The sequence below is a fragment of the Triticum aestivum genome, chromosome 2B, assembly GCF_018294505.1.
Source record: "Triticum aestivum cultivar Chinese Spring chromosome 2B, IWGSC CS RefSeq v2.1, whole genome shotgun sequence".
In the NCBI taxonomy this organism is placed as follows: Eukaryota; Viridiplantae; Streptophyta; class Magnoliopsida; order Poales; family Poaceae; genus Triticum; species Triticum aestivum.
Window position 1 is genome coordinate 222801404 of NC_057798.1, and position 72089 is coordinate 222873492.

General features: G+C 44.5%; 1 protein-coding gene across 1 annotated transcript; it reads left to right on the forward strand.

The window, feature by feature from the left end:
• The first annotated feature begins 46747 nt into the window (after window positions 1-46747).
• On the forward strand, window positions 46748-53580 carry LOC123044483 (vacuole membrane protein KMS2). Its single transcript, XM_044467222.1, has 8 exons — window positions 46748-47111; window positions 48130-48341; window positions 48674-48752; window positions 48888-49175; window positions 51633-51787; window positions 52087-52203; window positions 52344-52529; window positions 53105-53580. Exons 1-8 carry the CDS (start codon window positions 47069-47071, stop codon window positions 53297-53299), a joined length of 1275 nt encoding a protein of 424 aa, XP_044323157.1. The 5' UTR covers window positions 46748-47068; the 3' UTR covers window positions 53300-53580.
• Window positions 53581-72089: the final 18509 nt, after the last annotated feature.

A 72089-nucleotide genomic window follows, 5' to 3' on the forward strand; every position in this document is an offset into this window, starting at 1 on the left:
CTGCCAAAACCCGAAATCCGACACCCTCCTCCTCCACTGCCTCTGGCTCCGGCAGGTACCTGAGGGTAAGCGACGACCTCTTCGTCCATCTCCTTGGCGCGTCGAGCACCAGGGCTCCCTTTGAGGGAGAGGTGTTCGACGAGGAGGTGCTTGCTGCCGCCGGGCTCGAGGTCGTCGATGAGCCGGGCATCGGTGGCGTCGGCTCCCAGGAGGAGCGGCTGCTCCAGGCCATGGGTGCTAGCTTCCGGAAGCTTCAGGTGCTCCATCGCGCCCGTCTGGACAAGGCCAAGTCCAGGACGGCAATGGTGGAGAAGGCAGAGGCAGACTTCGGAGGGCACGTCGCCGAGGCGCAAGACTGGTTCCGCCAGGCTCAGGACGAGCTGAAGGCCGCCTAGGGCAAGCTGGCCAACCGTGAGGTGGAGCTCACCCTGAAGCTGGCCGACGTCGAGAAGGCCCAGGAGACGGCGAAGAAATTGGCCGATGAAGCCGAAGCCGCTCAGACCCAGCATGAGGCCGCACTGAAAACCCAGGAAGAGGACCTTGCCGCGCGTGAGGAGAAGCTTGCTGCCACGCTCCGTGGCAAGGAAGAAGAGGTGGGCAAGCTCGTCCTGCAGTGGACCCAAGAGCTGGAGCGGAGGCATCAGGAAGCACTCAACGCTCAGGCTCAGGCCTATGCCGGCAGGGTGAAGGAGCTGGAGGGGCAAGCTCTGAAGCTGGCCCAGGAGAGGGATACTCTCAACGGCGCCCTGACGGAGGCGCATGGCGAGGTTGTTAGCAAGGCCGGAGAACTCTCCGAAGCCAACATCTCCATCAGAGACCTCAAGCTGAAGCTGGGAGATCTCGAGAAGACGCTCTCGGAGGCCAAAACCCGGGAGGGGATCCTAACCAAGGAGCTGGAGACAGAGAAGCAGCTACGGATGAACGAGATCGCCAAACTCAAGGACCACATGGCGGGCGAGAAGCATTGGCTCGAACGCCTTGCCGTCGTTGCAAACTCGGCTGCCGATCAGCTGGCCATTATGGGGATGCCGGAGATGAGGTACGCCCTGGAAGTGAACCTGAGCCCCAATGCCAACCTGACCATATACTTTGAGAAGGTCGTCGGCGCCCTGAGGCGGCTCCATGCCAACCGGGCGGCCTCCCTGGCCGAAGAATCCTGGATACCCTACCGGGGGACCATGACTAGGGTGCTCGCCAAGATCGCGCACTGGCACCCAGACCTCGACTTCGAAGCTATGCTGAAGAGCTTGCCGGAGGATGCCGACATCCCGGCGCTCAATGAGCGTATCCAGCCCATCCTTAGTCGCATCGACAAAATCAAGAGTTTGGAGGGCCAGCGCCGGGACTAGGCACCCCATTCTTCGTCGCGCTGCGGGTTCATGACCAAGACAATGTTATCTTTAGTTAGAACCGCGGCGGCAATTTGTGTAATATAACTCTGCAGTGCTCCTGAAACTATGCATGTTATTTTCCTGTTCAATTTTCCTTTGTATGTCCACCCCACGTCGACCGGGTAAGCTTGCTGGCACGTAAACCCAGGGCGACTCTCTGAGGACGGATCCTCATTAGCCTGCCGGGTGAGCTTAATGCCGGGCGAAGCACCTTACCGCCCTTGGCACGGCCACTCGATCCGTCGAGCTTGACTCGAGTCAGAACCGAGAGCGTTACCGATGGCGAAAGGCTACCCTACCGCTCTCAACGCGGCCGCCTGAACTGTTGGGCAGACTCGAAACAGAACAAGGGCGTTGCCGATCGTAGGAGGGCCCCTCTGCATACAGGCTCTCCATACATAGGCCGAACTGCCGAGGATAATAACCTTATATCTAAGGAGAAAAACTTAAAATTCAGCATGACTTAGCTCTCTCGTCGCCGCCTCGACGTCCTTCGTGCCAATGGGCAGCGCTGCCTTCTTGGCCGCCTTCTCCGCAGGAGCTGTGGCGGTGATGAACTGCTAAGCCTACCACTGGACCCGATTCTCTCAATCTGGAAGCCCCCTACCTAGCACGCCAAAGATGTCGGTGGGAAACGACACCTATGGGATCACTGGAATCCCTACTAAAGTTGCGGGGTGCTGGATCGTGAGAAGAGCGGGACTAGTAGATAGCACAAAGGGGATTTACCCAGGTTTGGGCCACAAAGATGCGAAAACCCTACGATCCTGCTTTGGTGGATGTATTTAGTGTTCTGGAGCTCTTGAACTAGCTCTGGGTGCTGCTAGGTTCGAAATAGCCAAATCCTTCTCCAGGGCGCCATGGGCCTCCTTTTATAGGCGAAAGGGGCTGCCACGGTGGCACACAGGAGGTGGAAAGTGCTACAGCGTTGTGAGCTTATCGCTGGTATTACAGGACAAAGTGCCTTTAATGCGAGGCTTAGGTGTCCCTCACTTTATTGGGGACGGGAGCGAGGCCCGTCCCGTCCATCGCCGCTCCTCCTCGCTTCGACACGCGCCCTGGCCAGCGATGCATGCGGTGCCATGTAGGCAGGCGGGCAGCTGAGGTGGCGCGGTGGTGGAGCCTCCACAAAGGGCTGCATGTTGCCACGCAGGTGCCTGCCCAGCTGGTTGGGTCGGCAGCTGCATGTGAACGGCGGCGGAAATTTGGCTGGCGTGGGCCTGGCAGTGGTCCTACTAGCGCGCTTGGCGAGGGCCTTGCCGGGTGGCCCTACAAGGGTCTTGTCGTGGCGTGCTGGCGTCCCCGGCAAGGATCTTGCCGGGGGTCTTGTGGGTTTCTTCGGTGAGGATCTTGGCGAGGATTGTTACCCTCCAATCATCACCTGATCTTGAGCATTCTATGTCTTCAGAAGGATCTGCATGCCACCATGGGGGTGCCTCCCGAGCCCTGGTCCAACGTGGTTGTTGACATTGGAGGCTGTGGGTTCAAGGGTGGCCCGCTCCACTGGTGTGGGCGAGTTGCCCCAGCAAGGGGCTTGCCGGGGCTGCGGAGGCTGCCCCCGGCAAGGGTCCTGCTGGGGAAACTTGCTTCGCCCATCTGCACTTTGTGGCCTTGGTCCTTGTCGTTGCTTTGTTTGTCTTGTGCCTTCGGCTTCTCTCCGGCTTCCCTTCCCTGCCCTGTTATGCGTGGCCGTGGCGGGTAGCTCTAACTGCCCGTGCACAAGTAAAGGGGTCAAAATCAGAGCCCCTACTTTTGTACACCGACAGGTTCCTTCTCCGAATACTCCATAGAAGATTTCGAACACAAGAATCGTGTCCGGCTCTGCAAAACAAATTCCACATACCACCGTAGAGAGCACAATATTCCACAAATCTAATCTGCTGGCAGCTTTTCATAGCGTGACGTCACACCATGGCCCGGTCTTTATTCGAACCGTTTTTCACAACCAGCAACTGCAGATAATGCGAGGCGGTTCTATCGGCACGTCTTGTCGAAGCAGAGATCGTGTCCCCCTTATCACGGGATTCTCATCAATACAGGTGTGGGTAACCCAACCGTGTTTGTTTAATATGACTCCTCGATTTTGGGCAAGTCCCGAACGGTCACACGGGGGACGCTTGATATTCTCCTCTTTAGAAAGGGGGCCAAGGCCTGTCCTTTTCTTCCCACGCTTGATCCTTCCCCTCCCAAACCTCGAGTTCCATCACCCAAGGCTTAAGCTAAGCGTTTTAGACCTTCGACCATGTTCGGATCCAATCTTCAAGGCCAGTGGATGGCCTCCTCCATCACAAAGGAGGACGTCAAGAAGCTTAGGGAGGCCAGGTATCTCACCGCCGAGATTCTGCACAGGCTACCTGCTCAAGGGCAGGTCGTCCCCACTGCCGAACCCAACGAGAGTGTTGTTTTTATTTCCCACTTTCTCCGAGGGCTAGGTTTTAGCGTTGATCCCTTCGTGAGAGGGCTCATGTTCTACTACGGACTAGATTTCCACGATCTAGCTCCGGATTCCATCCTCCACATCTCATCATTTATCGTCGTGTGTGAAGCCTTCCTCCGCATCACCCCCCACTTCGGCCTATGGCTCAAGACCTTCAATGTGAGGCCGAGGGTGATTGACGGGCGTCACATGGAGTGCGGAGGCACTATAATAAGCAAAGGCGTCGACGCCCCATGGCCAAAGGGTTCTTTCGCAGAAACTTCTGATTTATGGCAGCGGGAGTGGTTTTACATCACAGCTCCTCGAGGTATAAAGCGGGTGGCCGCTCCAGCGTTCCGCTCGGGCCCTCCGCCGCAACTGGCATCATGGGTCAACAAGGGGCTGGACTGGGGGCCGGTTAACGACGTGCTGACATTGCAAAGCCGCATCCAAGACCTCCTCAAGAGGGATGTCAGTCTTGTCAACATAATGCAAGTGATGCTGGTTCGTCGAATCCTGCCCTGCCAACGTCATCCTCTCCGTATGTGGGAGTTCAACCCGGAAGGACCGTGAACCGTTCAACAATTCTTTGGCATGATGCTCAAAGAGATGTATGGGTCATTCTTCGGATCACGAATAAAGTGTCCGGACACCACCGAGGACGTGGGTCTCAACTGCAACCGTCCGGAAACCCAAGTAAGTAATTCTGCTACCGAACACACCATCCTTTATGTTTATTATAACATCATTCTAAAAAATTGCTCTCTGCCAGGACAGGCTAAGGAAGGCGGAGAGGATTAGGTGTTCGGCCCCTCTTCCCGAAGGCTCGCCAGATCCTTTGTTGACCAGGATGCTTGAGCGCGCGTCGTATCAGGTGCCATCAGGAGAAGATGAGGGGAGGAATAGAGAAGCCACAGGTGGGCCTCATATTATACACATCCAAATTGGGGGAGTAAGTGCCTCCATGAAGGAGGATAATCGGGGAGGGGAATCTAAAATCCCCTCTCCTCAAGGTAAGAAAAGGGCCGCCTCTGAAGACTTGGAAACGGAGGCTTCCAAACGAGGGAAAAAACCGTCGCCAAGGGCCCCTGCCCCAGAGGGCGTCCTTACCGCGCAGCGCCCGCAAGGGGGCCAGCTTCCACCAAGCCGTAAGTAAAAGAGTACTTTGGTAAAGATATCCCGTGTTGTCTCTGAGGATAATAACCGAAACATATTTGTTGCAGTCTGGTTCGTAGCCCTTCGCCACAAAGTTCGTCTTCGGGGGATCTTCCTCCGGAGATGATGGAGAGCAAAACGCCTCCCCCTGTCTCCCCGTCACATGGGGCGGATGACCCCGAGGTGTCCTCATGGAGGATTTCTCCCGATCCGCCAAGGCTAGAAGTTGACACTTCGGCTGCCCGAGGTTCAGACTATTCGGCTCCCAAGGAGAATGATAGAAAGAGTCCGGGATTGTCCAGCATACAGTCGGACACACTGATGGGTCTGCTGGGGCGAGCAGCCATCTTAGATACACATCGTACCTTAATGGGTACAGTGATTGAGAGGATTTCATCCGCCAAAAGTGGATTGAATGAAGCCTTTACAAGTCTGCTGAGCGGCTTCGAGGTACGCAAAATAATATATGTATTTCTGACGGTACCACACATGCTAGGTGTGCTCTATATAGATAGTAGGCCCTGAGACTCTGGTCTCCACCTAGAGGAGGCAAACAGAGGATCGTAATCCCAGGTAATAATCGCGCTGCTTTTTATGTGCAGGCGGCTGATTGTCCGACGGCTGACCGGACTCCTGATTTTGCCGAACTGAAGCGGCAGCTGGACGTGGCGGATGCCGACATCGCGCTTGTTAACAAGTGGCTTGACGAGGCCCGGGGTATGTATGTTTGGCATGTCAATAAATTGTAAGAGGAGAATTAAGCTAGTATCTTATAATATATTGTGACTGCAGATGGAGCTGCTGTCGTAGAGACCCTTCGGGCGGAGCTTGCCCGAGCCAAGGAACAAGCTCGAATAAGTGATGCGGCCTCCCTGAAGGCGGTCGAAGAGTTGAGAGCCGAACAGGCTGCTCATCGCCAGAGCGAGGGAAAGATAGCCGAGATGGTTGTTAAGCTAAAAGATGCCGCTGACCGCTATGAGCTCCTTGAAAAAGACAGCCAAGCGAGAGCGGCCGACCTGAAGAAGGCCTTGGACGCAGCCAAGGAAACCCGCTCTAAAATGAGAGGGATAAGGGAGGAGCTTCGGGAAGCCGGAGATATCACGGCCGGGAGGCCCTATTTCTTGCGGATGAAGTTTGGAGATCCGAAGTATGCCCCTCTGGATCAGTTGTGGAGCACTGCAGACGCGTATACTGACCTGGAAAAGAGTGCTGCTGATGCGACTGAGTTTTACAAAGATCTGAAAGACCATCAGTTAGAGAGGTTATTCTGGCCACAGTTTAGTGCCCCGACGCTTCCGCTACCGTTGAATGAAAGGATGGCCGCATGGGCCGAACTCCACAGGTTGTCCGGGCTTGCTATGAGGTCTGTCGTGGATCATCTTTGGCCACGTGGACCAAGGCCGAACAGCTATTTTGGATTAGTGCAACAATTCCTTAGTGTTGTGTCGCATATCAACGCTGTGAAGAGGTCGGCGTGCATAGAGGGTGCGCGGATGGCTCTTGCCCGTGTTAAAACATATTGGGCTGGGATGGAAACCACCGCTATTGCAACCCAGGGTCCGGGGAAGGCCAGGACCCGGCCGAGCACTATTTTGAAGAAGTCTTAGAAGGCGCCCGTTTAATAGAGGCTCAGTGCTTGAAGAGTGCCATGTTCGAGTGACATGTATCTCAATTGTAAAGACAATGCTATGTTAATTATAAAGGCTGTGTTTATACTTTTGCCCGAAAGTATTGTAGTGCCTCTTGTGCGGCCGTTTATGTATGTATATAACCAAGTTAGCAGTCGTCGGCTTCAGACCCCGCGCATATAATGCGGGGGTGTTCAAGAAAACGCGCCGTCACACTTGATCCAACGTCTTGGTCCGTTAAGGAGGTGGTAGCACAGCGAACCAGGCAATCGGACTATATAGCTTTAACACTTTCACTTAGCCGTAGGAGTTTGACGGTGGGGCTACTATATAGCCCCAGGTACTTCCGCGTTCATCCGTATATGGTGCGCGTATGTACGTGACCGGGAAACTGGTCCTTCGTTAATGCAGAGGAATTGCGAAGATTCCGCTAAGTCATCGAGTGGTTGACCAGTCTCGTGATGTATCATGACAGTCAGTTTTCGGCTTTCTCTACTGAGGTGCTCATCCAAATGAACCAGGGCACAATCGCAGTAGTTCTCCCGGTGCCGCCTTAGCTGATAGAACGGAACATAAGGTAGAAAAACACGGGAGCCAGGCAAACCCAACATTTGACCAAAGACATGATTCGGAGCTGATGCATATAAGGCCAAACTCGCGATGCCGAACACTCCCTAAGGTATTCGGACTTTACAATATATACTGGGCTGAGTAACGCCCTTGATAATAAGCCCTGAGTTTCCAGGTACGTGCATTAGTCTGGTGTGACAAAAATGCCGAAAACACCAATATCCCTTCCGGTTGTATCAAGTCCCCGGAGGGGAAGAAGCAACAAAAGACATTAAAAAGGTTTACGCAGGGTCTTAATCTAAAGAGAAACCTTTGAGCGGGGCCCTGCTGCACGTCTGCGCCTTTATCTCCATTGTGCCGTATCCTGGAAGGGTGTAGCACCATGATCATCTGTAAAAGGGAAAAACCCAGGTGAAAGACTTCGTGCGAGGAGTTCGTTAATCTGAATGAACCATGAAAATGCAATATGTTATTGTATTGATAGGGTCGGGCCAAACTATGGGCCTCTTCTTTTTTGCGAGCAGCCCCTAGCACCATTTATGAGGATATCCCAGCTGGGCTGTTACATTTGGTGGAGCGCCAAACTCGTCTAACCGTGTCCGTGGTCTTGACGACCGACCGTTTATTCTGGTTAGAGGGACCGCTTAGTGTTCGGCTGCTAGAGCCGCCACGTATTCTTCTGCGCGTAAGGAACGCTCTTTATTTCCGCTAACTGTGATGACGCCACGTGGACCGGGCATCTTAAGTTTAAGGTAGGCGTAGTGCACTACTGCATTAAAACGAGCAAAGGTCGTTCTTCCAAGTAGTGCGTGATAACCGCTTCGGAATGGAGCGATGTCGAAGGTTAGTTCCTCGCTTCTGAAGTTGTCGGGAGAACCGAATACAACCTCTAGTACTCGAGAGCTCGTATAGTGGGCCTCGACGCCTGGTATCACTCCTTTAAAGGTAGTGTTGCTTAGGCTGATTCTTGATGGGTCTATCCCCATTTTGCGGACAGTGCCCTGATATATCAGGTTTAGACTACTGCCGCCGTCCATAAGGACTCGGGTGAGATGGTATCCATCGATTATTGGGTCGAACACCAAGGCAGCCGATCCTCCGTACCGGATACTAGTCGGGTGATCCCTACGATCAAAGGTGATCGGGCAGGCCGACCATGGATTGAATTTGGGGGCGACAGGCTCAATAGCATATACGTCTCGGAGTACGCATTTGCGCCTACTCTTCGGAATGTGAGTTGCGTAAATCATATTCACTGTTTTGACTTCTGGTGGGAATTTTTTTCTGTCCTCCAGTGTTCGGCTGGCGAGGATCATCCTCGTCTTCACTTGGCGTCTCCCTCCCCTTGTGTTCGGCATTTAGCTTGCCGGCCTGCTTGAAAACCCAACACTCTCTGTGGGTGTGATTTGCAGGTTTTTCGGGGGTACCGTGAATCTGCATAATTTGTCTAGAATCTTGTTTAGGCTGGACGATCCATCTCTGCTGCCTTTAAATGGCTTCTTCCGTTGACCGGGTCGAGAGACCCTGAATCCGGCGTTCACCGTCGTGTTCTCTGGGTTGTCATCATTGTTTTGACGCTTGTTTTTGTTGCGTCACGGCTTCCCATTGCCATCCCTAACTTCGGATGTGCCTGGGTCGCTGGTGCCGCTACAGGCCAGCCAGCTGTCCTCGCCCGCGCAAAAGCGGGTCATAAGGCTTGTTAAGGCTGCCAATTGTCCTCGGCTTTTCCTAGCCGAGGTGTCTGGCAAGCCATTCGTCCCAGATACTGTGTTTGAAGGCCGCTAAGGCTTCGGCGTCCGGGCAATCGACTATTTGATTCTTCTTAGTAAGAAATTTGTTCCAGAGTTTTCGGGCTGACTCTCCGGGCTGTTGAATTATGTGACTTTGGTCGTCTGCGTCCGGAGGTCGGACATAGGTCCCTTGAAAATTGGGCCTAAAAGCATCCTCAAGTTCTTCCCAACTTCCAATTGAGTTTTCAGGAAGGCTTTTCAACCAGTGCCGAGCTGGTCCTCTCAATTTGAGGGGTAGGTATTTAATGGCGTGGAGATCATCTCCGTGAGGCATGTGGATATGAAGGATATAGTCCTCAATCCAGACCCCAGGGTGTGTCGTTCCGTCGTATGCCTCTATATTCACGGGTTTAAATCCTTCCAGAAATTCATGGTCCAGCACCTCATCAGTGAAGCACAGGGGGTGTGCGGCACACCTGTATTTGGACATGTCATGGCATGTTGTCGACGGTTGTTGTGTTTGGTGCTGATTCCTAGCTGGTATTTGACCAATTTGATCATTTTTGTAGCTCTGATCCTGTGCCGAAGCGCGCTTCCTAGATCCATAGATGGAACTGGCCATACCAGACTTTTTGTCTAGGAGCTCACGTAAATCGTGTGCTGACTTGTGTGCGGCATCATTAGCCGTCTTGTCACGTCCACGGGGTGGTCGGTCCGGCTGATCGGTCGTTTTCGGCTAAATGGGCTCTATGGCCTCGTCGTTGAATTCGGGCAGCAGCTTGCGCTTTGGATAGTTCTTTGTGTGATGATCGCCGCCGTATTTTTCTTCTGTGTTGAGCACTTTGTTCCACCTGCGGTTGAGCATATCCTGCGCGGCCTTACGCCTTTGCTTATGCTTCTTTAGGCTCCTCGTGGTGTCAATAAGCCTTCTGTGGAGGTTCTCTTGTTCCAAGAGTTTTTCTGGGATGATGAGTGCATCATCGTCCGGACTGTTCTCCTCTCTGGAGACAGGTTGCTGAATTTTACCCTCGGGATTGGCATCATCTGACGTCGGCTCCGGACTATGTTCACCGTCCCCTGGCTCATCCTGCTCCATTGCTGGGTCCATGGGGTCGTCGTTTCCTTTGGAGTCAACCGGGGTATTATTATTTCTTGCGCTGTTGTCGCTATTTTTACTGTGGCGGGATTTAGAGCGGCGCCTACGGCGCTGCTTTGGTGGCTTATCGAGGGGATTATCCTTCATTGCATCATCACCATCGCCTTCTTTTGGTGTGTCCACCATATATATATATATATATATCTCATATGATGAGGTGGCAGTCCAGCACCCAGTGGGCGGTGGTTCCTGTTCTTCTCCTGCATTGTCGTAAATACCATCGATTGTCTTCGGAATCGAAATTGAGCGTGTCGGTTAGGTCATCGACAGTGGCTATGAAGTGGGTGGTGGGTGGGGAACGAATTTCATCATCGTCCGTGTCCCACTCAAGCCGGACATAGTTCGGCCAAGAGTCTCTTGACAAGGAAAGAGATTTTAACGAATTTAGCACGTCACCCAAGGGCGAGTGCTGAAAAATATCCGCGGAGGTGAACTCCATGACCGGTGCCCTATCAGATTCGATAGGCACGGGCGTACGCAGTTCGGATCCTGCAGCCAGAGATGAGTCCGAGGGTCCGATGATGCCATCCTTACAGGAGGTGGGATCAGTGTTCGGCTCCAACGCCGATGAGTGTGCAGCCTCCGCGGCGGGGTCCATCCACCCGTCCCCGGAAGGCGCAATCTGCGCCGAATTGATTCCCGAGGCCGCCGCAGGTGCGATATCCCGAGCACTGTCTGATGCTAGATCTAAGTCATGCTCGTCACGACTGTTCGGCGTACTTGACATGGGCTCGAATCCGTCGAAGATCAAGTCCCTGCGGATATCGGCAGTATAGTTTAAGCTTCCAAACCTGACTGATGGCCAGCGGCGTAGCTATCGATCTGCTCCAGGTGGCCAAGCGAGTTGGCCCGCAGTACGAAGCCGCCGAATACGAAGATCTGTCCGGGAAGGAAAACCTCCCCCTGGACTGCGTTGTTGAAGATGATTGAAGGAGCCACAAGCCTTATCGCGACAACACAGTGGAACTCTCAGTGAAAGCACCAATGTCGGTGTCAAAACCGGCGGATCTCGGGTAGGGGGTCCCGAACTCTGCGTCTAAGGCTAATGGTAACAGGAGGCAGGGGACATGATGTTTTACCCAGGTTCAGGCCCTCTCGATGGAGGTAATACCCTACTTCCTCCTTGATTGATCTTGATGATATGAGTATTACAAGAGTTGATCTACCACGAGATCGTAGAGGCTAAACCCTAGAAGCTAGCCTATGATTATGATTGTTGTTGTCCTACGAACTAAACCCTCCAGTTTATATAGACATCGGAGGGGGCTAGGGTTACATAGAGTCGGTTACAGAGAAGGAAATCTATATATCCGAATTGCCAAGCTTGCCTTCCACGCAAAGGAGAGTCCCATCCGGACACGGGACGAAGTCTTCAATCTTGTATCTTCATAGTCCAATAGTCCGGCTAAGGTATATAGTCCGGCTGTCCGAGGACCCCTTAATCCAGGACTCCGTCAGTCTTCGCCTCCCGAGACTTCACCACTATGTCATCAACGTAAGCCTCAGCGTTCCTCCCGAGCTGTCGGCCCAGGGCAATGTGCATTAGCCACTGGAAGGTAGCCCTAGCATTACGCAATCCAAAAGGATGCAGGTGTAGCAGTACACCCCACAGGGGGTCAGGAACCCCGTCTTCTCCACATCTTGCACAACCATCTTGATCTGGTGGTAGCCCAAAAAGGCATCCAAAAAGCATAGTAGGTCACACTAGGCGGTGGAGTCGACGATCTGGTCAATGCACGGGAGCAGGAAGGGATCCTGAGGGCAAGCCTTGTTAAGGTTAGTGAAGTTGACGCACATGCGCTCCTTCCCCCCTTTCTTGGGGATGATAACTGGGTTCGCCAGCCTACTTCTCGGATGACACCAGCATCTTGCAGCTTGCGGGTTTCCTAGATGATGAACGCCTGGTTCTCGGTGGACTGTCGTCGGGCCTTCTGCTTCACTGGGCGCACATTTGAGCACACCCTCAGGTGGTGCTTGATTATTCCCCTTGGGATCCCGACCAGGTCCTTGTGCTCCCATGCAAACACTTCCTTGTTGGCGTGCAAGAAGCTGACCAACGCTTTTTCTTGGTCCGGGGGAGGCCAGCTCCTACGGTGAAGGTGGCGCAGATACGTCTCCAAGGTATCTATAATTTTTTATTGCTCCATGCTACTTTATCTACTGTTTTGGACTATATTGGGCTTTATTTTCTACTTTTATATTATTTTTGGGACTAACCTATTAACCGGAGGCCTAGCCCAGAATTGCTGTTTTTTGCCTATTTCAGTGTTTCGAAGAAACGGAATATCAAATGGAGTCCAAACGGAATGAAACCTTCGGGAACGTGATTTTCTCACCGAACGTGATAGAGACTTGGACCCTACTCCAAGAAGTGCCAGAGGCGGTCACGAGGGTGGAGGGCGCCCCCTGGGCGCCCCCTGGGCGCGCCCCCCTACCTCATGGGCCCCCTGACGCTCCACCGATGTACTCCTTCCTCCTATATATACCTACGTATCCCCGAACGATCAGAACAGGAGCCAAAAACCTAATTCCACCGCCGCAACCTTCTGTATCCACGAGATCCCATCTTGGGGCCTATTCCGAAGCTCTGCCGGAGGGGGAATCCACCATGGAGGGCTTCTACATCAACACCATAGCCCTTCCGATGAAGTGTGAGTAGTTTACTTCAGACCTTCGGGTCCATAACTAGTAGCTAGATGGCTTCTTCTCTCTTTTTGGATCTCAATACAATGTTCTCCCCCTCTCTTGTGGAGATCTATTCGATGTAATCTTCTTTTTGCGGTGTGTTTGTTGAGAATGATGAATTGTGGGTTTATGATCCAGTATTATCTATGGAAAATATTTGATTCTTCTCTGAATTCTTTTATGTATGATTGAGTTATCTTTGCAAGTCTCTTCGAATTATCCTTTTTGGTTTGGCCAACTAGATTGGTAGTTCTTGCAATGGGAGAAGTGCTTAGCTTTGGGTTCAATCTTGCGGTGTCCTTACCCAGTGACAGAAAGGGTTGCAAGGCACGTATTGTATTGTTGCCATCGAGGATAACAAGATGGGGTTTTTATCATATTGCATGAATTTATCCGTCTACATCATGTCATCTTGCTTAAGGCGTTACTCTATTTTTAACTTAATACTCTAGATGCATGTGGATAGCGGTCGATGAGTGGAGTAATAGTAGTAGATGCAGAATCGTTTCGATCTACTTGTCTTGGACGTGATGCCTATATACATGATCATTGCCTCGATATGCTCATAACTATGCTCAATTCTGTCAATTGCTCAACAGTAATTTGTTCACCCACCGTAGAATATTTATGCTCTTGAGAGAAGCCACTAGTGAAACTTATGGCCCCCGGGTCTATTCTCATCATATCTATTTACTTGCTTTGTTTTTAATTTGCCTTTTACTTTTTACTTTGCATCTATCTATCAAAAATACCAAAAATATTATTTATTATCTCTATCAGATCTCACTCTCGTAAGTGACCGTGAAGGGATTGACAACCCCTAATCGCGTTGGTTGCGTGTTGTTATCGTTTTGTGTAGGTACGAGGGACTTGTGCGTGGTCTCCTACTGGATTGATACCTTGGTTCTCAAAAACTGAGGGAAATACTTACGCTACTTTGCTGCATCATCCTCTCCTCTTCGGGGAAATCCAACGCAGTGCTCAAGAGGTAGCAAGAAGAATTTCTAGCGCCGTTGCCGGGGAGGCTCACGCAAGCAAGTCAACCATACCAAGTACCCATCGCAATCCCTATCTCTCGCATTACATTATTTGCCATTTGCCTCTCGTTTTCCTCTCCCCCACTTCACCTTTGCCGTTTTATTCGCCCTCTCTTTCCCAATCTCCTTCTCTCTTTTCCGTTTGCCTTTTTCCCGTTGCCTTTCTGTTTGCTTGTGTGTTGGATTACTTGTTGCCATGGCGCAAGATAATACCAAATTGTGTGATTTCTCGAATACCAATAATAATGATTTCCTTAGTACTCCGATTGCTCCTCTTAATAATGATGAGTCTTGTGAAATCAATACCGCTTTGTTGAATCTTGTTATGAAAGATCAATTCGCCGGCCTTCCTAGTGAAGATGCCGCTACTCATCTAAACATTTTTGTTGATTTGTGTGATATGCAAAAGAAGAAAGATACGGATAAAAATATTGTCAAATTGAGTTATTTACATTTTCACTTAGAGATCATGCTAAAGTTTGGTTTTCATCTTTGCCTAAAAATAGTATTGATTCTTGGAACAAGTGCAAAGATGCTTTTATCTCTAAGTATTTTCCTCCCGCTAAGATTATCAATCTTAGGAACGATATCATGAATTTTAAACAACTTGATCATGAGCATGTTTCCCAATCTTGGGAAAGAATGAAATTGATGCTTCGCAATTTCCCTACTCATGGTTTGAATTTATGGATGATCATACAAAAATTTTATGCCGGATTGAATTTTGCTTCTAGAAATCTTTTAGATTCGGCCGCGGGAGGCACGTTTATGGAAATTACGTTAGGGGATGCTACAAAATTGCTTGATAATATTATGGCTAATTATTGTCAATGGCACACCGAAAGATCTTCTAGTAAAAAAGTGCATGCTATAGAAGAAATCAATGTTTTGAGTGAAAAGATGGATGAACTTATGAAGATGTTTGCTCCTAAAAATACTCCTCTTGATCCCAATGATATGCCTTTATCTACTTTGCTTGAGAATAACAATGAATCTATGGATGTGAATTTTGTTGGTAGGAATAGTTTCAGAAACAATGCTTATAGAGGGAATTTTAATCCTAGGCCTTATCCTAGTAATCCTTCTAATAATTATGGAAATTCCTACAACAACTCTTATGGAAATTTTAATAAGATGCCCTCTGAATTTGAGAGTAGTGTTAAAGAGTTTATGAATTCACAAAAGAATTTTAATGCTTTGCTTGAAGAGAAATTGCTTAAAGTTGATGATTTGGCTAGGAACGTTGATAGAATTTCTCTTGAAATTGATTCTTTAAAGCTTAGATTTATTCCTCCTAAGCATGATATCAATGAGTCTCTCAAAGCCATGAGAATTTCCATTGATGAGTGCAAGGAAAGAACCGCTAGGATGCGTGCTTCCAAAGATGCCTTTATTAAAGCGTGTTCTTCCAATTCCTATGAAAATCAAGATGAAGATCTAAAAGTTATTGATGTGTCCCCCATTAAATCTTCATTTTGCAATATGAATCTTGATGAAACTGAATATGATCTTCCTTTGCCTAGAGGGCGTTCTAAGAATTTAGAGTTTCTAGATCTTGATGATGAATTTGATGAAAGTGGGATTGAAAGAAATAAAAACGTAGATGTTGCTAAACCCACTATTTTGGATCTTAAGGAATTTAATTATGAAAATTTCTCTTTGATTGGTTGTATTTCCTTGTTGCAATCCATGCTAGATTCCCCTCATGTTTATAGTCAAAATAAGGCCTTTACCGAACATATTGTTGATGCCTTGATGCAATCTTATGAAGAAAAACTTGAGTTGAAAGTTTCTATCCCTAGAAAACTCTATGATGAATGGGAACCTACTATTAAAATTAAAATTAAAGATTATGAGTTTCATGCTTTGTGTGATTTGGGTGCTAGTGTCTCTATTATTCCCAAAACTTTATGTGATTTGCTAGATTTCCGTGATTTGATGATTGCTCTCTAAACTTGCATCTTGCGGATTCCACTATTAAAAAGCCTATGGGAAGAATTAATGATGTTCTTATTGTTGCAAATAGGAATTATGTGCCCGTAGATTTTATCATTCTTGATATAGATTGCAATCCTTCATGTCCTATTATTCTTGGTAGACCTTTCCTTAGAACGATTGGTGCAATTATTGATATGAAGGAAGGAAATATTAGATTCCAATTTCCCTTAAAGAAGGGTATGGAACACTTCCCTAGAAATAAAATAAAATTACCATATGAATCTATCATGAGAGCCACTTATGGATTGCCTACCAAAGATGGCAATACCTAGATCTATCCTTGCTTTTATGCCTAGCTAGGGGCGTTAAACGATAGCGCTTGTTGGGAGGCAACCCAATTTTATTTTGTGTTTTTTGTTTTTGCTTCTGTTTAGGAATACATAATCCATCTACCTTCTGTTTGGATGTGGTTTTATGTTTTAATTAGTGTTTGTGCCAAGTAGAATCTATAGGATAACCTACGATGATAGTTGATTTGATTCTGCTGAAAAACAGAAACTTTGCGCGCACGAATATAATTTTGTTAAATCACAGGAACGTGATTTTGCGTTGATTATTTTTGCTGCTGTTCAATAAGCAAATTTTCCAGGACTTCCTATTTTGGTAGAATTTTTAGAGTTCCAGAAGTTTGCGTTAGTTACAGATTGCTACAGACTGTTCTGTTTTTGACAGATTCTGTTTTACGTGTGTTGTTTGCTTATTTTTGATGAATCTATGGCTAGTAAAATAGTTTATAATCCATAGAGAAGTTGGAATACAGTAGGTTTAACACCAATATAAATAAAGAATGAGTTTACTACAGTACCTTAAGGAGTTCTTTGTTTTCTTTCTCTAACGGAGCTCACGAGATTTCTGTTGAGTTTTGTGTTGTGAAGTTTTCAAGTTTTGGGTGAATTCTTTTGATGGATTATGGAACAAGGAGTGGCAAGAGCCTAAGCTTGGGGATGCCCATGGCACCCCCAAGATAATCCAAGGACATCAAAAAGCTAAAGCTTGGGGATGCCCCGGAAGGCATCCCCTCTTTCGTCCACTTCCATCGGTAATTTACTTGGAGCTATATTTTTATTCACCACATGATATGTGTTTTGCTTGGAGCGTCTTGTATTATTTGCGTCTTTGCTCGTTAGTTTACCACAATCATCCTTGCTGTACACACCTTTTGAGAGAGCCATACATGATTTGGAATTTGTTAGAATACTCTATGTGCTTCACTTATATCTTTTGAGCTTGATAGTTTTGCTCATAGTACTTCACTTATATCTTTTGAGCATGATAATTTTTGCTCTATGCTTCACTTATATCTTTTAGAGCACGGTGGTGGATTTGTTTTAAAGAAACCATTGATCTCTCGTGCTTCACTTAGATTATTTTGAGAGTCGTTAATAGCATGGTATTTTTCTTAATGTTAATATACTTAGTGTTCAAGATATGTGAAACTTTCTTTGGAGAGAATTGAATACTAAGATAAGTTTGATTCTTGATAATTGTTTTGAGATATGGAGGTGATAATATCAAAGTCGTGCTAGTTGGGTAATTGTGAATTTGAGAAATGCTTGTGTTGAAGTTTGCAAGTCCCGTAGCATGCACGTATGGTTAAAGTTGTGTAACAAATTTGAAACATGGAGTGTACCTGGCTTGTGCATCCTTATGAGTGGCGGTCAGGGACGAGCAATGGTCTTTTCCTACCAATCTATCCCCCTAGGAGCATGCGCGTAGTACTTGATTTTTGATGGCTTCTAAATTTTTGCAATAAGTATATGAGTTCTTTTGACTAATGTTGAGTCCATGGATTATACGCACTCACACCTTTCCGCCTTTGCTAGCCTCTTCGGTACCGTGCATTGCCCTTTCTCACCTTGAGAGTTGGTGCAAACTTCTCCGATGCATCCAAACCCCGTGATACGATACGCTCTATCACACATAAACCTCCTTATATCTTTTTTTGAGAACTAAACCTCCTTATATCTTCCTCAAAACAGCCACCATACCTACCTATCATGGCATTTCCATAGCCATTCCGAGATATATTGCCATGCAACTTCCATCATCATCATCATGACATACATTACTTTTGTCATATTGTCATTGCATGATCATGTAGTTGACATCGTATTTGTGGCAAAGCCACCATGCATTATTTTTCATACGTGTCACTCTTGATTCATTGCACCATCCCGGTACACCGCCGGAGGCATTCATATAGAGTCATACCTTGTTCTAAGTATCAAGTTGTAATTGTTGAGTTGTAAGAAAAATAAAAGTGTGATGATTATCATTATTAGAGCATTGTCCCAAGTGAGGAAAGGATGATGGAGACTATGATTCCCCCATAAGTCGGGATGAGACTCCGGACGAAAAAAAAAAGAGAAAGGCCAAAAAAAAAGAGAAAGGCCCAAATAAAAAAATGAGAGAAAAAGAGAGAAGGGACAATGCTACTATCCTTTTACCACACTTGTGCTTCAAAGTAGCACCAAGATCTTCATGATAGAGAGTCTCTCATTTTGTCACTTTCATATACTAGTGGGAATTTTTCATTATAGAACTTGGCTTGTATATTCCAATGATGGGCTTCCTCAAAATGCCCTAGGTCTTCGTGAGCAAGCAAGTTGGATGCACACCCACTTAGTTTCTTTTGTAGAGCTTTCATATACTTATAGCTCCAGTGCATCCGTTGCATGGTAATCCCTACTCCTCATGTTGACATCAATTGATGGGCATCTCCATAGTCCGTTGATTAGCCTCGTCAATGTGAGACTTTCTCCTCTTTGTCTTCTCCACACAATCCCCATCATCATATTCTATTCCACCCATAGTGCTATATCCATGGCTCGCGCTCATGTATTGCATGAAGGTTGAAAAAGTTTGAGATTATTTGAGTATGAAACAATTGCTTGGCTTGTCATCGGGGGTATAGAAGTTGGGAACATCTTTGTGTGACGCAAATGAAGCATAGCCTAACTATATCATTTTGTAGGGATGAACTTTCTTTTGCCATGTTATTTTGAGAAGAGATGATTGCTTTGATTAGTATGCTTGAAGTATTATTATTTTTGTGTCAGTATGAACTTTTGTCTTGAATCTTTCGGACCTGAATATTCATATCACAAGTAAGAAGCTTTATATTGAAATTATGCCAAAGTATCACTCCGCATCAAAAATTCTTTTTTTTATCATTTACCTACTCGAGGACGAGCAGGAATTAAGCTTGGGGATGCCTGGTACGTCTCCAACGTATCTATAATTTTTGATTGCTCCATGCTACTTTATCTACTGTTTTGGACTATATTGGGCTTTATTTTCCACTTTTATATTATTTTTGGGACTAACCTATTAACCGGAGGCCCAGCCCAGAATTGTTGTTTTTTGCCTATTTCAGTGTTTCGAAGAAACGGAATATCAAACGGAGTCCAAACGGAATGAAACCTTCGGGAACGTGATTTTCTCACCGAACGTGATCCAGGAGACTTGGACCCTACTCCAAGAAGTGCCAGAGGCGGTCACGAGGGTGGAGGGCGCCCCCCTGGGCGCGCCCCCTACCTTGTGGGCCCCCTGACGCTCCACCGACGTACTCCTTCCTCCTATATATACTTACATATCCCCGAACGATCAAAACAGGAGCCAAAAACCTAATTCCACCACCGCAACCTTTTGTATCCACGAGATCCCATCTTGGGGCCTGTTCTAGAGCTTCGCCGGACGGGGCATCCACCACGGAGGGCTTCTACATCAACACGATAGCCCCTCCGATGAAGTGTGAGTAGTTTACTCCAAACCTTCGGGTCCATAGCTAGTAGCTAGATGGCTTCTTCTCTCTTTTTGGATCTCAATACAATGTTCTCCCCCTCTCTTGTGGAGATCTATTCGATGTAATCTTCTTTTTGCGGTGTGTTTGTTGAGACCGATGAATTGTGGGTTTATGATCCAGTATTATCTATGGAAAATATTTGATTATTCTCTGAATTCTTTTATGTATGATTGAGTTATCTTTGCAAGTCTCTTCGAATTATCCTTTTTGGTTTGGCCAACTAGATTGGTAGTTCTTGCAATGGGAGAAGTGCTTAGCTTTGGGTTCAATCTTGCGGTGTCCTTACCCAGTGACAGAAAGGGTTGCAAGGCACGTATTGTATTGTTGCCATCGAGGATAACAAGATGGGTTTTTTATCATATTGCATGAATTTATCCCTCTACATCATGTCATCTTGCTTAAGGCATTACTCTGTTTTTAACTTAATACTCTAGATGCAGCTGGATAGCGGTCGATGAGTGGAGTAATAGTAGTAGATGCAGAATCATTTCGATCTACTTGTCTTGGATGTGATGCCTATATACATGATCATTTCCTAGATATGCTCATAACTATGCTCAATTCTGTCAATTGCTCAACAGTAATTTGTTCACCCACCGAAGAATATTTATGCTCTTGAGAGAAGCCACTAGTGAAACCTATGGCCCCCGGGTCTATTCTCATCATATCAATCTCTATCACTTTATTTACTTGCTTTGTTTTTACTTTGCCTTTTACTTTTTACTTTGCATCTATCTATCAAAAATACCAAAAATATTATTTATTATCTCTATCAGATCTCACTCTCGTAAGTGACCGTGAAGGGATTGACAACCCCTAATCGCGTTGGTTGCAAGTTGTTATCGTTTTGTGTAGGTACGAGGGACTTGTGTGTGGTCTCCTACTGGATTGATACCTTGGTTCTCAAAAACTGAGGGAAATACTTATGCTACTTTGCTGCATCATCCTCTCCTCTTCGGCGAAATTCAACGCAGTTCTCAAGAGGTAGCAGGCGCCTGACGCCCCATCCTCATCAACTGGCACTTGCTTCGTCTCGGCTCGGTCTTGGAAAAACAACTGCTTCTTCTTGGCTGGCGCTGTCCCCGAAGCCTCAGGGCCCCCTTTTTCGCTCGACTACGTGGATGCCGTAGTCCTGAAGGCGAGCTTAAGGGCCTGCAGTGAGTCCTTGGTGTTCCATGCTACCGTGAGGACACCGCTGCTACCTGGCATCTTCATGAGGTTGTAGGTTGGATTAGTTGTTGCCATGAACTTGGCCAGGGCTGGGTACCCAAGGATGGCGTTGTATGGTAGGGTCGATCTGGGCGATGCCGAAGTCGATGAGCTCGGTGCGGTAGTTGTCGCGGGTCCCGAAGGTGACGGTAAGGCGGATTTGCCCCAGGGGGCTGGTAGAACCATTGCCGACCCCGGAGAAAGGCTTGGTGGGGCGGAGTCGGCCGTGGGGCATGTGAAGCAAGCGGAATGCCTCCATGGAGGGCACGTTTAGGCCGGCTCCATCGTTGATGAGGGTCTTGGCGACCGCCATGTTGCAGATGGTGGGGGGTGCAGAGCATCGGGGGCGCGCCTGCTCCCGTCGTGGTAGCGGGGTGATCTTCTGGGCTGAAGGTGAGGTCAGCCTTGGGTGCCGCCCAGCCCGGGGGAGCCCCTGGTTGCACTTGTGCGGCACCCACCTAGTGGTAGAACTGCTTGATGTGGCGGTCGGAGGGTGGCGCCTGCGAGCCACCCAGGAGAGCTGCGACGGCGGGAGGCGCTGGTGCCGTGAAGTGTGTGATGAAGAGGTTGCGCTGCTCCTCCCAGGAGGCCACAAAAGACCCTGGCAAGTTGAGTAGCCAGGCGCATGGCACGCCCATGAGGGCCATGGGGAGCCAGTTGGCCATCACCTTGTCGTCCCCGCCGGCTTCCCAAACTTCCTCCTCGTATGCCTGGAGGAAGCCAGCCGGATCCACCGCACCGTCATAGCGGGCGGCATCTCTGGCCTGAACTTGGGTGGCCACTGCTCCCATCGCAAGGTGGGGGTGAGAGCGCAGAGGCCCATGGCTCCCCCAAAGGTGCATGACGGCTCGGTTGATGGAGGAGCGCGTGCCATCGGAGCCGGTGGCGGAATGCGGCGGACGAAGCGGCGGATCCCCGACGCACCCCTACCTGGCGCGCCAAATGTCAGATTTCAGGTTCCGCAAACCCTTGAGAGGTTCGAACTCTGGGGTGCGTGTGGAGATCTCAACCTACCCAGCCTGCCTATCACAACGAGCTCGAGGGGAAAGAGAGACACAACAGTTTACCCAGGTTCGGGCCACCTTGCGGTGTAAAACCCTACTCCTGCTTTGTGGCGGATTTGCCTCGAGCGGCTGAGGAAGAACTAGTACAGTGGCGAACATCCTCAGGAGGCGTGTTCTTGAGCTCAAGAGAGCTGGTGAAGTGGTGAGGGTGGAATGGAATCGATCCCCCTATTAGTGGTGGCCAGGTCCTATTTATAGTGGCCTTGGTCCTCTTCCCAAATGTAGGCGGGAAGGGATCCCACAACGGCCAAATTTGAAGGGAGACAACAAGTACGCCCTATCCTGACTAAAGTGGTCTCCGCCTGCAAAAGCCGCTGGCCGTGACGTTGCGGTGGGCTTGGTGGTGATCTCCGTCCTGGCGGTCTTGGTCTTGTTGCACCAGAATGTAAACCTTTGGTTGATTCCTCGGGACTCTGCGCCTGCTGCTTTCCTCCTTTGCATCAAAGAGGAAACTGGTACTCTACGCTCGTTGGCGCCCGTCTGGCGCATGATGACCCACAAGTATAGGGGATCTATCGTAGTCCTTTTGATAAGTAAGAGTGTCGAACCCAACGAGGAGCAGAAGGAAATGATAAGCGGTTTTCAGCAAGGTATTCTATGCAAGTACTGAAATAAGTGATAGCAGATAGTTTTGTGATAAGATAAATTGTAACGAGCAACAAGTAACAAAATTAAATAAAGTGCAGCAAGGTGGCCCAATCCTTTTTGTAGCAAAGGACAAGCCTGGACAAACTCTTATAATAGGAAAAGCGCTCCCTAGGACACATGGGAATATCGTCAAGCTTGTTTTCATCACGCTCATATGATTCGCGTTCGGTACTTTGATAATTTGATATGTGGGTGGACCGGTGCTTGGGTACTGCCCTTACTTGGACAAGCATCCCACTTATGATTAACCACTATTGCAAGCATCCGCAACTACAACAAAAGTATTAAGGTAAACCTAACCATAGCATGAAACATATGGATCCAAATCAGCCCCTTACGAAGCAACGCATAAACTAGGGTTTAAGCTTCTGTCGCTCTAGCAACCCATCATCTACTTATTACTTCCCAATGCCTTCCTCTAGGCCCAAATAATGGTGAAGTGTTATGTAGTCGACGTTCACATAACACCACTAGAGGTTAGACAACATACATCTTATCAAAATATCGAACGAATACCAAATTCACATGACTACTAATAGCAAGACTTCTCCCTTGTCCTCAGGAACAAACGTAACTACTCACAAAGCATATTCATGTTCATAATCAGAGGGGATATAATGTGCATAAAGGATCTGAACATATGATCTTCCACCAAATAAACCAACTAGCATCAACTACAAGGAGTAATCAACACTACTAGCAACCTACTAGCACCAATCCCGGACTTGGAGAAAAGAATTGGATACAAGAGATGAACTAGGGTTTGGAGATGAGATGGTGCTGGTGAAGATGTTAATGGAGATTGCCCACTCCCGATGAGAGGAGCGTTGGTGATGACGATGGTGATGATTTCCCCCTCCCGGAGGGAAGTGTCCCCGGCAGAACAGCTTTGCCGGAGCCCTAGATTGGTTCCGCCAAGGTTCCGCCTCGTGGCGGCGGAGTCTCGTCCCAAAAGGTTGCTTATGATTTTTTTTCTCATCGAAAGACTTCATATAGGAGAATATGGGCGTCGGAGAGCCACCAGGGGGCCCACGAGGTAGGGGGCGCGCCCAAGGGGGAGGGGCGCGCCCCCACCCTCATGAGCAGGGTGTGGGCCCCCTAGCCTTCATCTTTGGCGATGATTTTTCTTTATTTCTTTTAAGATATTCCGTAGAGTTTCAGGACTTTTGGAGTTGCGCAGAATAGGTCTCCAATATTAGCTCCTTTTCCAGCCAGAATTCCAGCTACCGGCATTCCCCCTCTTCATGGTAAACCTTGTAAAATAAGATAGAATAGCCATAAGTAATGTGACATAACGTGAAATAACAGCCCATAATGCGATAAATATCGATATAAAAGCATGATGCAAAATGGACGTATCAACTCCCCCAAGCTTAGACCTCGCTTGTCCTCAAGCGAAAAGCCGATAACAATAAATATGTCCTCATGTTTAGAGGTAGAGGCGTCGATAAAAATAAAATACGGACATGAAGGCATCATGATTATTTTCATAACAGCAACATATATAGATTTGTCATATGATTGCTCATGTTCAAATGATGATCTTTTCACAAAGTGCAAAAGTATGAATCGGAAACCTTATTGGGCACTAACAAATTATAACCTCAGTCATTGAAGCAATTGCAATTTATCATAACAGCGGAAAGAGTCTATGTCAGAGCTTAAAAGCAAGTTCACATACTCAACTATCACTTAGTCCTTCATAATTGCTAACACTCACGCAATACTTGTGTTTACGGAGTTTTAATCGGACACAGAGAAAGATAGGGGCTTATAGTTTTGCCCCACAACCTTTTACCTCAAGGGTAATGTCAACAATAATAATTCATGCTCCCCTACATCCAGTTGGATATATATATATATATCATGTTCTTTCCAACATGCTGAGCTTGCCAAAGGATAAAATGAAAAGGAAAGGTGAAGATCACCGTGACTCTTGCATAAGATAGAAGATAATAATAAAAGATAGGCCCTTCGCAAAGGGAAGCAGAGGTTGCCATGCGCTTTTATGGTTGGATGCACAAAATCTTAATGCAAAAGAACGTCGCTTTATATTGCCCCTTGTATGTGAACCTTTATTATGCAGTCCGTCGCTTTTATTGCGTCCACAACAAGTTCGTACAAAGCTTATTTCTCTGCACTAATAAGTCATGCATATTTAAAGAGCAATTTTTATTGCTTGCACCGATGACAACTTACTTGAAGGATCTTACTCAATCCATAGGTAGATATGGTGGACTCTCATGGCTAAATTGGTTTAAGGGTATTTGGAAGCACAAGTAGTATCTCTACTTGGTGCTGAGAATTTGGCTAGCATGAGGGGGAAAGGCAAGCTCAACATGTTAGAGGAACCATGACAACATACTCTATCTCAGATGTAAGAAAACATAACTCATTACGTTGTCTTCCTTGTCCAACATCAACTCTTTAGCATGTCATATCCTAATGAGTGTTCCCAATCATAAAAGATGTCAATGATAATATATCTATATGTGAAACCTCTCTCTCCTTATTACTTCCTATTAATTGCTACAATGACCAAAGCTATATTTGCCAACTCCAAACAACTTTTTAATCATCATACTCTTTCTATGTAAAGTTACTACTCTCAATAAGATCAATATAAACTCTTTGTTTCTTTTTATTCTTTTCTTTTATTTACCCAAGATCATGGCAAAATAATCAAGCCCTTGACTCAACACTAATCTTTATTATATATAGCTCACGGACTCGATTGCATAGAGGGATCATAAAGCAAAACTTCAAAACTAGATCATGCCATGACTTTTATTCTACTAAATCAATATACTACTAATAGGATCGAACTAAGAAAAACGATAAAGATAGGAGTTGTGATGTGATACGATACCGGGGCACCTCCCCCAAGCTTGGCAGTTGCCAGGGGGAGTGCCCATACCCATGTGATTATGTCTCCTTCTTTGTTGTCGGTGGTGGAGGTGTTGTTGATGATGCAAGCTTGTCGTCCACCTTCCATGGTATAGGCTCACCCTCATAGAAGGATGATCGAGTCTCCGGAATCCTCAAATCTGCAACGGAAACAGCTCGAAACGAAAACAGAGGATATTTGTGTGATACGGTGGTCAAAACCTTCGGGAGAATATATAATGAAATTTTACCGACCAAAATGCGTATCGTGCAAGAAAACGGAGTCCGGAGGGCACACGAGGTGCTCACGAGGTAGGGGGGCGTGCCCAGGGGGGTAGGGCGCGCCCTCCACCCTCGTGGAGGCCTCGTGTCCTCCCCGGACTGCTACTTATTTTTCTATTTTTCTAAATATTCCAAAATGGAGAAATATTGCTTTAAAAATTGTTTTGGGGTTGGTTTACTTACCGTACCACATACCTATTCATTTTCGGAGTCTGGGACGTTCTGGAAAGTGTCAGTTATGTATTCCTCCGGGGTTACGGTTTCAATAATATTGATTTCAACATTTATGGGATTACCTAACATATAATGTTTGATTCTTTGACCGTTTACCACCTTCGGATTTGTGCCTGCGAAGTTGTTGATTTTTATGGCACCGGAACGATAGACCTCCTCGATAGCGTAAGGACCTTCCCATTTGGAGAGAAGTTTTCCTGCAAAAAATCTTAAACGAGAGTTGTATAGCAATACATAGTCACCTACATTAAACTCACGCTTTTGTATCCTTTTGTCATGCCATCTTTTAACTTTTTCTTTAAACAGCTTGGCATTTTCATAAGCTTGGGTTCTCCATTCATCAAGTGAGCTAATATCAAACAACCTCTTCTCACCGGCAAGTTTGAAGTCATAATTGACCTCTTTGATAGCCCAATATGCCTTATGTTCTAATTCAAGAGGTAAATGACATGCTTTTCCATAAACCATTTTATACGGAGACATGCCCATAGGATTTTTGTACGCAGTTCTATAGGCCCATAATGCATCATTCAGTTTTTTGGACCAATTCTTTCTAGACCTGTTGACAGTCTTTTGCAAAATTAATTTGAGCTCTCTATTGCTCAACTCTACCTGGCCACTAGACTGCGGGTGATAAGGAGATGCAATTCTATGATTAACATCATATTTAGCAAGCATCTTACGGAAAGCACCATGAATAAAGTGTGAACCACTATCAGTCATTAAGTATCTAAGGACTCCAAACCTCGGAAAAATAACTTCCTTGAGCATTTTAATAGAAGTGTTATGATCAACACTACTAGTTGGAATAGCTTCTACCCACTTAGTAACATAATCAACAGCAACTAAAATATGAGTGTAACCATTAGAGGCTGGAAAAGGTCCCATATAATCAAAGCCCCAAACATCAAATGGCTCAATAACAAGTGAATAATTCATAGGCATTTCTTGATGTCTACTGATATTACCAATTCTTTGACATTCGTCGCAAGACAAAACAAACTTACGGGCATCCTTGAAGAGAGTAGGCCAATAAAAACCAGATTGCAATACCTTATGTGCAGTTCTATCTCCAGCGTGGTGTCCTCCATAGGCTTCGGAGTGACACTTGCGTAGGATCTGTTCCTGTTCATGCTCAGGTACACAACGTCTAATAACACCATCTACTCCTTCTTTATAAAGATGTGGGTCATCCCAAAAGTAATGTCGCAAGTCATAGAATTTTTTTTTTCTTTTGTTGGTATGTGAAGCTAGGCGGTATAAATTTAGCAACAATATAATTAGCATAATCAGCATACCACGGAGTGCTACGAGAAGTGCTTATGACATTTAATTGTTCATCAGGAAAGCTATCATCAATAGGTAGTGGGTCATCAAGAACATTCTCTAACCTAGATAAGTTATCTGCAATGGGGTTCTCAGCTCCTTTTCTATCAACAATATGCAAATCAAATTCTTGTAGCAAGAGAACCCATCTAATAAGTCTAGGTTTAGCATCTTTATTTTCCATAAGATATTTAATAGCAGCATGATCGGTGTGAATAGTTACTTTAGAATCAACAATATAGGGTCTGAATTTATCATAAGCAAATACAACTGTTAAAAGTTCCTTTTCAGTAGTAGCATAATTTCTTTGAGCATTGTCTAGAGTCTTACTAGCATAGTGGATAACATTTAATTTCTTATCAACTCTTTGCCCTAGAACAGCACCTACAGCATAATCACTAGCATCACACATAATTTCAAAAGGTAAATTCCAATCAGGTGGTTGAACAATAGGTGCAGAGACTAATGCTTTCTTAAGTATTTCAAATGCTTCTACACAATCATCATCAAAGACAAATGGTACATCTTTTTGTAATAAATCAGTCAGAGGCCGAGAAATTTTTGAGAAGTCCTTAATGAACCTCCTATAAAATCCGGCGTGACCAAGGAAACTTCTTATACCTTTGATGTCCTTGGGACATGGCATCTTTTCAATAGCGTCAACCTTGGCTTTATCAACTTCAATACCTCTTTCAGAAACTTTGTGCCCCAAGACAATACCCTCATTAACCATAAAGTGGCACTTTTCCCAATTCAAGACAAGATTAGTTTCTTCACATCTCTGCAAAACTCGATCAAGATTGCTCAAGCAATCATCAAAAGAGGAACCATAGACGGAAAAGTTGTCCATGAAAACCTCACAAATCTTTTCACAAAAATCAGAGAATATAGCCATCATGCATCTTTGAAAGGTAGCAGGTGCATTACATAAACCAAAAGGCATACGTCTATAAGCAAAAGTACCAAAAGGGCATGTAAAAGTAGTCTTTGATTGATCTTTAGCCGACACAGGTATTTGAGAGAAACCAGAATAACCATCTAGAAAGCAATAATGTGTATGTTTGCATAATCTTTCTAGCATTATCAATAAAAGGTAAGGGGTAATGATCTTTCTTAGTAGCTTTATTTAATTTGCGGAAATCAATTACCATCCTATAACCTGTGATAATTCTTTGCGGGATCAATTCATCTTTAACATTAGGGACAACAGTAATACCTCCCTTCTTAGGGACACAATGGACAGGACTTACCCACTGACTATCAGCAACGGGGTAAATTGTACCTGCATCCAGAAGCTTGAGTATTTCTTTTCTTACCACTTCTTTCATTTTAGGATTCAAACGTCGTTGAGGATCACAAAAATGGTTTGGCATCAGCTTCCAAATTTATTTTATGTTGACATAGAGTGGGACTGATGCCCTTAAGATCATCCAGAGTATATCCAATAGCGTCACGGTGCTTTTTCAGAGTTTTCAATAATTTTTCTTCTTCATGCTCTGAAAGGTTAGCACTAATAATAACAGGATATATTTTCTTTTCATCAAGATAAGCATACTTAAGATTATCAGGCAACGGTTTAAGCTCAAACACGGGATCACCCTTGGGTGGAGGAGGATCCCCTAGGATTTCAACAGGCAGATTGTGTTTCAGAATAGGTTTCTGTTCAAAGAATACTTCATCTATTTCCCTTCTTTCATTCATAAACATATCATTTTCATGGTCTAGAAAATAGTGTTCCAAAGGATCACTAGGAGGCACGGCGATAGAAGCAAGACCAATAATTTCATCCTTACTAGGCAATTCTTCCTCAAGATGTTGTTTACTAAATTTAGAGAAATTAAACTCATGAACCATATTATCCAAGCCAATAGTAACGACATCCTTTTCGCAGTCTATCTTAGCATTAACAGTATTCAAGAAGGGTCTACCAAATATAATGGGGCAAAAGCTATCTTGTGGAGAACTAAGAACAAGAAAATCAGTGGTATATTTAGTTTTCCCACACAAGACTTCAACATCTCTAACAATTCCCATTGGTGAAATAGTATCTCTATTGGCAAGTTTAATTGTAACATCAATATCTTCTAACTCAGCAGGTGCAATCTCATGCTTAATTTCTTCATATAAATCATAAGGTATAACACTAGCACTAGCACCCATATCACATAAGCCATGATAACAATGATCTCCTATTTTAACACAAATAACAGGCACGCCTATCACAGGTCTATGTTTATCTCTATCACAGGGTTTAGCAATTCTAGCAGTTTCACCAGAGAATTCAATGACATGCCCATCAATATTATCAGACAAGAGATCTTTAACAATAGCAATATTAGGTTCTACTTTGATTTGCTCAGGAGGTGTATAAGTTCTAGTATTGCTTTTACGAACAATAGTTGAAGCTTTAGCATGATCCTTTACTCTAGCAGGAAAAGGTGGTTTCTCAACATAAGAGGTGGGAACAATAGGATCATTATAAGTGATGGTCTTTTCTTCAACTTTAATAGGTGCAGCTACTTTTACTTCTATGGGAGGATGATATTTAAACCACTTCTCCTTGGGGAGATCAACATAAGTAGCAAAAGATGCACAAAAAGAAGCTACTATCTCAGAGTCAAGTCCATATTTAGTGCTAAACTTACGGAAAATAACGGTATCCATAAAAGATTTAACACAATCAAACTTAGGCGTCATACCTGACTCCTTACCTTCGTTGAGGTCCCAATCTTCAGAGTTGTGTTTAATTCTATCCAATAAATTCCATCTGAATTCAATAGGCTTCATCATAAAAGAGCCAGCACAAGAAGTATCGAGCATGGTTTTATTACTATCAGAGAGCCGAGCATAAAAATTCTGAAGAATTGTCAATTCTGAGAGCTCATGATTGGGGCATGAATATAACATGGATTTAAGCCTCCCCCAAGCTTGAGCGATGCTTTCTCCTTCGCGAGGCCAAAAATTGTATATATAATTGCGATCACGATGAACAAGATGCATAGGGTAATATTTTTGATGAAATTCCAATTTCATTCTTTTATAGTTCCATGATCTCGTATCATCACATAGCCTATACCATGTCGATGTGTCTCCCTTCAAAGATAAAGGGAAAGCCTTCTTCTTAACAACATCATCGGGTATACCTGCAAGCTTAAATAATCCACAAATATCATCCAAATAGCGTAGATGCTCGTCGGGATGCTTTGTCCCATCTCCTGTAAAAGTATTAGCCAACAGTTTTTCCATAATACCCGAAGGAAATTCAAAAGGAGTTTCATTTTCAATAGGTTCAGTAGGTTGAGGAGCAACTCTTTGCTCTACTGGACGGGGTGAAGATACCCCGAACAAGCCCCTCAGAGATTCAGTTTCCATAGTAACAAGTGACAGAAAATTTCAGCACACTATATAAATTTTTCCTTACCAAAGGTGTTACACTCCCCGGCAACGGCGCCAGAAAAGAGTCTTGATGACCCACAAGTATAGGGGATCTATCGTAGTCCTTTCGATAATTAAGAGTGTCGAACCCAACGAGGAGCAGAAGGAAATGATAAGCGGTTTTCAGTAAGGTATTCTCTGCAAGTACTGAAATAAGTGATAACAGATAGTTTTGTGATAAGATAAATTGTAACGAGCAACAAGTAACAAAAGTAAATAAAGTGCAGCAAGGTGGCCCAATCCTTTTTGTAGCAAAGGACAAGCCTGGACAAACTCTTATAATAGGAAAAGCGCTCCCGAGGACACATGGGAATATCGTCAAGCTAGTTTTCATCACGCTCATATGATTCGCGTTCGGTACTTTGATAATTTGATATGTGGGTGGACCAGTGCTTGGGTACTGCCCTTACTTGGACAAGCATCCCACTTATGATTAACCTCTATTGCAAGCATCCGCAACTACAACAAAAGTATTAAGGTAAACCTAACCATAGCATGAAACATATGGATCCAAATCAGCCCCTTACGAAGCAATGCATAAACTAGGGTTTAAGCTTCTGTCACTCTAGCAACCCATCATCTACTTATTACTTCCCAATGCCTTCCTCTAGGCCCAAATAATGGTGAAGTGTTATGTAGTCGACGTTCACATAACACCACTAGAGGTTAGACAACATACATCTTATCAAAATATCGAACGAATACCAAATTCACATGACTACTAATAGCAAGACTTCTCCCTTGTCCTCAGGAACAAACATAACTACTCACAAAGAATATTCATGTTCATAATCAGAGGGGATATAATGTGCATAAAGGATCTGAACATATGATCTTCCACCAAATAAACCAACTAGCATCAACTACAAGGAGTAATCAACACTACTAGCACCAATCCCGGACTTGGAGACAAGAATTGGATACAAGAGATGAACTAGGGTTTGGAGATGAGATGGTGTTGGTGAAGATGTTGATGGAGATTGCCCTCTCCCGATGAGAGGAGCATTGGTGATGACGATGGTGATGATTTCCCCCTCCCGGAGGGAAGTGTCCCCCGTAGAACAGCTCTGCCGGAGCCCTAGATTGGTTCCGCCAAGGTTCCGCCTCGTGGCGGCGGAGTCTCGTCCCGAAAGGTTGCTTATGATTTTTTTTCTCATCGAAAGACTTCATATAGGAGAAGATGGGCGTCGGAGAGCCACCAGGGGGCCCACGAGGTAGGGGGGCACGCCTAGGGGGGAGGGGACCCTCGTGAGCAGGGTGTGGGCCCCCTGGCCTTCATCTTTGGCGACGATTTTTCTTTATTTGTTTTAAGATATTCCATGGAGTTTCAGGACTTTTGGAGTTGCGCAGAATAGGTCTCCAATATTAGCTCCTTTTCCAGCCAGAATTCCAGCTGCCGGCATTCCCCCTCTTCATGGTAAACCTTGTAAAATAAGAGAGAATAGCCATAAGTAATGTGACATAACGTGAAATAACAGCCCATAATGCGATAAATATCGATATAAAAGCATGATGCAAAATGGACGTATTAGCGCACGCCTGGCCTTGGTCGTCATGGCTCATGTCAGCCGAACCTCGCGAGGTGGGCCTTGCATAGAAATATCCGCTCCTCAGGAGCCAGCCTGAGGGGGACGATCCCCTTGGAGGTCTTGGTGTCATCCGCCTCGCGAGGCTTGGCCCCTCGCGAGGGTCTTGAGTTGTTGATGCTGAAGTTGGGTCGTTCCAGGCCGTCGATGGAGCCACGCTGTGGGCCGCAGGCAGGCAAGTCTGGGTACCCCCGTATCCAGAATGCCAACAAACGCCTCCAGCAGTGTACCGGGATGTGCAATGAATCAAGAGTGACATGTACGAAAGAATTATTAAAGGTGGCTTTGCCACAAATACGACTTCAACTACATGATCATGCAAAGCAATATGACTATGATGAAGCGTGTCATAATAAACGGAACGGTAGAAAGTTGCATGGCAACATATCTCGGAATGGCTATGGAAATGCCATAATAGGTAGGTATGGTGGCTATTTTGAGGAAGGTATATGGTGGGTGTATGGTACCGGCGAAAGTTGCGCGGCACAAGAGGGGCTAGCAACAGTGGAAGGGTGAGAGTGCGTATAATCCATGGACTCAGCATTAGTCATAAAGAACTCACATGCTTATTGCAAAAATCTATTAATCATCTAAACCAAGCACTACGCGCATGCTCCTAGGGGAAGGGTTGGTAGGAGTTAACCATCACGCGAACCCGACCTCCACATAAAGGATGACAATCAATAAATACCTCATGCTCCAACTTCGTTACATAACGGTTCACCATACGTGCATGCTACGGGAATCACAAACCTCAACACAAGTATTTCTCAAATTTACAATTACTCCACTAGCATGACTCTAATATCATCAACTTCATATCTCAAAACAATCATAAGGAATCAAACTTCTCATAGTATTCAATGCACTTTATATGAAAGTTTTTATTATATTCCTCTTGGATGCCTATCATATTAGGACTAAATTTATAACCAAAGCAAATTACCATTCTGTTTAAAGACTCTCAAAATAATATAAGTGAAGCATGAGAGTTCATCAATTTCTATAAAATAAAACCACCGCCATGCTCTAAAAAGATATAAGTGAAGCACTAGAGCAAAATTGCCTAGCTTAAAAGATATAAGTGAAGCACATAGAGTATTCTAATAAATCACGATTCATGTGTGTCCCTCTCAAAAGGTGTGTACAGCAAGGATGATTGTGGCAAACTAAAAATCAAAGACTCATATCATACAAGACCCTCCAAGCAAAACACATATCATGTGGTGAATAAAAATATAGCCTTAAGTAAAGTTACCGATAGAAGACGAAAGAGGGGATGCCTTCCGGGGCATCCCCAAGCTTGGGATCTTGGTTGTCCTTGAATATTACCTTGGGGTGCCTTGGTCATCCCCAAGCTTAGGCTCTTTCCACTCCTTATTCCATAGTCCATCAAATCCTTACCCAAAACTTGAGAACTTCACAACACAAAACTCAACAGAAAATCTCATAAGCTCCATTAGTATAAGAAAATAAGTCACCACTTTATGGTACTGTTGTGAACTCATCTTTATTTATATTGGTGTAATATCTACTGTATTCCAACTTTTCCATGGTTCATACCCCCCCCCCTCGATACTACCCATATATTCATCAAAATAAGTAAACAACACAAAGAAAACAGAATCTGTTAAAAACAGAATAGTCTGTAGCAATCTGGAAACTTTGAATACTTATGTAACTCCAAAATTCTGAAAAATTAGGACAACCTGGGCAATTTGTGTATCAATCCAGTGAAAAACGAACCAGATCAAAATCACGCTCCTATGAATTATGAAAATTATTTTCCTATGCACAAAAGTTTCTATTTTTCAGCAAGATCAAAATAACTATCACCGTAAGCTATCCCAAAGGTCTTACTTGGCACAAACACTAACTGAAACACAAAACCACATCTAACCAGAGGCTAGATGAATTATTCAAAGCAAAAGAGGAACCAAAAGCAAAGAACAAAAAATAAAATTGGGTTGCCTCCTAACAAGCGCTATTGTATAACGCCCTTAGCTAGGCATAAAACACGAATAGATCTAGGTATTGTCATCTTTGGTATGCAATCCATAAGTGGCTCTCATAATAGATTCATATGGCAATTTAATTTTATTTCTAGGAAAGTGTTCCATGCCCTTCCTTAACGAAAATTGAAATCTAATCTTTCCTTCTTTCATATCAATAATTGCACCAATCGTTCTAAGGAAAGGTCTACCGAGAATAATAGGACATGTAGGATTGCAATCTATATCAAGAACAATGAAATCTACGAGCACATAATTCCTATTTGCAACAATAAGAACATCATTAATCCTTCCCAAAGGTTTCTTAATAGTGGAATCCGCAAGATGCAAATTTAAAGAACAATCATCAAATTCACGGAAACCTAACACGTCACATAAAGTTTTTGGAATTGTGGAAACGCTAGCACCCAAATCACACAAAGCATGGCAGTCATAATCTTTAATCTTAATCTTAATAGTAGGTTCCCACTCATCATAAAGTTTTCTAGGGATAGAAATTCCAATTCAATCTTTTCTTCAAAAGATTGCATCATAGCATCAACAATATGTTTAGTAAAAGCTTTATTTTGATTATAAGCATTAGGAGAATTCAACATGGATTGCAACAAGGAAATACAATCTATTAAAGAACAATTATCATAATTAAATTACTTGAAATCCAAAAGAGTGGGTTCATTGCTACTCAAAGTTTTGACCTCTCTAATCCCACTTTTATCAATTTTTTCATCAAGATCTAAAAACTCTGAATCATTGGAACGCCTTTTAACTAAAGTTGACTCATCTCAAGTCCCATATTTATCAAGATTTATGTTAGAAAACAAAGATTTAATAGGAGTCACATCAATCACTTTAAGATCTTCATCATTATTCAAAGCCTTCGTTTTAGCGGCCATCTTATTTACTAAGGTAGCTTGTTTATCAGAAATTTGGCCTACTAAATTTTCAAGATGAGCAAAGTGAGATTTCAAACCATAAAATTCCTTAGACATATCATCGAGCTCTTTATTCATGTACTCCATAAATTTTTTCTGCTCCTTAAGCTCGTTTCTAAAGAAACTATTGTGCTCAAATTGTAAAGACATGAAGCTCTTAACATTATTTTAAATTTCTTCCAACCTCCTAAAGTGAGGATCAATGTTTGATTGAGCCATAAAGTCAAGCGGGCACACCAACACACGAGCACATAGAAAGCAAGCAAAGAAGACGAACGGAAGAAGGGCGAAGAAAAGGCAAAGAAAAGGGAGAATCTTTTCGAAAATAATTTTAGAAGTGGGGAGAGGAAAATGAGAGGCGAATGTAGAATAATTAAGTGCAAGAGATGAGAGTTTATGATGGTACTTGGTATGTCTTGACTTGGCGTAGATCTCCCCGGCAACGGCGCCAGAAATTCTTCCTGCTACTTCTTGAGCTTGCGTTGGTTTTTCCCTTGAAGAGGAAAGGGTGATGCAGCAAAGTAGAGATAAGTATTTCCCTCAGTTTGAGAACCAAGGTATCAATCCAGTAGGATACAATGCATAAATAACCGAATACCTGCACAAACAATCAAACAACTTGCACCCAATGCGATAAAGGGGTTGTCAATCCCTTCACGGTTACTTGCAAAAGTGAGATCTGATAGATAGATAAACGATAAAGTAAATATTTTTGGTATTTTTTATTTATAAATAGGAAATTAAAAGATTGCAAAATAGTAGATCGGAAACTAATATGATGGAAAATAGACCCAGGGGCCATAGGTTACGATTCACTAGAGGCTTCTCTCAAGATAGCAAATAATATGGTGGGTGAACAATTTACTGCCGAGCAATTGATAGAAAAGCGCAAAGTTATGACGATATCGAAGGTAATGATCATGAATATAGGCATCACGTACGTGTCAAGTAGACCGAAACGATTCTGCATCTACTACTATTACTCCACACATCGACCGACTCCTGCCTGCATCTAGAGTATTAAGTTCATGAAGAACAGAGTAACACATTAAGTATGATGACATGATGTAGAGGAATTAACTCAAGCAATATGATGGAAACCCCATCTTTTTATCCTCGATGACAACAATACAATACGTGCCTTGCTGCCCCTACTGTCACTGGGAAAGGACACCGCAAGATTGAACCCAAAGCTAAGCACTTCTCCCATTGCAAGAAAAAACAATATAGTTGGCCAAACTAAACCGATAGTTCAAAGAGAATTACAAAGATATCAAATCATGCATATAAGAATTCGGAGAAGATTCAAATAATATTCATAGATAAGCTGATCATAAATCCATAATTCATCGGATCTGGGCAAACACACCGCAAAAAAGTATTACATCGAATAGATCTCCAAGAACATCGAGGAGAACATGGTATTGAGAATCAAAGAGAGGGAAGAAGCCATCTAGCTACTAGCTATGGACCCGTAGGTCTGTGGTAAACTACTCATGCTTCATCGGAAGGGCAATAGAGTTGATGTAGAAGCCCTCCGTGATCGAATCCCCCTTCAGCGGGACGCCGGAAAAGGTTCCTAGATGGGATCTCACGGGTACAGAAGGTTGCAGCAGCGGAAAATTGTTTTCATGGACACTTCTGGTGGTTTGGCGATATATGGGAATATATAGGCGAAAAAATTAGGTCAGGAGGGTCACGTGGGCCCACAAGGGTGGGGGCGTGATAACCCGCAAGTATACGGGATAGTTGTAGCCTCTTTCGATAAGTAAGAGTGTCGAACCCAACGAGGAGCTAAAGGTAGAACAATACTCTCTCAAGTCCTATCAGCCACTGATACGACTCTATGCACGCTTGACGTTCGCTTTACCTAGAACAAGTATGAAACTAGAAGTACTTTGTAGGTGTTGTTGGATAGGTTTGCAAGATAATAAAGAACGCTTAAATAAAAACTAGGGGCTGTTTAGATAAAGATGCAATAAAGTAAATATAGCAAGTATGGAAAAGTGGTGGTAGGAGTTGTGGAATTGTCCCTAAGCAATTGACTACTTTACTAGACCGATAGCAAGTTTTATGTGGGAGAGGCATAAGCTAACATACTTTCTCTTCTTGGATCATATGCACTTATGATTGGAACTCTAGCAAGCGTCCGCAACTACTAAAGTTTCATTAAGGTAAAACCCAACCATAGCATTAAAGCATCAAGTCCCCTTTATCCCATACGCAACAATCCCCTTACTCGGGTTTAAGCTTCTGTCACTCTAGCAACCCACTATAAGCGAATCATGAACGTATTGCAACACCCTACAGCGGTAATCCCTCATGCTTGCGTGACACGGAGGGCACAATAGGACAGCAACATAACCACAAGCAAATTAAGTCAATCATAGCAATTCATCAACCACCAATAGGACAACAAAAATCTACTCAAACATCATAGGATGGCAACACATCATTGGATAATAATATGAAGCATAAAGCACCATGTTTAAGTAGAGGGTACAGCGGGTTGCGAGAGAGTGGACCGCTGAATATAGATAGGGGAAGGTGATGGAGATGTTGGTGAAGATGATGGAGGTGTTGGTGAAGATTGCGGTGATGATGATGGCCCCTAGCGGCGTTCCGGCGCCACCGGAAGCAAGGGGGAGAGAGCCCCCCTTCTTCTTCTTCTTCTTCCTTGACCTTCTCCCTAGATGGGAGAAGGGTTTCCCCTCTGGTCCTTGGCTCCCATGGCTTGGGAGGGGCGAGAGCCCCTCCGAGATTGGATCTATCTCTCTGTTTCTGCGTTCTCAGATTCTGCCCCTTCACCGTTTCTTTTTTATCCGGAGATCCTTAACTCCGATTGGGGTGAATCTTTCGCCCAGATCTTTCTCATAAAATTAGCTTTCTTGCGGCAAAAGAAGAGCGTCAACTGCCTTACGGGGTGCCTAGGAGAGTCCAGGGCGCGCCTGCCTCCCTGGGGCGTGCCCCCCTATCTCCTGGCCCCCTCGGGCGCCGTCTCGCGTTGATTTTACTTCCCAAAAATCACAAATATTCAAAATATAATTTTCCATCCGTTTTTATCCCGTTTGGACTCCGTTTAATATGGGGTTTCTGCGAAACATAAAACATGCAACAGACAGGAACTAGCACTGGGCACTGGATCAATATGTTAGTCCCAAAAAATAGTATAAAAAGTTACCAAAAGTATATGAAATTTGAATAATATTGGCATGGAACAATCAAAAATTATAGATATGCCAGAGACGTATCAGGGCGCGCCCTACCACCCTGGGCGCGCCCTTCGTCCTTGTGGTTGCCTCGTGGCTCCTCCAACTTCATCTCCAAGTCTCCTAGTTGTCTTCTGGTCCAAGAAAAATCACCGCGAAGGTTTCATTCCGTTTGGTATTCCTTCTCTGCAAAACTCAAAAAATAAGGAAAAAACAGGAACTGACACTGGGCTCTAGGTTAATAGGTTAGTCCCAAAAACAATATAAAATAGTATATTAATGCATATAAAACATCCAAAACAGATAATATAATAGCATGGAACAATCAAATATTATAGATACATTGGAGACGTATCAACTTGGCACATGTTCATGCATGTAGTTAAATCAAAATTGACATAGCCCCTACATATTTATGTTCATGGTATCCATATCCTACTCATATTAGTATCCAATGTTCATTATTCATAATGCATGTTCATGACCGTTTTCGCTCTCTAGCTGGCAGCATCTCAACCTATTTGCTATCCTTCGCCTGTACTAAGCAAAATATTGCTTGTGCGTCAAAAACATTTAAACCCAAGTTATTCCAGATGAATCCACCATACCTACCTATACGCAGTATTACCCTGTCGTCCTAAGTAAATTTGCATGTGCCACCTCTAAAAAACTTCAAATAAACATTTGTTTTTGTGTGGCTGGATTGTTATAGAGTGACAGGGGCAGTCGGTATCTTCCATGCTAAGTGGGTTATTCTCATGACGAGTGTTTATTCACTCATCCTTGCACGAGAGGGGCGGTAATAGGGATTCCTAGTCCCGAATTCAAAAATTGCAAATAATTAAACAAACTCCCCAGGATTGTTGTTGGTTTGGACGGTACCTGTGGATTCGGCTAGCCGTGGAGTGTGTTTGTTGGTGGAGGGGGAGTAAACCTTTACTTTTATCGCTTGTGAACCGCCACTAATGTGTTTAGCATGGAAGATACTGATAACTTTTGGTCATGAAGTAAACAGGAAGGGTGCATTCCCCAAAATTTTATTTATCTCTGTTTTTTAAACTTTGAGCTCTAGCACCTCTGCAAGTCCCTGCTTCGCTCGGTGAAGGGACTATCTATTTAATTTTATGTTGAGTCATCACCTTCTCAAATAAGCCCTAGATCTGAGAGCACTATTGTCATCCTCATGCATTGTGTATAGTTAATGTTGGATGCATCATTACTGGATCTTTTCTACCATGAATTATAATGTTTAGTCGATGCTTGAACTTTGGAGGTGCTCTGCGTTTATATTTTGCGGTCTCAGAAAGGGCTAGCGAGATACCACTGTTGTCATATTATATCATGATTGTTTTGACAAAGTGTTGGCATTTGAGATATCTTATTATTGCTCGCTAGTTGATTATGCCATTGATATGAGTTAATATAAATTTTAAGAGTTATTCCTGATATGGTTGGTCATGATCTTTGCTGAAAACCTGGGTGCTACTTAAGCTTATTTATGTAAACAAGAGCAAAAGAGTTCGTAAAAAAATTTCTTTTTCACTTTCAGTTTATCAAGTGAATTGCTTGAGGGCAAGCAAAGGTTTAAACTTGGGGGAGTTGATACGTCCCCGACACTTTTCCTCTTGTTTTGGACTCTAATTTGCATGATTTGAATGAAACTAACCCGGATTGACGCTGTTTTTAGCAGAACTACCATGGTGTTGTTTCTTGTGCAGAAATAGAAGTTCTCGAATTGGAACAAAAGTTTTTGGAGAATTATTTCATAATATATAAAAAATACTGGAGCCAAGAACCACCGGAGGGGGCCCCTGGTTGAGCACAACCCACCAGGGCGCGCCACCCCCTCCAGGCGCTCCCAGGTGGATTGTGCCCACCTGGTAGCCCCGCAGACCCTAATTCCAACTCCTTAAATACCCATATTTGGAGAAAAAATCGGGAGGAAGTTTCAGCGTGTTTCATGATGCAGAGCCGCCGTCGCCTCCTGTTCTTCATCGGGAGGCCAGATCTGGAGTCCGTTTGGGGCTTCGGAGAGGGGGATCTTTGATCTTCGTCATCACCAACCCTCCTTCATCTCTAATTCCATGATGCTCCCCACTGGGAGTGAGTAATTCCTTCGTCGGCTCGCTGGTCGGCGAGGAGTTGGATGAGATTCATCATGTAATCGAATTAGTTTTGTTAGGGCTTGATCCCTAGTATCCATTAAGTCATGAGATTGATGTTGTTATGACTTTGCCATGCTTAAAGCTTGTCACTTTAGGCCCGGGTGCCATGATTTCATATCTGAAACGTTTATGTTTTCACCATTATATCTATGTTCTAGATCCGATCTTGCAAGTCATATTCACCTATTACATGTTATGATCCGTAAACCCCAATGTGACAGTAATTGGGATACTTTCCGGTGATGACCGTAATTTGAGGAGTTCATGTATTCACTATCTATTAATGCTTTGTTCCAGTTCTCTATTAAAAGGAGGGCTTAATATCCCTTAGTTTCCTTATGGGCCCCACTGCCATGGGAGGGTAGGACAAAAGATGTCATACAAGTTCTTTCCATAAGCACGTATGACTATTTACGGAATACATGCCTACATTATATTTATGAACTAGAGCTAGTTTTGTATCGTCCTAGGTTATGACTGTTATATGATGAATATCATCCAATGAATCCACCGATCCAATGCCTAAGAATTTCCTACATATTGTTCTTGCTAAGTTACTACTACTGTTGTTACTGTTACAACTGCTACAAAATCATTGTTATCACTATTACCGTTACCATTTTTGTTACCACTACTATCAAAACTATCATACTACTATGCTACTTATCACTTTGCTGCAGATATTTAATCTCCAAATGTGGTTGAATTGACAACTCAGCTGCTAATACTTGCAAATATTCTTTGGCTCCCCTTGTGTCGAATCTATAAATTTGGGTTGAATACTCTACCCTCGAAAACTGTTGCGATCCCCTATACTTGTGGGTTATGAGCACATCTAATGGAGCCAAACGCGTGAGCTGGAGAGGTCGTAAACAACGAGGGTGAGCTAAGGCGGCGTTCGAAACACGGGCAGGTGGGGGTTCAACGTTGCGGCGCGAGACAAGCTAATCTAAGAGCACGGACGACATCACCGCGAGGCCCTAAGCAAGCTGGTGTGCTCGGTTGGCTCGGGGGTACGCAGTGGCTATGGTGGTGAGCTTTATGGCGGCGGCTGGAGCAACGGTAATGGTAACAGGAAGTGGCAGCTACAAATCGAGCTAGAGAGAGGGGAAGGAGGCTGGCTCACAGTGGTGCGACAGGGGAGGTCAGCGAGCTCGGGGAAGCACTAGAGGTGGTGACTCGAGGTGAGCAGTGGCGGCCGCAGTTGGAGAAGACGGGTTGCAGGCGACGTCGATGAGGCTTCCTCGCCTCCAGCTGCTGGTGTAGACGATGAAGACAACCTCGGCGGAGCGGCTGGATACGATCCCCGGCTCCAGGGAGGATGGTGGGCACGTGGGCGCAGTGAGGCATGGCAACGGCGTCTTGGGTCTATGGGGAAGAAGAAGAAGGTGCTTGGAGGGGGAAGTGGGGGTCTAGGGTTGGCAGGGGGCGACGGGGTTCGATAGGAGATCTGGGGACCTGTGGATGGCCGCCCCGTGGCGGATCCACGCCACGGGCGCACCGACAGCGTCCACCGCGCCCCTGTGAACAGGGTTGAAGACGACCGGATGTTGGGCTAGGCCATGCACTGTGCACTTACGGCCCAGTCCAACAGTAGTTGTTTACATTTTCTTTTTTCTTTTTCTATTTTTGACTATTTTGTATTTTCTTTTAGTACCAAATGATTTTTATTTTGAACAAAACTTGGCACATAATTCTAACACAATATCTTGAGATGGAACAAAAAGTTTGGGGTCAAAAGGAGTTGTCTAACCATTTTTAGAAATTGAAAAGACCAATTTAAATGTTGCTGAACCACTAAATTAATTCCCAGGGGCATTTTGGGAATTCAAATGAGGCTAGTTTCAAAATGACAATGATGAGGGGAATTATAGGATAATGTGAACATTTTAGTTTTACTGTTTGAAGAAATAAATTTTTGACCTGCATTAATTTGAGTTTGATTTGAAACAAAGTGAGGATTAGCAACTTAATTATGATGACATGGCATCATTAGGCATGAGATTACTGTAGCATGATATTGGGGGTGTTATAATACTTTTTTTGCTATGTGCTTGGAGATCAAACTCCAAACCATCTCAACCATTTCCCTCTCACTCTAATTCATCTTAGAGTGTTCGAAGCCACCGAGGAACATCCATTTAGATCATCTGATCCATTTGAGAGATACCCGTTGCAAACCCTAATCCATTTGGAGTCTCCCTGACAACTCCATTCGGTGCCACCGGAGCACTTACGTAAGCCTATGTACCCCGCTAAAATATTCCAAACAAACTCGGTTAGTTATTCCGTACAATGTCCAGTAGCATGTGCGGGTGAGTCAATATTATTCGGAGCATCCACGTGAGTTTTGTTCAGACCCTCCGGGCTACTTGGAAGTTGGAGGCAAGAGCACTAGAGACCCACAAACTTGCATTGGATGTGATGGTTTAGTCCATAAACTTGCAAAAGGTGATTAACTCATCCACAAACTTGCAAACTATGTGATGGTTTAGTCCACAGCCAATCAGAGACGGCGAATTGGCGCCCAGCTGGCTGCTACGTGGCACACCTGGTCGGACTGGGCCTTTTGCAGAAAACCCCTCAACGTTTCTAGAAACCACACAAGGTCGAGCTGTCCGACTACGGGTTCTGCCAGCAGCCGTCGCCGCCGGCCACGGAGATGCTCTGCTTCGACCGGTCCGGGTCGGCGGACCGGGACTCGAACTCGAACCACTCCATGCCGCGCCTGCACACGGACTCCAGCTCCTCGGAGCGCGCGCTGTCCTCGCCCTCGCCCGACTTCCCGAGCGACATGGACTACGCGGAGAGCCAGCACGCCGCCGGCCTCGCCGGGGGATGGCCGGGCGACGACTGGGGCGGCGTCATAGACGACGACGGGTTCGTCATCGACGGCTCTCTGATCTTCGACCCGCCCTCGCCGGGCGCCTTCGCCCGCGACGCCGCCGCGTTCGGCGACATGCTCACGTACCTGCAGAAACCGTTCTGAATGAACGCGGCATCCGTCAGACCCCTCCTCCTTAGCAGCCCCCCACTAACATGTTCATCAGGTCTGTAATTCGGTTTGCAAGCTTCCGAAACCAATGCAGATTAGAGAAAACTTAGTGAGGATTAACCCGCACAAATCTGATACCCCTAGATCGATCGATCGGGGTTCGGATGCAGAGTTTTCCCAAACGTACGTACATACCAGGTGTTAGCCTCGTCAGGTTTTGGGTGGCATTTGGGCGACTTGGTACAAGCTAGGATCGTTGTACCATGTGCCCTGCTGCCCCTGCTCTTTGGCTGCCGCTTGGACATGGCAAGCATGCATGGTCAGGTAGCCGTCGGGTAATATTTCAACTTTTGTTGCGGTCATATGGGTAGATTCCAAATTAGTAGAAAGTAGAGGTCATCAAACGAGAAAAAGTTTTGGGTTCAGGAGCTGTGGATTGTGTTGTGTAGCTAGTGTAGAGTTGGTTCGGGTTATTATTTTCTTCTCGAAGGACTTGGTTCAGTGTCGTGGCAGCTGGCTGACGCTTTTAGGTTTTGTTGTGTCATGTAATTGTAATTGCGAAGATGATGTGATAGAGTCGCTTTCAGTGGTGGTCTCTCGGGTGACCTGGAACGCCAATTTTGTAATGCAATTATCGTAATAATTAAACAGTGATGTCAATTGTAGTTATCTATGGCCTCATTCTGCTTCTCTCCTGCGCCTGCTGATGCTTTGCTTGCACGGTCACACGACTGGATGAGAGAGAGGCTTGCTGCCTTGTACTAAGTCAGCCACTGCAGCTCATTATTCCTGGGATTTCTGTACTTACCTTTGCCACCGAAGTCAAGAACTACAGTGACCTTGGCGCTAGGTTCTTCAGGCCCGCCGCCGCCCAGGAACCCGTTGGCGTCGACGCCTACTCCATGGGATCGTAAGCCACCGCTCAGCTTCTCGCTGCCGCCGCCGCCACCGGACGCTCTCATTCTCTCGCCGTCGGGATTTGGAAAGGGGAAAGGGGAAAATAGGAGAGAGCTAGGGATTTGGACAGGGATAAAAAGACAAGTGAAGCAGGGACCGCGGGCGTGATTTCTAGAAACGTTGAGGGGTTTTCTGCAAAAGGCCCAGTCCGACCAGGTGTGCCACGTAGCAGCCAGCTGGGCGCCAATTCGCCGTCTCTGATTGGCTGTGGACTAAACCATCACATAGTTTGCAAGTTTGTGGATGAGTTAATCACCTTTTGCAAGTTTATGGACTAAACCATCACATCCAATGCAAGTTTGTGGGTCTCTAGTGCTCTTGCCTCTGGAAGTTGCCTCTTTTAGTTTAGTCGAGGCCTCTGAGCAAATCGTCCAGCTTCTCCGAACTACATGAAAAAGTGTGTAATGATTAATTATATCTAAAGGTCTCTCTCTGGTACACTGATGTCTACTACACACTTCTATTCTTGTAGACATTGTTGGGCCACTAATACGTCCTAAACATATACTCCCTCCGTCTCAAAATACTTGTCGAAGAAATGAATAAAAATAGATGTATCTACAACTAAAATACATCTACATACATCCATTTGTCCGACAAGTATTTTCGGACGGAGGGAGTATATAATTTTTGCTTGCTTGATTCTATAATGATATCAAATGGCATAGTTTTGGCATCAATTTTCATCATTTTCAGGACTAAACTATACAGTGCCAAGTGCTAGTTGTTATTTTTTAGACTTTTCAGGAAAAACAATTTTTTGGAGACAAAAAAAATAAAAAATAAAATGTTAAAGAAATTTCGGGACAGAATAATGGAGGGGTCTGGACCACCTAGGGAGGGCACTACGGGTGGCGATTTTAGACTTCAACGGTCGGATTTCTGTGTTTGTATGAATAGACCCCACACCCTTTAGTGGGAGGCGGTTTGAAGAGATGTTTTTTTTATATTAGAACTATACCTTTGAGAATGCCTTTGCTGCTTGAATCGCCTCTCTTTCTCTCTAAACCTGCCGAGAGATAGAGAGGGGGGGGGGGAGTGTGTGTGTGTGTGTGTGTGTGTGTGTGTGTGTGTGTGTGTGTATGTGTGTGTTTATTGAAGACCTTGTTTGGGAGTTCATCCAAATGGCCTTCTTTTGCTTGTTTACTCTCGTAAGTTGCATGCCTCTTAGATGGTTAGTGTCAGGTGAGACACTTTAAGTGTGCGAAGAAATCAAAAAGTTTGTACAAGGCTTGAAGATTGCCTTTTTTGTGAATATCTACCCCGAGTGAGCCTTCTGGAGTGATTGCCATGGTGGAATAGATTAGTTAGATCATTTGTGGTCGATGTTGATGAAGTACAAAACCACCCCGCCACTAATAATCCAAACCTTGGCAAAAATCCCCATGTTTTTTTATTGTGTTCCCCTAATTCTTTACTTATTATTACAAGTTCTGCTTCTGTTTTTAGTTTCGTAGACATGCTTAGGGTGTTGTAGACAACTACTGACAACTAGATTAAAACTTTGCAACTAAAATGGTTTTTTCTATATAATTACCCATTCACCCTTCTCTACACACCCCCTCTGATCCTAAAGATTCTTAAGAAAATAGTATTACCATTTAATATACACTAATTGGTTTTGTTTGACAAAATACCGCATGGATCATGTTGTAGAAGTATAGCTCACTCACGGGAGAAAGATGTGCACAAGTCGATCTCACTTTAAAAATCTACATAAAATTAGAGAGACGAATTTTTTCACAAAAAAGACCCAGATCCATATAAAGGTTCATCAGAATCACAAAGCACCTCAAACATAATAAAATTTAAATCGATGTACCCTAGACCATCGAGCGATCACTAACGCCACTAGAACGAGCTGTGACGCCTCGTTGTCGGTGCTCCCATACCGGAGAGGTGGAAACAACTTGTGTTATTTTTTAATTTTATTAGAAGCGGTTTTGACGTGTTTAATTAAAAGAGGAAAATTGCTATATTATAAAAAAATGACCAATTCTTCTTGAGCACGCAAAGATATTATCATAACCGACAGTTTCTTTCTTGGGAAAAAGGAGAAATTAGCTTGTGAGAAATAAATACCCAGTACTGACTACAAAAATTGAAACCCTCTACATTTGACATTATATTTCCCTTATTTTACTGAAGACCAAACTACATGAATGAAGAAGCAAAAACGCCTTCCCTAAGAAAAAGGAAAGATAAACGCCTTGGCAACGGCAAAGCAATGCGTTTGTCTCCGACTTGGTAAAACCACAAAGCCTGAGCACGCAACAAAACAGAGGAAGCTTTGTTTTCATCTACTCTACTCAAAAGCATCCAGCTTTCCAGGAGAAAAGAAGGGAGCGATTCCGTCTGTATCCTCCGACTCGCCGAGCTCGTGACCCCGCCTCGCCGCCGGACCCTAGAAGAAGCGGCCAGGCGTTTCCGCGCCAACCGCCAAACGAGCTGCAGAGCTCGCACCTTCTCTTTCTTCCCTTGGTTTAAGTAGCCGTGGCGGCCTGCTCCGGCCGGTGCCGCTCAGATCTACCGCGGCAGAGGGGGAAGCCCGGGGTTCATGATGGAGCACACCGCCGTCGGCGAGGATCAGGCCATGTCCGGTGAGTGGGCCGATGCCGGCCTTGGGTTGTTATCGCGTTGTTACTTTGATCTCGCTCTGTTCCTGGAGACGGCTGTGGTTCTAGGGGGTCTTTGGGCTTTCGAACCTTAGAAATTAGAATCATGTCAGGTCCTCTGTGTTCATGGTTGGTTTTTTCCAGATTCGTGTGGTTATCGAAGGCGTTATATTTGTCTAACTTGTGCGATATGGTTGTGAATGCGTGTCACTGAGGTTTTCCTGGAAAATTGGAGCATTTTGTTTTCTTTACGTACAAGTTAGTGGTCATTTTCTATTCTCGTTTGAGGCGAGTATAATGATTCGCTGCTTCATGAATTAGAACACCGGTTGAGCTGTTTCTTGTATAGCTTTGATCTCCTTCACCTTTGTTTCTGTTGGAGGTAGAATAACGATCCTGTTCGTCTTAGTTGATCGCCATTTACGATGGAGATTTACCTTCCAAGTGTTATTGAATTACTACTATTTACTCCACTTTTGGAAAGTTTACAGTTGAAGAAACTTGATATCTGAGTTGGATTTCGTTTGGTGTTAGGGCAGATGGCGTTTGCCATAAGTACGTTTTACTCCATAACTTTCCAGCGATATCTACCCGCAAAGATTCGCTAGGGGTGATTGTTCTATTTTTTGCATTTTTCTTTCAGTCTTATGTCTCTTGTGATGTGCTTTTGGGATATCCAAATATAAATTCAGTTTTTCTGATACGAGTTATTCTGGATACAATAGAAATGCTACTTATTGCGGTCAATCTATGTTAGGGAAGGTAGTTGCAAATTTTTATTTTCATGGACAGCACAATGTTTGGAATCCCGATTGGTAAAATTGTTATAAAAGGCAATATTAGGGGTATGCATCGTCCATTGGATCCTTCAGTCTATGCCACCTTCATTGTAACATCAGATAAATCAGAGTTCTCTGAAAGCTTGGTTAACTTAAATGAGATAAAAGTAAGACTACTCTGTGACTGTGTGCCGATGATGTAATAGATTTAACATATATTTCAGACCTTCGCGATAAGCATCGCCTGGACCTGGAGAGTTTAACGCTGACATCACAGCCATTCAAAACACTCGCATTATTTGTGCTAGCCATTGGACAGAGTATAAGAAGCACATGTTCATGTGTTCTGAAAGAAGGTTCTCGGTTGAAGTTCCTGGTTCCGTTGCTTGGTGCTACCTGTGTGCTTCTCCTGGTAACTGATGGCCCACATGAGAAGGTATCATCATCTTTCTGTTTTAGCACATTTCTGTATTTCAAATTAGACAAATCGAGTGGCGGTATGCTGAATTGAACTGCAAGTATGCAAATTAACAGCGCACTGCTTTCACAGTCTCTGGATATGCATGAGAGAAAATGTTGCTTTTTGAATGGTGAAATCACTGAAATGTATCTATTTATTCTGAATGAGAAGGGGTAAGATTTGCACTTTTTTAGGTTAAGGTAGATGTGAGACTCAAACCTAGGCGGGTGGGAGCATTTTTGTACCCTGTCTGTGGTGCGTGCGTTCTTGCAGCATGGATAAACCATTATATTCTGTCTTCAATGCAGCATATGCAGGAACTGCTTTGGTATGCCAGATTTGGATTATGGTGGGTCGTACTAGGGGTGGCTTCATCCATTGGATTAGGTAAAACCCAAAATTCAATTTATATTTGTGTGAAACTGGTTAATCTGTTGAATAAAATGTTAGCATAGCAACTAAGTATTTATCATTAAGAGTATACATGCAGTTCAATACTCAGCACGTCATTTATTTTTACAGGCTCTGGCTTGCACACCTTTGTATTGTATTTAGGGCCTCATATCGCCCTTTTCACAATGAAAGCGGTTCAGTGTGGCCGGGTTGATTTAAAGAGTGCTCCTTATGACACTATTCTTCTTAAAAGGAGGCCTTCATGGTTGGAGAAAGAATGTCTGGAGTTTGGACCTCCAATATATCAGGAAACAATCCCATTCAGCAAAATATTGCATGAAGTTCATCTTGAAGCTGTTCTTTGGGGCATTGGAACTGCACTTGGAGAGCTTCCTCCATATTTTATCTCTAGAGCAGGTTATGTTTGTACTGCTTTGCTCTTGCCAACTCGAGCATAATTTACATAGTTCTATGTTTGCTCATACCTTCTTAAGCATAAGCATATCATGCTATACTTCATTATTCTTCAAATTATTAATCCAGGGTGTCGTTGTGAATCACCTAAAATTATGTATAAATGCCTCACCAGGTCTAAACTTACATGAACACATAACATAGTTACTGTTATGGCGTTGCTAGAAGGAGGGCACGAGAGGGCCGGCCGGGGGCCTTTTTGCCCATGGCCGAGCAAGAGGGAAGGGATTTCCTTCTTAATTCTTGCTTGATTAGATTGATACATCTCCTCTCTTTATATAGAGAGGTTTACTTAACTCTCAAGCAAGGCTTACTTGACCCCTAAGTAAACGACCATTATCTCTAATTAACTCTAAGACTAATGGACCCATTAGGCCCATTACGTACTCTAACACTACACCCCACCTGGACATGCAGCTTGTCCTCGAGCTGCAGCCTAACCAACTTATAACCATGACTCGACGCAACGCAAACCTAACACCTAAAAACAAGCCTTTTACATCTCGGCTTGTTTTATTATTCTCAACCTGAAATAGACTAGGACGCTTTATTTTGGACGTGCACGTGTACAGCCACCTGGATCCCATGGACACCACCTGGACAAAAGGAGTGCATGTGTATGGCTGTTGGTCTGCACCGCACAGGGAAGAGTGGAGGGCTTGCGATGGAGAATGACGAGGAGGGGTGCGCCCCCCCAACCGCCGATGTCGCAGACTTTGAGGTCGCTGCCCGCGGGGAAAACAGCATGCCGGCCGCCCGTGGGGGAAACCACATGCCCAAGATCCCTGACGCAGCGGACGAGATCGAGGTCCTTTGCACAGCGAAGGGCAACTTGGAGGAGCGGCAGCTGCAGACCACGCATCTCCCGCACACGCCGACGCGCTAGGAGGCCGCGCGCAGCAGCCTGCAGCCTCACCGCCGCCGACACATGGCGGGTAGCGATCCAAGACGGAAGCGGTGACGGCGACGGCAGGGACTTGATCTGCTGGATGTGGACGCCCTGGGATGGCGGCGGCGCTGATGGGAACGAGGTCGTTGCACTCCCGTCGTAGGGCATCCCATACTGGGCGGCGGAGCTGACCGGCGGTGGCTGCTGCAGCTGCAGCGGCTGCTGCGCTGCCGCGCCGGGCGCGGCGGAGGCCGCCAGGAGCGGCGGCTGCCACTGCAGCCAGGGCTGGGCGGTGGTGGCGATGGATGGCAGCTGCAGTGGCCCGGCGAGTGCGGCGAAGGCCGCCTGGTGCGGCGGCGCGGGGGCGGCGATGGGCGGCGCAACCGAGTGCGGCCCGTAGGACCCGACCAAGAACAGGTGGATCTCCTGGACCGCCTGGGTTAGGTCCAGCAGCACCCCGGACACATCCTCCCAGGTGAGGACGGTGGGGGCGGGTGCGACAGAGGATCCCGGCGCGGGCAGGAGCGGGGTGACGGTCGTGGTGGTCGCCGGAGGCGACAAGGTGACCGGCAGCGGAAGAGACGGGCTTGGCGGTGGTGAAGACATGATCGAACCGAAGCTAGCTGATACCAAATTGTTATGGCGCTGCTAGAAGGAGGGCACGAGAGGGCCGGCCGGGGGCCTTTTTGCCCATGGCCGAGCAAGAGGGAAGGGATTTCCTTCTTAATTCTTGCTTGATTAGATTGATACATCTCCTCTCTTTATATAGAGAGGTTTACTTGACTCTCAAGCAAGGCTTACTTGACCCCTAAGCAAACGACCCTTATCTCTAATTAACTCTAAGACTAATGGACCCATTAGGCCCATTACGTACTCTAACAGTTACTTTGATGTGTAATTGCGTGTCAGAAAGAACTGCACAATCCTCTTAGCAAGAAGCTTCTTGATCGCATATATAGCAGACTTTGATCAGTGATGACCGTTGACTTTTTATTTGATTGTTGCTTATTTCTGTACCATCTTCCAGTATAGCCTTCAGTCAGAAATATAATTATCCTGTATGCAGAGCAGAGTAGTTATAAAATTCAGTTTCATGGTCCTGTCCAGATGTTAGATCTTGAATGCATTTAACTTCCATCCAGGCTCCCACTAAGCCTTTTGTGATTCTTCCTTTGCTACTTTTATTATGGTTATGTTTAAATGACAATCGTTTTTGTTCCCATTTTTAATGAATATGGCTAACCATATGATAAGTTGGACTTATCTGGCTTATAAGTTTGACTATCTTGACCACAATAAGCGACCATATAAGATTGGCATAAGTTAAGGTTAAACAATCCGTGATCTCAGTGATTTCTTTGGAAGAATAATTGATGCTATTAATCCATGTTTCTAACATTTTATTGTACAAACTTTAGCTTAATTTAGACTAAAGTAGCTCTAAATTTGTGTAATTAATTAGGAAAAATTACTTAACGCAACTGATTCAGGTTAATACAAATGAACTACAGCTAGCATGTCAGGCCAAAAGGTAGAGGAGTTGGCAGAATTGGATGCTTCTATCTCAAAAGAAGGTTTTCTATCATCAACTCTACGTCGGGCCAAGCGCTGGCTTATGTCTCACTCACAATATCTTAGCTTCCCTACAATACTGCTACTTGCTTCGGTTAGTTTCTTTCTTGTGGACATTTATTTGCTTGTATACATGCTTGATTAGGTCACCGTACTAGTTGCCTTGTAGCTCCTTAACAATTTAAGCTATTAGGTGAACTCCACTTAAATTTCTTGAGAAGCTCATTCTCTCCCCACTCAAATTATAGTTGCTATAAAAAATTGCATATGAAATGTGACCATGACTTTCCTTGTGACCAGTGGAGCTATTGCAAATGCAGAGAAGTTATCTTTGGCATATTATTGCTTCATTGTTAACTATGACAGTTAGAGACTAACTTTTCCCTTCGTTAGGTGCCAAACCCTCTGTTTGATCTTGCTGGCATTTTGTGTGGCCAATTTAATGTCCCCTTCTGGAAGTTCTTTCTGGCAACTTTAATTGGGAAGGCCATTATCAAGGTTTATATGCAGGTTTGCTACTTTCTAGCTTGGTACAGTTCCTCCTATGCACAGCATTTAGTTTTAACTGCAACATTTGCATATTCATATTTCATTTCTTTAATTAATTTAAACTGATGGACCTAACCGTGTTTTACAAATTACTTATGTAGACAACATTGGTAATTACTCTCTGCAACAACCAACTTCTTGAATTGGTGGAGGAAAGGCTTGTATGGGTGTTTAGCAATTCCCCTGGAGTATCATCCATCCTTCCCTCTTTAGTCACCAAGTTGAAGACAGCTAAGGATAAGTTTTTAATGGCAAGTGTTGCTACATCAGCTTCTAGTGCTGCGAAGGTACCGGTTTTTGCTAAGCTTCGAAATAGTTTTGAGCATCTAAAATTCTAATGTTTATGTTTTATTTCTTTATAAATGATCTCTATCATCTTTTGATGTGCTTATTTCTTAGGAAGTTTAATTAATTTATTAATAACTTAAACGAGTGTCTCTATTTATCATGTAATAGCATGCTGCAAGTGATAATCGCGGGCTTACGGCCGATAATCTGGTTGAAATGTTTTGTATTCTCATATACTCCCTCCAAAATAGATGACTCAACTTTGTACTAACTTTAGTACAAAGTTAGTACAAAGTTGGGTCATCTATTTTGAAACGGAGGGAGTATTTTCCAACTGACAAATTAACCAAGTCCTCGGTGTTGTTTGCACAATTGATTAGTTGTAGATAGACTGATGGAGGCTGGTTATGATTGATGACGATTGTAACATAACTTCAGCAGTAATGGAGTGGAACGATGATTATGATGAAGTTTCCTTTTCTTGTTTCCTCTGCTGTTTTTGCTTAGCTTGATGTTATCATCTGCTTTCCCAGAAAGTTGCCATTTCCCCTAAATATGAATTGTCCTCGTGCAGGGGAAGAAGTGGAATCTGTCATTCTCTTTGATCTGGAACACCGTGGTGTGGCTCATGATCGTGAATTTCATCATTCAGATAATCACTTCCACAGCACAGAGTTATCTGAAGAAGCAACAAGAGCTTGAGATCAGCATGAAGTCATCAGCTACACTAAGTTCCGCCTCTGAACCTGCTGCCAGAATATCAAATTAATCTAGCCAGGGCATTTCATCCGGACAGATATTCAATCTATATTCATGCCATCACTTCCTGCATGAGACTGATTTGGGAATTCTAAATCTGGTCATTTACTGGATAGCTGGCTTTATTCTCCAAGAAATCACATTGATACAGTGTATATAACCCATCCCATCAGGCCAGCATGACTGCAAAACTAAGAACCGCTGTCTGTATTCCCGTGGAGCACTAGCTTACTGATCACTTAGTAGAAAGTCGCAAAAAAGAGAGGAGAAAAAAAAAAGGAAGTTTGACTAGTGCGCAAGTGTAATGTTGGCCTTGTACCCTCCGTAAAGAAATATAAGAGCGTTTAGATCACTAATGTAGTGATCTAAACGCTCTTATATTTCTTTACAGAGGGAGTACATAGCAACCAAGATATTGCCATCAATTGGCACAATAAGCATTAAGTTTGTGCCTACCATCTTGATGCTGTCGTTTTTGTCTCAGCATTGGTGATGATCTGTCAAGATCCGCCATTTGTTCCTGATGGCTACGCGTTGAGAAAATTCATGTTCCTGTCAAGTGTCAATGCAGATGCCAGATGGCACGTCAGGACAAAAAAAAACTCCTAGTATCTTTTTATCATTTTACTTTCTTTACTCTTTAGTGAGGTTGCAGTTTTGTTCTGCTTATTTGGAGGCTTGAGCGAGCTTGGACTCTTCCATCTTGAGAGGCAGATTGAGCTGTGCGCTCATGGGTTAATCACATCACATGGCTTGCAGCGTGTGAGGTTTATGTTTGTCTACAATCGTCATGTTGCTTAATTATGCTATATTGAGGTAGGGTCTTTTTTTTGTTAGTGATTAAACACCTACTACTCCTGAATCTTTATTTGCATTGTTCAGGGAGGAAGTGCGTCTGGTACAAAAGGTGACCCTTTTTTTTTTTTTTAAAGGTGATCCTTTTATCCTTTTAGACTGCAGGGCCATCAAAATTTGAATTTTGAAACATTCAACTGCTAAAGTACACCACCTTTACATTTTGCAGCTGGGAGTGCATACTAATTTGCAATAAGTATATATAAAATCATTTAAAACTACATTATTCGATACTATATTACTGTTAGGAGTAGAGCCAGTAGATCGCCTTACCTGAGCCAGAGATCCGGAAAGCTACTACTGGCGCGCAGTAACTGATAAATGCACATGCACTGGCCGAACCTATCCTACGCGCATGCTATTTTCCTACACTGCCCTACCACTGCCCCCCCCTATGCTGGAAGCGGCTCCCCTGACGTACATCACCTGCAGTTGTGGCACTGCCATGTGGGCCTGTTTTTTAATGAGCCCTACAGCAACGTAAATCTACCACTACGATCCTATCAGCTTTCCAGCTATAGGCGGCTAGGAGGCTACGGACTGCAAAGCCAACGGAATATGGTAGCACTGCTGCTATTCTACTGCAAGCTGGTCAGGCATCATATCAAAACAGTGGTGCTAGGAAATGTATTTTTTTTAGGCTTCTCTGTGGGGATCCGAGCCCGAGTTTTTTGGGAACGGAAAAATAGCAATGTGATCTCGGCGGCTATGAGCAGGGAAAAGAAAATGTTGCACATCTCAAGAAATGTTGGCGAGAAGTGCCCGTTGTGCGTTTCTTGGATACTTTGTACTCCCTTTGTCCGAAAATACTCATCGGAGAAATATGTAAAAATGGATGTATCTAAAACTAAAATGCGTCTAGATACATTCGTTTTTACGACAAGTATTTCCAGACGGAGGGAGTACCGTTGAATGTTACTTTGTGCTACTTCCATCAGAGATGTTCAAGCTTGGGTATGCATGGTTCTCATATTACAAATTCGCCGCTTGTCTTATTAGCGCATAATCTGACATACTTTTCACAGAAAAATACAGGTGCGCTCAAGTTTTTCTTGAACTCCTGGGGCGCAAAAACTTCCGCTGTTATCTACTATCTTGCTCTCTATATATTTTTTCCATTGGTGCATCATTTCGGTGTGCATATTCTGTAAATTTCAATACTAGACATGAGTTACAACAAAAGACTTTTGATGGTAATGCCACACCCTTCGTTATTTTTCAGTCTCTGAAATGCTGATGTTCAGGGGGTAACATGCCAAAGCATATTCATTATTACTACACAATTTATTTATCTATTAGCTTCATAGACACCAACTTCTCTCTTGAACTACACTATGTATATACTAGTTTTATTGACTTTGTTAGGCACTTATGACAAGCAATTCTAGTCTTCCCCTACTTCCTGCCACGCCACTCCTCTTAATTTTATATACCCTCCATTAGATCCCTTTCAAGCCACTATATTTATATATCCATGAGAATACGTCTAGGATCGGTAGTCATTACCACGTACTTACTCGTAAAGTAATCGCCATGATACCGATATAATAACAGATTGGTAACATGAGCATTTGTTTAGTGCTGAGGATAATCTTGTCATACCAAATGGTTGGATTAAATATGTTTGCATGTACTTATATGTGGAACTGGCCATCAGCTGATCATATATTGCCAATATAAAATGGTTCAGATGTGTGCTCAGAGCTATATCTGTACGTACCACCAGTCAAACAAAGCATCCCAGCCCATGCACTTGCCATAGATAAATATACAATTGGCCCTACCACAAGATATTGTATCTAGTGGTGAACATGATGATATCTTGCGTCGATCGTGCAATTTAAAATATCAGTATTTTTTATGTGCCAGCGAGCCAGCTAGTGTGATCAAGCCTCTAGAGGGATGTGGCAGCATTGGGTTGCTTGTCCAGGTCACATTGGGCCTCAGGAAATTTTCAACCTAGAGACATGATCCCAGACATATAATATGCCGGGTGGGGCCGATAAAGTGGAAACAAAGAACACAAAATATATTGGAGCCATCGTACTACATTGTTGCCTCCCCTGCCATTAGTTTAGTCCCAAGTATAGTGCAAACAAACTGGACAAGAAAGAAGCTTTCAAGCATTTGGGCATCTCTTTTGATAGACCTCATTATCATGTTTTCAGCCTTTCTGGCTTTATACTAGTACCTCCCCCCTCACTAGCCCTATAGGATGTAGTAGTAGCACATTTCGGAATAATGCAAGTTGCCATATTATAATAGGAACAAATCATCCAAAATTAATGGTTTTATTTTTGACAAGAAAAGTAATGAATGTTTGATGAATGGCTAATGTGGGCCAGATATCAGTAGATTTGACATCTATATAAATTGTGGTGGGCCAATAAGCCCAAACAGTTAGTAGATCCTAGAAACCAACTCTCATTCACTAGCTCTTTCTATATCAACAAAGCAAGTTCCACCAACTCAAAAAGAAAGTGAAACCCGAAAAAAAAAGCAAGTTCCTTTTGCTAAATCGCCAAGTCTAGCTGGTTAATTACTAATACAAGACACAACATTTGTCTGCACTTTGAATTTGAGGTCCCCTGGGTATCATCATCATTACAACTATTAGCCCTTCATTTCATTTTTATACTAGTAACTAGTCTTCCTTTTGTATGCCATCTTACACGCTTTTACGGTATGCAAGTTTATATAGTTAGATGAGTAAAATTCCACTCTCGTATACATTGCATCTATTGATAAGAGAGTGAATTTTAGTTTATACCTTCAACTTTGAAAATTTTGTGCGCCCATTTAACAAATTTTCATCAAGATTACCTCATTTAGCGAAACTTTTGCATGTTTTACCCCCTTTAATTTTTTAGAGCAATTTGCTAGGTGGGCTCTCGGCTATATAGTACACAATTTCTCACATCGCGGTTCTCCTCTTGGCGTTTTTTCGTGCTTGAATCGGTCGAATGACTAAGACAGAAACAATTTGATTCTCATGGTTGTCAGTTGCGCAAATGCACTGCTTCATTTTGGTGGGTTCCTTCTTCATGTCAAAGTTGTTGCTTGTTTATTGCTTTGACCTCATTTTCCTTCACCATATTTGCTTAAGGATTTGCATCGCACTAGACATAATTCTATCGACGCTTTGCCTGCCAACAAAACCATTGGAGGAGCTATCCACAACTTAAAACAAAGAACAATTTCTCGGGTAGACTAGGGAGAATTCGAGATGATGGCAAGATCAATGGAGCTATGTTGTATGTACGGTAATGAATGTGCTCCATGACATTTCTCCTTCCTAGGAGTAGAAGGAGGCCATCAACAAAGCCCCACCTCCCATTCAACTTCTTCTTTTACCACATGTTTTCGTGCGACTCTCCTCTTCCTCCTCTACAAAGCACCAGGGCCACCACCACCTTGAAACCAGCGTTCACGCCCACCACCGTTTCTTACGGTGCCACATCGTCATCGTCACCCTGTCGGCACCACCTCTGCCAAAATCCTAAGCCAACCATGTGCATGTGAGGGAAACCAGTGGCACAAGAGTCAAGGGTGTTTGTGAGGGCTGACGCCGTCTAGGCAAGTCCGACTCAAACATTTCAGCGCCAGGTGTACATGACTGTCGCGACCTAGTTTGCATATCACTCTGACTATTTTAAATGGTGTAAAAGCTAGCAAAACATTTGCTAAATGGGGTAATTGGGATGAAAAACTATTAAATGGGCACAATTTGCGTCATAAATGTCAACGTAGAGGGTATATAATGAAGAAAAACATGCCATCTAGTGCATTGATTTGGTTAGAGAGTAGCTAACAAAATTGCACATCTTTAATAAAAGATTTAACAAAGTAATAAAAATTTAGAAATCTGGGATTATATTTGCTTTAGTTAGTTTGCAGTTAAAATCTTAAAAACTAATATTTAGTCTTTTGATATTTTACCCATGTATGCTTCAAATATTGACTTCAAGTATAATGCACAGTGCACATCAACCTATGCATGTGTAGTTTCACTCACTGTAATTAGTGCTACAATTTTAACTGGTGGATATTGAACAGATCGGCTAAAATTAGATTTGACATTTTCTTTACTTATCTGAAAAATGAATGTAGCACTCCAAAAAAATCAAAGTCTAAATGACAGCTATCCAAACTTCATTTGTTCATTCGCTTAGGAAAATGAAAGTTGCAGAGTTTCGAAAAGATCAAATAACTTACGATGAGTATACAAACAAGTCAAATGGGCAGCAAGTTGGACTAAACTATGCACCTAGCTGGAGTCAAATAATATAAAATCGATACGAACCGATCTATGCACCTAGGTCAACATTATCTAGGCCGCAACTACTTAGAGACGCAAAATACAAGACGGAAAACTAATGTTGTAGTAACCTTGCAAAAAAAAAAACTAATGTATTAGTAGCTTGTTGCATAAAATATTTGTTTATTATTATCCTTGTTATAGCAAGGTTGTTCTTGATTAGCCTCGTGTGGATAGCAATTCGGGGGTCACTTTGATTCAAACGATTTTCATAGAAATTTAGAGGATTAGTCCTTGGAAATTTTTCGTGCGTCAATTGAATGATTGTATAAGATTATTTTTTCTAAGGATTGTTTTGCAATTTATTTCAAAAGAGTTACCCATTTCAACAAAAGAATCTTTTGTTTTTCATGTGGTGCAATCAAACGAACTTTGGCACAAAGTCAGACATGTAGGATTATGAGTGCACATCACATTGTGATACTACTTTTTTTCAAATCCTAAAGATCAAAGATGGTGTAGTAGTAAACTAAATATATAGTCTGTTTTGGTACCTACTTATTTAACCTACAAAATTTCAAGAATAACTGAGAAGAAATTAACTCAAACCTCTACTTTTCAATAAAGGTCTTTTCGAAACGGCAGATCTTCCAAGCAGAGTTTCGTCCAACTATCAACACTTTAAGTGGTCAGCAGATAGCTGGTCAGTGTTAATAATCATTTCTTGAACAATCGCTCTTATATTTGTGTTAAGTTAATAGGTAGGAATCTGCTTTTTTTCTTCTCGAGTATGCAGATAAAAGGATCGAAATCAGCGGTTAGCTAGTGGAATTGGTAAACCATATTCTATGGGGGAATCATTGTACCATTAGCTAGGTACGAACAGTACCATAAAAGAAATCTAAGGTATGAAAACTACTAAAAAAAAGCTACTCCGGTACGAACAAGAGACATGGCAAGCAATAGTAGAATATGATTATGATAGAGACGCAGCCGCGAACGGGACCTTTTACTGGTTTAGGCTTTATATATACGCACGTACACTCACCCATACGAATGCATAGATGTATAATCTATCCTTATCAACATCTTCGACAAGCACCGGGAGTTGAACTCTGATAGGTTGGGGATACCGCTGTCCTCCTAACTATCCAAGCACAGGTTGGTTCGCTACTCCTTTAGGCTTTAGCGTTATTCTAATTGTGCAAAAAAAAATTGCGAGAATTTCTAATAGTGTAAATTACTTACAGTAGTTCAACATACTTTTTTTGTCTTCATCGATGCAATTATTAATTAATCACCACTATGATAGACATTACTTTTATCTTAGTGGCCACCATCTGGGTTTATAGCGTGTTCGACCGAGGCCTTCAAATCGTCCTCATATATTAGAGCGGACGACCCAGACACTTCTCAGGAAAGAGAGAGAGATAAAGAAAGCATCCATAACGCTACAATGGTACTAGTAGATCCATCATGAAATAAATATTGATACTTTCTTCTATCCGTTCTAGATACATCTTTTTCAGCGACAACTAATATGGATTGGAGGAAATACTATATTTATTTGATATTGCATACCATTAATATTAGTGTAATCTTCGGATAGGATCTTCCCACCGTATACAACACTGATTTATCATTGATGTAATACGATGTTTATTTTTGGCTGCGTTAGATTTGTTGGCTGTGTGCATCTCTACCATGTAGAGACCGGGCATCCTTTGAATGCGGCTGTATCACCTCGATATATCAATTCAATGAAATGTTCTTTATCGGAAAAAATCAATATTAGTAGGACATCACTGGATGGTGGCCAGTCTCGTCTAGAATGGCACCTAGCCTCTGGAGAATGAAAAAGGAAAGGGGGAATAGCGGAGCGATCAAAGACAATCACAATGAAAAGGGCAAGCAAGCAAGCTAGCCAGTGACTGATTTAAGAAGGGACAAAGTGCAGGGCGCACAAATACAAAGCCATCATCATCTTTGGTCATTGCTTGGGCGAGGCGGTGCATGTGGTCAAATAATCAAGAGACTGTCTATAGACTAATGCGTGGCTTGGCTTGCCATTGCCAATCCTGTGTCGTGAGAGGGTGGAAAGGTCATCTGCCTACCCAAATGATATGTTATCTATCAGGGTTAGAGTGTTGGACCAACCGATGAATGCGATTGTGAATGGACTGCAATATGTTACTAGACAAGTTTCCCTTTTCTGTTGCGACGTGGACTGGTATATATCCTTGTCATGTGAGCTGGACATGTGGCTAGAGTGTGGACCAGCAAATTTTCCACATCCTACTCATGTGGATGACAATGTAAAATATCAATATTTGTAGTAGCATTATTGATGTCATTTTTTTACATCCATGCATATATGCATATCGGTATAATTTAACAAATACAGTATATTTTCCCATGCTTCCTCCACACACTCTTCCTCAAAGTAATAAATGATCCCAATGGATGCAACTTTGACAATACAGGTGATGGTGATTTGACAAAAAGTTTATATGGATAGTGATATTACTAAATTTGAAATTACTTATATTGTTTCCCGTGAGCGAAATGAAATACTCCAGGCAGTATGTGCATTCTGGAAAGCTGCGACGTTTTTTATACCGTTCGACAGCTTAGGCCCTTCTCAGTGCTCCACGGTGTACAAGTGCTAAGGATGCCACATAGGCAGAAAAATGATGTGGCAAAGCAATTAAAAAGAAGAGAGAGGATTATGGTGACCCCAACAAAAACCAATGCTAAGCACGTGAACCTAGACAAAAAGACTACCAACCAATACATGAAGGAGTTTTATTACTAAACAATTAAATAGAGAAGGCTTAGCTACAAAATCTAAGCACCGATGCATTGGGGACATTAGTTGCTAAGCATTTTAATGCACTTAGCACCCCACTTTAGCACCAATGCATTGAGAGAGGTCTTATTAACAGTATTTTTCAGAGGGCTAGTGACTAGCTCCTACAACTAGTCACCATCATCATGCATATGCATGCAATTCTACCAAGATAGAAAATTCATGCTTAGGTACTCGGTCCAACATTAGATTAACGGGCTCTTAGATTAATCGATTGAGAAGGCCCAAGCACCTTTGGTGGCGTTCAAAGATCATCACTAGAGAAAGTCCAGCGGGGGTGTGGTGTGGTGCGCCCACACGATCCGCAAGCCTTTAAATACTCCGCCACAGAGTATACAATTGACCTGGCTGTGCGAGCCCATCGACCCATTTAAGTACGCGCACAGTGCAGAGATCGTTTTTTATATGGAAAAATCGGTGGAAGCTGATGGCAACAGGAACGGCATTATAAAACCCACGCGGTGGCGAGTGCAAAGGCGCGCGCGCGCCCCTCTCGATCTGTCTCGCTCTCCATGGAGCCCAGCCAGCTCCTCCGCTACTCGCCGCCCGGCTGGCCGTCTCGTCCCCCGGATTGGAAGGCTGCTGCCGGTGTGAAACAAATCGGCGACACGCGAGATTTCACCGACGGTGGCCGCGGGAGGAGGCGGGGTGCCTTGGTGCTCGCTGTTGGAGTGTGAGGTACGTTGGTGTCGCTCGCCTCGCGGTTCGTTCAGTGCTTGGCCTTGGGACTCCGCGATTGCCCTAGCGTCATGCCTGAGCTCAGGCGAGAGCTTCCCGCGGGTCAACGGGGAGAGGGAGGGAGCCAGCGTGCCAGGGCCTAAGCCGGAGCGCGACGGAATGCAATGCGGCGACCGTCTGGATTTCCCCCTATCTCTCTCTCTCTTTCTGTTGGTGCTGGGCAAGTACTACTACTGCTCCTTCCCTGCTTCGATATTTTGCTGCTGCTGGCAGGGCAGGGCAGGGTACCCAATGATGACGTGAGGACTTCGATGAGATGTGAATCGGCGCGGCGTCGGGCCGGCATGGCGCGGGATTGGTCGTCGCAGAGTTCGAGCCAGGGCGCGCCGTTCGAGATCGACCGTGACGCAGGGGTCTGTATATGCTATGCTTGGACAGAGCCTGCGTGGTGTGGTTCCGTCCATGTCATTCATGCTCGGAATCGTTCAACAAGGACGGAAACACATCATGCTTATCTATCCGGAGCGTGCCGGCCGTACCACATTGCTTGCTTGCTTGCTTGCGCGCGTCTCATTTCTATGCCGACTGTTTGGCTTTCCAGGCTGCTTGCTGCATTGTGAAGTTTTGGATCTTGACCTGTTGCTATTAAAGAACTCTTCCAGGTTGATGTTGTTTTCTATTTTAATTATTCTCAAGTAGATAGGCATGCTGGGCCCGGGAGTATTATCTACGCATTATTGGTACGAAAAGCACGGTGACTATGACATTGACACATACATATAGTACGTGCCTCATCAAAGACTCAAAAGTGTTTTTCCACCGTGAAGTGACAAGCGACCTGCCATGCCAACCTCGGCAAAAGTGAGATCGACGCGCCATGCTTACCTAAGAACAACGCCACAGTCGTGTACCGGTGTACGGTGTACCATTCTCCATACAAGTGGATTTACATAGAGAGAGCGGGGTACGTACGTCTCTCAGTCTGCAAAAACAAAAAACAAAAAAAAACGTACAGTACGTCTCACAGCCCACTGCCCGGCTCGGCGACAGTCATTTCCATGTTCGTATAGAAGTAGTACCAGCACCGTGGTATATACGTATCTCATCGCCTACGCGATTCACACGTAGTAGTCGACGCAGGCCTCTCGGGGCATCGCTCGGGCGTCCGGTCTGGGCGGGCCCCACCACGCTGGTCACTGACCGGAGGCCGTGGACCAGGTGCGGTGCAGCTGGATGGACCAGCCTAGCGGCGGCAGCATCAACAACCCTACGCGGCGCTGCCGCAGAGGATCCGGCGGCCACGTGCGCGGCTCGCCTTGCCCAGCAAGATCCGGGGCTCACGTGAGCGGCGTGTGGTCCCCGACCCCCACACGCTTTTCCCGCCCCCGAACCGCACCAGGCCCCCACCGCGGACGGAAAGCCCGAGAGGGAAGACGGAAACTGACGCGCGGGGCCCGCGCCAGCACGGCGTCGGGCCCGCATGTCAGTGGCTGGCGGGCAGCGAAAAGTACGCGCCGCGGGCCCCGTGCTCCTTCTTTTTCTCTATCCCTCGCTCGCTCTTCGTGCTTGTCATCACGGAAAAAAAGGAGGCTTATCCTCGGCGCGGGCCCCGCCACATCCGCACCGCGCGCCCTTTTTCTTCTCTCGCCCTGTGGTGCACGACAGCACATGGTGCACCGCGACCACGCCTGCTCCGTGCCCGTGGAGAATCGCCTGGTTTTTTTTTTCCTCGGGGAAGAAGAATCTCCTGGTTATACGCGCGGTTATGCCGCATGATCTGACGCGGTTAACCTGCCGCTTTGTAGGAGTAACTGCTTTTACTGTCTGACTTCGGAACGCAGTATCGTCCAGCTTTTTTCTTTTTCTGAGGGTCGAGTATCCCCAGCTTGTCCGGTGGTCATCAGTACTCCCGTCGATGGCCAATTTCGACTCGTGTACTGAAAAATGTGCCAATTTTTCTGTACCGGTGAACTTTGTGGGTTTATCATCGTTTAGCGTGATACTCTCCGCGTTCTAAAATAAGTGGCTTAAGAGCAACTTCAATGGGGCGATTCATTTCGTCCCCTGCGTCTGTTTGGGTCGGCGCGAATAAAAGTGGTGACCCAACGCGCTGACCCAAACCCAAATCTCGTTCGCCTGGCGTCCGCGCCGATTCATTTCCGGCCCAAAATTGCGCTTGAAATGCGTCGGCGCGTCGACGTCCGCCACGCTTCATCTGTAGGCCAGCCAACTACCGTCCGTCGTCTTATTTATACGACCACCAACAGAGGGTCCATTGGTCAGCCAGTGAAAGCATCCTTTTTTAAGCACGCGTGCGACGGGGCCGGCCTCATCCACTTTCATCCACATTTGCCCCCCACCACTCCTTTTGCTTCCTCACCGGCGACAGCAAACCCTAGCGTGCCATGGGACTCTTCGGTAGCAGCAGCGACAAGGGCAAGGGCAAGGGCACGCCCGACGCCTCGTCCTCCCGTGCTCCTTCTCCGACACCGGCGCGTTTTCGTCCAGGTCACCGGCGTCTGCACATCCCGATGCACCAATCATGGTGGCACGGGGAGTACATGCAGCCGCTGCCCTACCCCGACGTGACGCTGCCGCACCACTGGCATCTGGATCCGGACCGGATCTCCATGCCGGCGGTTCCGCGGACCGAGCGGGTGCACAACGAGGAGGTGCGCAGGAGTCGCCGTCAAGGGCAAGGGCAAGGTCGACGACCTCTAGGGCAGCGTGCGGGGCGACGCAGACCTTTTTTGTTTTAATTAATGTTTAATTAGGTTTAAGTGGACTTTGGCCGGCGATTGACCGGCCACTTATGTTTAATTATGTTTATTTTCTGTGAGTTTTTCTTCTTCTTTTTTCGCGTCGGCACATTTGGGTCAGCCTCCCGTTGGGCGGTCAAGTCGACCTATTTGAGAATGTGGACGCGCACGTCCGCTTGGCCGACCCAAACGGATGAAAAGCGAACAAAGCGTGCGTCCGTTTGGGTCGCCCCGTTGGAGTTGCTCTAACTTTATACTAATTTTGCAGACTCAACTTTGTACTATTTTGGCTTCTAAATCTTTATTGTCCCTATTGTTAAAAAAGAGTTAGTGAATGATGGTCCGCCATCCAACACCCATACACATACTCATCATGCAGACGGACTTACCAAATATAGTGCATCCACACATATCAAATATATCAAATCAACCGTACTTGCCAAAACACGCACCACCATATACCAAACTTACCAAATTAAAACTACCATGGTCTACTTAATAAAAATGCCATGATTTAAATGTTAAAAATGTCATGCTCTATAAAAACTAACTAAATACCCGTGCGTTGCTACGGGGTTAAACAATATTTAAAGAGTGATGGCGTGCGGCCGATTGTCCTCGATCCTCATCGTCGTCTTTGAAGGCGCGGCCAGAGCCTTTGACTGCCAACGCTTGGTCGTCCTCGAGCGAATGATCGTCAACCTCATCCCTATTATACCAATTGTCCTTGCCCGCGAATGTTTTGGCGACCATTAGCCAGTGGACGTCCTCCAGAGCACAATACTCATCCATCTTGGCAAATGCTTGGTCCATATCACGAATGTGTTGTGGCTGTTGTCCATATTGGTAAGCGTTGGTCGGCCATTTCACCGAGAACCTACTGCCGTGGAAAAAACTAACTTATATGTACAGACATTGATCAAAACAACTTTATAATTTACAAGCATCGACTTAGCATGCGGCTTATGACTGCGTTGGGAACAATATTGCCTTACACTTGTCTATTCTATACAAGCAATCACATCACCCCACTCAATCTTTTTTCTTCACATCTTTTAATTATATTTATCTTAGTCACACCAAATATTATCATACATTAATTATTCCAAAGATATACTTTTGCCGACCTTTCTTTTTAGCCAAGTTGTACTATGAAGCATCACTAAGATCGGCCATCGTAGCAATACGTATCAATAGCAACCAATAATCAGCAGTCAATTCCTGTTTTTCTATTACAAATCAATCTCCTAGAAAAAACATTAGCAATCAGAGTTCTTTAGAAGTTTGTCTCTATCGATCAAAGATTATCAAATACAATGACAATTGATGCTCTTCCCATGTCTCTTCTGTATGTTGTCAATAGCAAAGAGCAATTTAGTCAATAGCACTATTCCTTATTCCACTGACTGGTACATTACATATTACAATATGCGCGCGGATGACCAAACCCCTGAATAATGTCATCATCAGTCATCCAAGCATAATTTTACGTACATTGTAGCTGGCATGAAATTCAAAACAAAATTGTACGTAAAAACTAAGTTTACATACCCTTGATGTTCTCCCAGGGAAGCTACAATATACAAAACAACTTCCAGTCTTTATCAGTTATCATTTGTCAAGAAAGGAAGAGGCAGCACATCCAGCAGTCAAATCATCTGGCGCTTTTCAAGCTCCGCCACCAGCTAGTTTTGGGAGGAAATGGCTTTCTGTGACAATACAGAGATAAGAATGCTCTATGCATTGAGAATTCACATATCTTCTATTATCAATGTCAGATTATATTTACGTGTGCCTCTACAATTATCTAAAAATTAAACCCAATAATTAGTTAAGCCATATCCTTTACATAAATTCTAAAAACAGATTCTATCCGGTGGTAGTAGCTCATTCCGTTGACATAATTTATTCTCTCTTCTTCTCTCTTTAGATGAAAGGTCCTATGTTGATGACTTTGTTACTGAACTTTCCCACACACTTATATCCCCAGTGACTATGGTCTAGTGAATAGGCATTGACCCGGAACTTGACAAAAAGTGGTGTGCAACACATACATCACTTTGACGAGAATACGAGATGCCGCCAAGCTTATTTTGTGGTGACTTGTATTTACGTGCCCCTGTTGACTTAAGATAAAGAAAACAGAGTGAAAAGGAAAAAAAAAGGGGGAGCAAAAACTATCTCTTTAAATTATATCAATGAAGTACAACAATGAAAAAAGTCTAATCAAGGAAGAAAACACGAATAGAACCTGGTTTGTTGAAGTTGTTGTATATGTACTTTGGAATATTTAGAAACATAGAAGAAATTGCTTGATCTTTGAGGGGAATGTGCCTTCCATTGCACACTGAAAGATTATGTTTAAGAAGGATCTTTATTTTATCTCTTTTAGAGTTGAGCAATAACACATAGATTCTCTTGTCCTGTAGTTGACCTCTTTGTAATTCTTCTTTCATCTTCTTGTATATTACCATGCAAGCCCCTCTGACCAATATATTTACTTCTTTCAAAATAAATATATAATCTTATAACAGTTCTCTATATGATTGTAATATATTTACTTCTTTCAAAATAAATATAAATGGGTATTGTTGAATCTCCAGAAAAATACCTTTAGAAATACTATTATCTCTTTTCCCTTTTTGATTTTTCTTCAACATAACTATTCTTTTTTTTCAGCCTTTTATATTTTGGCACTGATGGATGAATAAAGCCCAACAAATGTTATGTTACTTCTTTTCAGTTGGCAATAAGATTATGGAAACCACCAAGAGTACCACCAGCATGTAAACACCACGCTGCAAAACTTTCTTCTAAAGCTATCTCTGCATCAGGAACTTCCTCGGATCCATCGCGTCCTCGTCAGACAGAAGCTGAGGAAGTAACTAAGCCAGAATTAGAAGAATTTAATTGAATATGTGGCAAGGCATGGATTACTGGGAACGGTAGAAAAGGTAATATGAACAAAAAATACATGACACACACCTGCGTTGTTGTAGAAACACTGATCCTAGTCTTATATTTTATTCATAATACTGCACTTTTCTTCTTGCATATTTCTCAAACAAATGAAAGATGTCTGCATAAGTCGCATTAGTGAATTCTTGACAAATATTCTGTATAGGCAATTGGCCTATTGGACAAATAGGCTGGCAGGTCTAGAATCTGCACCGAAGGGCATATGTTGGACAAATAAGCAGGCTACATGTTCTTAAGACTGAAAAGGGCATGCACATTAGATGTAATTAAACTTTGTCACATTTTGATGAAAAAGAACATCGGGAACGCATCCATGTAGTACTTGTTTTCTCATGGCGCTCATGGATGGACACTTGCTAAATCAAATTATATAGTACACCACCATCCAAAACGTGTGAAAATATCTTAACTCGATACTCAATTTGTCATTCATACATGACAACGGAAAAATGGATGTTGCTAGCGTTTTCTCGTCTTCTTCTCCACAACGGCGCTCCTTCTCCACCATGTGCTCCTCCTACCCCATCCCACCCCTCCATGCTCGGACCATCATGGTGTCGTCCTTCTCGTTCATCCCAGCACGGTGTCACTGTTGAAAATATGCCCTAGAGGCAATAATAAAATGATTATTATTATATTTCCTTGTTCATGATAATTGTCTATTGCTCATGCTATAATTGTATTAACCGGAAACCGTACTACATGTGCGTTAATACATAGACCACAACATGTCCCTAGTGAGCCTCTAGTTGACTAGCTTGTTGATCAACAGATGGTTATGGTTTCCTGACCATGGGCATTGGATGTCATTGATAACGGGATCACATCATTAGGAGAATGATGTGATGGACAAGACACAATCCTAAGCATAGCACAAGATCGTGTAGTTCGTTTTCTAAAGCTTTTCTAATGTCAAGTATCATTTCCTTAGACCATGAGATTGTGCAATTGCCGGATACCATAGGAATGCTTTGGGTGTACCAAACGTCACAACGTAATTGGGTAGCTATAAAGGTGCATTACAGGTATCTCCGAAAGTGTCTGTTGGGTTGGCACGAATCGAGACTGGGATTTGTCACTCCGTATGACGAAGAGGTATCTCTGGGCCCACTCGATAATGCATCATCATAATGAGCTCAATGTGACTAAGTAGTTGGTCACGGGATCATGCATTACGGAACGAGTAAAGTGACTTGCCGGTAACGAGATTGAACGAGGTATTGAGATACCGACGATCGAATCTCGGGCAAGTAACATATCGATTGACAAAGGGAATTGTATACGGGATTGCTTGAATCCCCGACATCGTGGTTCATCCAATGAGATCATCGTGTAACATGTGGGAGCCAACATGGGTATCCAGATCCCGCTATTGGTTATTGGCTGGAGAACTGTCTCGGTCATGTCTGCATGATTCCCGAACCCGTAGGGTCTACACACTTAAGGTTCGGTGACGCTAGAATTGTTATGGGAAATAGTATGTGGTTACCGAATGTTGTTCGGAGTCCCGGATGAGATCCCGGACGTCACGAGGAGTTCCAGAATGGTTTGGAGGTGAAGATTTATATATGGGAAGTCATCATACGGTCACCGGAAGTATTCGGGGGTTTGCTAGTATTGTACCGGGACCACCGAAGGGGTTCCGGGGGTCCACCGGAGGGGTCCACCTGCCCCGGAGGGCCCTATGGTCTATATGTGGAAGGGAACCAGCCCCTAAGTGGGCTGGGCGCCATCCCCCCTAGGGCCCATGCGCCTAGGGTTTGGGGGAACCCTAAAGGGGGCGCCCCCCTTGGCTTGGGGGGCAAGCCCCCTCCCCTTGGCCGCCGCCCCCCTCTAGATCCCATCTAGAGGGGCCGACCCCCTTCCCCATTCGCCCTATAAATAGAGGGAGGAGGGAGGGTAGCAACACCTCATCCAAGGCGCAGCCCTCCCCCTCTCCAACACCTCCCCTCCTCCGTTGAGCTTGGCGAAGCCCTGCCGGAGAACTGCAAGCTCCACCACCATGTCGTCGTGCTGCCGGAGTTCTTCCCCAACTTCTCCTTCCCCCTTGCCGGATCAAAAAGGAGGAGACGCCCCCGTGCTGCACGTGTGTTGAATGCGGAGGCGCCGTTGTTCGGCGCTTAGATCGGAATCAACCGCAATCTGAATCGCTGCGAGTACGACTCCTTCATCCGCGTTCTTGCAACGCTTCCGTCTCGCGATCTTCAAGGGTATGAAGATACACTCCCCTCTCTCTCGTTGCTAGTCTCTCCATAGATTGATCTTGTTGGTGCATAGAAATTTTTTAATTTCTGCAATGATCCCCCAAAAGTGGTATCATGAGCTAGGTCTATGCGTAGTTTCTATGCACGAGTAGAACACAAGTTGTTGTGGGCGTCGACTTTGTCAATTTACTTGTCGTTACTAGTCTTATCTTGATTAGACGGCATCGTGGGATGAAGTGGCCCGGACCGACCTTACACGTACGCTTACATGAGACAGGTTCCACCGACTGAAATGCACTAGTTGCATAAGGTGGCTAGCGGGTGTCTGTCTCCCCCACTTTAGTCGGATCGGATTCAATGAAAAGGGTCCTTATGAAGGGTAAATAGCAATTGGCATATCACGTTGTGGTTTTGGCGTACGTAAGAAACGTTCTTGCTAGAAACCTATAGCAGCCACGAAAAAAACTTGCAACAACAATTAGAGGACGTCTAACTTGTTCTTGCAGCATATGCCGTGTGATGTGATATGGACAAGAGGATGTGATGAATGATATATGTGATGTATGAGATTGATCATGTTCTTGTAATAGGAATCACGACTTGCATGTCAATGAGTATGACAACCGGCAGGAGCCATAGGAGTTGTCTTAATTTATTGTATGACCTGCGAGTCAATGAAAACGCCATGTAATTACTTTACTTTATTGCTAACTGTTAGCCATAGTAGTAGAAGTAACAGTTGGCGAGACAACTTCACGAAGACACGATGATGGAGATCATGATGATGGAGATCATGGTGTCATGCCGGTGACGATGATGATCATGGCGCCCCGAAGATGGAGATCAAAAGGAGCAAAATGATATTGGCCATATCATGTCACTATTTGATTGCATGTGATGTTTATCATTTTTTACATCTTATTTGCTTAGAATGACGGTAGCTTAAATAAGATGATCCCTCACTAAAATTTCAAGAAAGTGTTCCCCCTAATTGTGCACCATTGCGAAGGTTCGTTGTTTCGAAGCACCACGTGATGATCGGGTGTGATAGATTCTAACGTTTGAATACAACGGGTGTAAGCCAGATTTACACATGCAAAACACTTAGGTTGACTTGACGAGCCTAGCATGTACATACATGGCCTCGGAACACAAGAGACCGAAAGGTCGAACATGAGTCGTATAGTAGATACGATCAACATGAAGATGTTCACCGATGATGACTAGTCCGTCTCATGTGATGATCGGACACGACCTAGTTGACTCGGATCATGTATCACTTAGATGACTAGAGGGATGTCTATCTGAGTGGGAGTTCATTAAATAATTTGATTAGATGAACTTAATTATCATGAACTTAGTATAAAAATCTTTGCAATATGTCTTGTAGATCAAATGGCCCACACTAATGTTGCCCTCAACTTCAACGTGTTCCTAGAGAAAACCAAGCTGAAAGACGATGGTAGCAACTATACGGACTGGGTCCGTAACTTGAGGATCATCCTCATAGCTCCCAAGAAAGCATATGTCCTTGATGCACCGCTAGGTGAAGCACCTGTTTTCCCAGCAACTCAAGACGTTATGAACGCCTGGCAGTCGCGTAGTGATGATTACTCCCTGGTTCAGTGTGGCATGCTTTACAGCTTAGAATCGGGGCTCCAAAAGCGTTTTGAGCAGCACGGGGCATATGAGATGTTCCAAGAGCTGAAAATGGTTTTCCAAGCTCATGCCCGAGTTGAGAGATATGAAGTCTCCGACAAGTTCTACAGTTGTAAGATAGAGGAGAATAGTTCAATCAGCGAGCACATACTCAAAATGTCTGGGTTGCACAACCGCTTGTCTCAGCTGGGAGTTAATCTCCCGGATGACGCGGTCATTGACAGAATCCTTCAGTCGCTTCCACCTAGCTACAAGAGCTTTGTGATGAATTTCAATATGCAGGGGATGGAGAAAACCATTCCTGAGGTATATTCAATGCTGAAATCAGCGGAGGTGGAGATCAAAAAGGAACATCAACTGTTGATGGTCAATAAAACCACTAGTTTCAAGAAAGGCAAGGGTAAGAAGAACTTCAAGAAGGACGGCAAGGGAGTTGCCGCACCCGGTAAGCCAGTTGCCGGGAAGAAGCCAAAGCATGGACCCAAACCTGAGACTGAGTGCTTTTATTGCAAGGGAAACGGTCACTGGAAGCGGAACTG

Bases quoted from the DNA above. Each gene is read 5' to 3' on its own strand.
- LOC123044483 (XM_044467222.1), top strand. From the start codon at position 47,069: ATGATGGAGCACACCGCCGTCGGCGAGGATCAGGCCATGTCCG. The intron at 49,176-51,632 runs GTTATGTTTGTA...AATGAACTACAG, and splicing joins ATATTTTATCTCTAGAGCAG to CTAGCATGTCAGGCCAAAAG. The intron at 52,530-53,104 runs GTACCGGTTTTT...GTCCTCGTGCAG, and splicing joins CAGCTTCTAGTGCTGCGAAG to GGGAAGAAGTGGAATCTGTC.